The sequence below is a fragment of the Haliotis rubra genome, unplaced genomic scaffold (genome assembly GCF_003918875.1).
Source record: "Haliotis rubra isolate DU_JTF1 unplaced genomic scaffold, ASM391887v1 Scf64, whole genome shotgun sequence".
Lineage (NCBI taxonomy): Eukaryota > Metazoa > Mollusca > Gastropoda > Lepetellida > Haliotidae > Haliotis > Haliotis rubra.
In genome coordinates this window covers 1,731,782-1,792,729 of record NW_025767346.1, presented here as the reverse complement: position 1 = coordinate 1,792,729, position 60,948 = coordinate 1,731,782, and the positions used below count along the sequence as shown (strand labels likewise).

Below are 60,948 nucleotides of genomic sequence, written 5' to 3'. Positions count from 1 at the left end.
ATCCCAGGTAAGCAAGTTTTCTCGAGACACGCTCCCTGTTGCCAGGTGTTGGACCGGCATTATTTCTACCTGTGTACATGTCTAAATTCACGTGAAAGCTACCATTGTCAAATGCAGCGACAATTGAGCAAGAGTTCACAGACAGTTATTAATCAATAGAGCTCGCCGCCTCACCACGCATGGCTGGCTTCGAGGTTTCTGAGGACAGGCCGGAAAGAGACATCGGGTGTGTGCGTTCTGATTGGCTGACTGCATCAGCCGACCTAGTTTTGAGTTTGCGGATATAGGTGTACTGCTCGGGAGTTAGTGAGGGGAATGAGGCAATTATATATAGAGCTGGCTGAGCACTGTCTGAAGGACACCTACTGTCTGGCTCGCTGGCTCTTTGATGTCACTTGGATTAGTAACCACAGGTAAGAGGGACATACAGGTAGGGTGCAAAGTTGTCCTTACTTAGTGCTGTGGGAGGAACCTGGGGGGTGTATTGTATGTATTGCGAAAGGGTACAGGTGTAACTTGTGAGCGTCATTGTTGGTGCACCTGTAACGAGGAATTTTGTCTGGCAGGTGTGTAGCTAGTCTTGTCGTCCATTTCAGATCGGATTTTGTTTCATTAGTAATTATGATAATGTCTGGTATTTAATTACGGGGAAATTGACAATTTCCTTTTCGTATGTTGTTTAAGTTAAGTTAATAATGTTTATGATATTGTTGAAATTCAAATTAATGTACTCCAACAGGCATGGGAATGTCATTTTCTTTGAGAGTGTGTATGAAAATTTGACATGCCTTGTGATTTGTTTTACGTTGAATTAAATAAAACGATAAATTTTGGTAGGATAAAATTTGAATTTGATGTGGTTCAATATGGCGCCCAGTGACAAAACAAAATCTGTCTTCTGGGATGAGCACATATAATATTCACAAAGCTCGTTAAGTTTGTACGGTGTATTATTTGTATGATACTGGTTGAGATTTGAAGTATGTCAGTCTGTCTCGGTGACTGTGTACAGCGTGACAACGCCTACAGACTAGAGAACAGGATTTGAATGAATTACGTCATAAATATGGCAGTTGGTTGAGTTTACTCAAGCTAGGTCAAACATCGTACTGTCTGAGGGCAAGATTTGGTTGGGAGGAGTATTTTCCTCAATTTTGGGCCCTGTGGAAAGTTGGGCATGTTTGATAATCGTAATCGCTCGTGTGATCTTACACATTCTTTCAAATGTCTGGCAGCTTGGTGACATTATGCAGTTGTCTGATGACCTGTCTGGGTCATTGAAACACTACTGTGCAGCGTGCAGTATGACTACTCACTATTGCTGGGCTTGGTTACCGGGGGTGGCGCGCGGGGGCGGGGCGGGGCGCTGACATGTCTAGTGGTCTGATATGACAGTCTGGTGGTCCGTGGTTACAGTGGTCCATGGTTACAGTGGTCCGTGGTGGTTACAGTGGTCCTATGGTGATAGTCCTTTTGGTCCGTGGTAACAGCCTGGTGGTCTATAGTGACAATGGTTTATTGTGACAGTCCTATTGGTTCATGGTAAGAGTGTGGTGGTCTATAGTGACAATGGTACATTGTGACACTTGTCCATAGTGACAGTGTGGTGGTATTTTGTGACAGTGGTTCATTGTGACAGTGGTCCATAGTGACAGTCAGGTGGTCCATGGTGACAGTGGTCCTTTGTGACTGGTGGTGCATCTTAACTGTCTAGCGGTCCATTATGACAAATCGGTGGTGTATCTTGACTGTCTAGTTCACTTGGTGACAGTTCGTGATCCATGGTGACAGTCATCTCATCCATGGAGTGATACTTTAACAGTCTGATGTTCAATTTTTGTGCTGAAAATATCTGTTTTGGAACATTTCATAATTGAATTTTTGTCTTTTATCGTTTACCTCTCTTTATATATATAATTCCTTATAAAGGCTAATATTTGTTCAACCTTTGACATTTACTCAATTATTTTTTTAAAACCTCCATAATTCATAGTACTTTAATATTTCTGCTTTCATACACAATAAGATGTATATATTTCTATGATCAACCACCTTTAAGTTCAAAAGGCAATAACACATTAAAACAAGCTGAAATATTTCTAGTCCTACAAACTGTCATTGAGTGGGTCACCTTTAGCAAGTTGTTGCTGTGGGCTAGAACAGAGAATCCAGCTGATAGCTTGCAAAAGATTTGAATTTAAAAAAAACAAACAAATGAGGACAGCGCTGATAAGCAAGCTGATCGTGCAGTCTTGGTAGACATTTCGACCTCGGTAGGTCACACACTCAGGCAGACGGAGTCACTCGAGGGAAAGTCTCAAGAAGTTAACAAAAATAATTTCTCTCAAGTGTTCAAACATCTTAGTGACTAGGCTGCAGCTGTATCAATGAGGGTTTTTTCAGATTGCATTCAAGATAAAAGATTCCCTGTATATGAAGCGTTATCAGAAGGACTTCGAGTCAAAATAAGCTGCTGTGCGCCATGTTTATTGTCGGGATTAATCAATACCGACATGATGACTTTTTTTTTATTTGAACATCTGTTTGCCATTGAAGTGTGATACAGCTTTTCTACTTAGAGAATGAATTGGAAAGTGTATTTCTATCATTTACTTTTTGCAAGTGTAGACTATCACATTTTATTTGAAATCAAGCATAAAAGTCAAGCAGTCTTTGAAATGATTATATTAGTATTTATGTATATATTATCTTTATAAAAATTAATTTATAGGGTCCTTTGATTTCAAAACTCACCCGCCAGTCTCAGTGGTTTTAATTTGTAATTGTATAATTTTAATTTTTAATTTTAATTACAGTTTGATAAAAAGCAGGTGTATTTTTACAGTAATTAAATGAATGAATTTTACATGGATCCTCTGGTCAGATTCATAGTGTAAGCAAGCCAGGCTGGGTAACAATAAATACCATCCTTTAAACTGTCCCTCCTGGATTCTGCTCGAATTTTAAAGTATTCCGCGGCAAATGTAAGTAAATTCTGCATCCCATTTTTCAAAATTCTGCAAAAAATTCTGCAGGTAAAACTTGAAAAAAACCCACACACAATAATGCAATTCCAATCTTCAAAAAGATCGATTTTGCGAATATAATTGCAGTGTCAAATTCAAATAATATTGTTGTAAAGTACTGAAGAAAATATTACCTTAATATGAATAAATCATCTTTATTCGTGAATATTTTGAAAATATCTTTATAACAAATGTCTCAGTTCGTTTTTGTGTAATCAATCATACTTTTGACATTTACCCCTACTTTTCGTTTCGGTAGATAGTTATTCTTGATTCAACTTTCAAAATGAGTAAATGTCGCGGCAGAAAAGGGTATTCTGCATGAAAATGTGTTTTCTGCGGACCATACGTTTTTCAGCATCAAAAAGTAATTTCCGAGATTTATTCTGGAATTGCGGGATCCAGGAAAAACTGTTTAAAATATGATATCAAAGCACTATCCTTCCACTCGCAGACAGACTTTAAACTTGATGCAACTTAATATTCCGGAAACACCCATGTGGTTTCTATGTGGTGGGTGGAAAAATTTTCAGTTAATAATTTGTTGATAATGTTTGTTGAAAATATCAAATGTCCACATTTTGGTGATAATGGTGAAAATTAATAGATTGTTTGATGACGCACAATTCAAGTCAGTTCTCCTCTCAGTTAATGCATTATTTAAATATTTCATTGCATAGGAGAAATAAAGGTTGTTTATTAAACACTTTCTTCCAGGTTTATATGTTCTTTCCTTAATTCCTTATTTTAAATTGGCTGAACTCATCAATTGTCGCCAGGGATGGTACAATCCAGCTAGGGTCCATGCAGGTCGCAAACGCACTGTAAATCCCCATGGTCCTTAGTATGGTGATCTACCTGTAGTTACTGGCAAACTATAGCCCATTTTTATATTGTCTTGTTGATTAATAATGCATTCTTTCAACTGCTATCAACTAGTTTTATATTGTATCTGTGATATTAAGTTATTATACTGTCCATCGATGACATGTTTGTTATTCATACTATATTTATTATTTCTATTTAATTTCTCGTCACAATATGTCTGAAATATTGCCCTTGTGACATTCAATTTTAACTCACTCACTCGTTAATCAGCCATACTTTATCCTTATAGCTAAGCTTACGTGTTTAATTTACCTTTCTCATCTTGTTTCCAGGTAATTGGCTTGGAGCGTGAATAAGGAGGCCGCAGTCATTTACATGGATAATCTAATTATGTGCAGGAATTGAAAGACACATGGATTAATGGCTTAATTTCATACGGAAAGTACCGTAGGTTCCATATTCACATGATCAAGGTAAGCCATTATTACTCTCTGCTCCTTATGCCGTGAATGATGTAATTTTGTTTTGCAGATGGAAAACCAACATGTTTGAGGAAGTATGTTAAGCGGTTTCAGGCTAATAGTATATTTTTCACCAACATACATACGAAGACTTCGAGGACTGTTTGTGGGCGTGATATCTTTTTCGCATTGATTTTCATACAAGGAAGTGCTGAATGTTTGCTGTGTTAAAGCCGCGCCGGACAAACCCGTAGATCCGAACTTGTGCTAGCTAGGTGATCGCAAGCTCGTGTCTACGTGTCTGTGTTGCTGTGGCAACTATCAAAACACAAGTCCACATATTGTCGTTAGTGATTTGAATATCCAGTTGTGCAGACATCGGAAAAGTTGAGTCAATGGGTTTATCGAATATGGTAAATGGCCCCGTCACAAGTCTGTCTGGCATAAATTAGTCTTGTGTTTCTGGTCTTCAGTAGTGAGTCAACGTTTTTTCTTTTTCTGTTTCTTTTTTTTAAGTGCAAGATGATTCCATTTCAAAATTTTATTTGTTGTTGTCATGGAATGCCTGATTTTTAAGGCATTTGGGTTTGATTTGGAACCGAGATTTTTGATTGGTTGTCACTTGGCGAGGAGGTTTCTGATTGGCTGCAAGGATGCTCATGAATATTCGTGTTCTCGGACTGAGGTAGTAGGTTGTATAGTTGAGAACTACACCCATTATAGGAGCACTGTACAACCTTCTAGCTTTCCCCGAGACACGACTCACGACTGCGGCGTCACCATGACGCAACGCAACATCTACAACGCTTTCCGGCAACAGTAAGTCAAAGGAAAAAGGAAAGGACCCAGCATCATGCATAAAAATATTTCTGTCCATTACCAGACTGAAACCCGAAAAATCTAGTTTATCATTCTGGAACTGGTTTGTTAAATGCTTGCACTGATTGGTTGGTTCTAGCTTAAAGGAGGAAGCAGTTCCACATAGTCAGTTACAGCATACTACTTCAAAGTTAAAAAATTTCAAACATACCATTTTACAATTTTTGTGAAATTTGTGAACCCATATATCTGTCATCAGTTCCAAATATCTGATCATGGGACGGAATATTTCTATGTATATTATTCCATAAATATTAATACTTTCATGATAACCAAATGTATTGTATGATAACACAAACATTACCTTTGTCAAATGACGCATTTTAGTATTACATTATCCATTATCGTATTGAGGTATTACACGATGCATTAATAAATGAATATGTATCTCATGCTACGTCTGTAGACATTCATATTTGGACTATGTGTCATTTCACGATCCTATTATACATCCGACTAGTGTATGGCAAGCAGTATTCACGAATTGATTATGATCTCCCGCCATTGGCCCACGGGATAATAGTTAGTTGTCAGGCAAATAGTGTCTGGGGTCTGCCATAGTCAAGGGTGCATAATTGCTTATGAATTCCGTAATCTATATTATATTACATACGATCAATTGTTTCTGTAGAAGTCTGAATCTGGCACCGCCAATGTAATTTGTGCCTATGAGAAAGAGAGATTTCTGTATCAGTTGATGTAAATTTCATTAAAAGCTGATTCTCTTTTCTTCGGAAAGGTTGGCAAATGTTTACACAGGCTTAAATTAATGTGTGAGTTAGTTTAGTTTTACGCCGCTTTTAGCAATATTCAAGCTATATCACAGCAGGCACACCAGAAATGGGCTTCACACATTGTACCCATGTGGGGAACTGAACCCAGGTTTTCTTTAGCGTGAATTATTGAATATGAGAATCAATAAAACTTTAATGGGGCTAAATCCGTGAATTTATAATGTTGGGAAGACAGATGGAATTTCCCTCAAGGCTATCTAGTGAAAGGTCAACTTCATATGAAAGGTCTGTTTACAACATGCATCTTACAGACAGACATCCACTAAAATGACCTTGAGCCTCATGGCAAAGTTAGAAATCAGATCCGTCTGGACTTTGTTTTCTTTTGTAAATAGTAAATACCGCCAGCATTAACCGAAAATTTGGACGGAAACTGAAATATGTTGTATAGTGAGGTGATTATCTGTGGCTATTAGCTTTGTGGGTTAGACCCGTGAAGATTCAGGTTAGACTATTGATCTTCAGTAACCCATGCTTGTCGTAAGAGGCGACTAACGGGATCGGGTGGTCAGGCTCGCTGACTTGGTTGACACATGTCATCGTATCCCGATTGCGTAGATTGATGCTCATGCTGTTGATCACTGGATTGTCTGGTCCAGATTCTATTAATTATAGACCGCCATATAGCTGGAATATTGCTGAGGGCGGCATTAAGCAACAAACCAACTTAGTGGGCTAAGTGTTTGCTCATAACACGAAACACATGGGTTCAGTTTCCTTACTCTGCGAAGCCCATTGCTGTCCCTTGTCAGGGTGTTACTGGGGTATGGGGCGGTGGGGTAGCCTGATGGTTAAAGCGTTGGCTCGTCACGCTGAAGACCCGGGTTCGAATCCCCACATGGGCACAATGTGTGAAGCCCATTTCTGGCGTCCCCCGCCGTGATGTTGCTGGAATATTGCTAAAAGCGGCGTAAAACCAAATTCAGTCAGTCAGTTAGTTACTGGGATATTGTTGAAAGTGGCATGAAGCCATGCTCACACCCTTCATCATATCTCGGATTTGCTTTCTCTGCTTTCAACAAGAAAACCAGGAGCTCTTGAAGAGCTTGTTCAAGATATATGCTACCGTGTCAGTCAGGGTTAATTAGGTCAAGGTCACTGACAAAAGGTCGCTCGCCAGACTTTCGTCTCACAAAGGCTTCCAGTTGTAATTATTCATATACGACCTTGAGACCAGATCCTGTTTGATACAGTGATTAAAGTTCATCCTGTTAGGATCCACTAGGGACCATTCCAAATTAGATAGGCTAGATGTACAGAAGATTCCAGCAAAAAGGTTTCAACAGAAAAAATAGGGTTTGTCTTTCAGCAGAAAACGTTAGTGTTAAAAAACACTGTTGTGTAATATATATTCGAATGGATAGTTTATGGTGACATTCCGGAATATTCCAACTATATGACATCAGTTTGTAAAGAATATAGTCAGGACCAGACAATCCAGTGATCAAAAAGAAACTGGACCTATTGCATGCATAAAAAAAATAAGTAAATAAATAAAAATTAAAAAATATCGGCATGTTAAGCATGCACTAGTTGGATATGTGTGCTATATAAATATCCTATAATAATAATATAATAATAATAACTTCTTTCAGTGTCAAACTCTGACAGTCAATCTATAAATAGAACTTTCCAAGTCAATAATTGAGTATCATACACACTGCCCTACAGAGGACGACTCCAGAATACTGCCATCCTCATTATACGAACAAATACTGGAGCTATACGCAGCATATATTACCGGTATGTAGTATTTAAGATCTTGAAATGGGAAGTTTTTAGTTACAAATGGTAAAGGTGTCGTAGGTTTATATGAAAGGTCTTCTTGTCTCTTGTGACTGACAGCTTCAGTTTACCTTTATTGATCAGCAGAGATACATATATATTTAATTACACTTCAAGATATCATACTCCCTGATCGGATAATATACCGGTATAATGTGTCATGCACTGACTGAATATAATCCAAAAATTTAGACTTTAGTGGTGAATAAACAGTGTTAATTTTTAGGACACTGACTGAAGGTAGACCAAAACTTGAGTCTATAGTGGTGAATAAACAGTGTTATGTCCAGGACACTGACTGAGGATAGGCCTAGAAATTTAGACTTTAGTGGTGTATAAACAGTGTTATGTCCAGGACACTGACTGTAGATAGGCCTAGAAATTTAGACTTTAGTGGTGAATAAACAGTGTTATGTCCAGGACACTGACTGAAGATAGGCCTAGAAATTTAGACTTTAGTGGTGAAGAAACAGTGTTATGTCCAGGACACTGACTGTAGATAGGCCTAGAAATTTAGACTTTAGTGGTGAAGAAACAGTGTTATATCCAGGACACTGACTGTAGATAGGCCTAGAAATTTAGACTTTAGTGGTGAATAAACAGTGTTATATCCAGGACACTGACTGTAGATAGGCCTAGAAATTTAGACTTTAGTGGTGAATAAACAGTGTTATGTCCAGGACACTGACTGAAGAAAGGCCAAACATTTAGACTTTAGTGGTGAATAAACAGTGTTATATCCAGGACACTGACTGTAGATAGGCCTAGAAATTTAGACTTTAGTGGTGAAGAAACAGTGTTATGTCCAGGACACTGACTGTAGATAGGCCTAGAAATTTAGACTTTAGTGGTGAAGAAACAGTGTTATATCCAGGACACTGACTGTAGATAGGCCTAGAAATTTAGACTTTAGTGGTGAATAAACAGTGTTATATCCAGGACACTAACTGAGGATAGGCCAAACATTTAGACTTTAGTGGTGAATAAACACTGTTATGTCCAGGACACTGACTGAAGAAAGGCCAAACATTTAGACTTTGGTGGTGAATAAACAGTGTTATATCCAGGACACTGACTGTAGATAGGCCTAGAAATTTAGACTTTAGTGGTGAAGAAACAGTGTTATGTCCAGGACACTGACTGTAGATAGGCCTAGAAATTTAGACTTTAGTGGTGAAGAAACAGTGTTATATCCAGGACACTGACTGTAGATAGGCCTAGAAATTTAGACTTTAGTGGTGAAGAAACAGTGTTATATCCAGGACACTAACTGAGGATAGGCCAAACATTTAGACTTTAGTGGTGAATAAACACTGTTATGTCCAGGACACTGACTGAAGAAAGGCCAAACATTTAGACTTTAGTGGTGAATAAACAGTGTTATATCCAGGACACTGACTGTAGATAGGCCTAGAAATTTAGACTTTAGTGGTGTATAAACAGTGTTATGTCCAGGACACTGACTGTAGATAGGCCAAACATTTAGACTTTAGTGGTGAATAAACAGTGTTATATCCAGGACACTGACTGTAGATAGGCCTAGAAATTTAGACTTTAGTGGTGAATAAACAGTGTTATATCCAGGACACTGACTGTAGAAAGGCCAAACATTTAGACTTTAGTGGTGAATAAACAGTGTTATATCCAGGACACTAACTGAGGATAGGCCAAACATTTAGACTTTAGTGGTGAATAAACACTGTTATGTCCAGGACACTGACTGAAGAAAGGCCAAACATTTAGACTTTAGTGGTGAATAAACAGTGTTATATCCAGGACACTGACTGTAGATAGGCCTAGAAATTTAGACTTTAGTGGTGTATAAACAGTGTTATGTCCAGGACACTGACTGTAGATAGGCCAAACATTTAGACTTTAGTGGTGAATAAACAGTGTTATATCCAGGACACTGACTGAAGAAAGGCCAAACATTTAGACTTTAGTGGTGAATAAACAGTGTTATGTCCAGGACACTGACTGAAGAAAGGCCAAACATTTAGACTTTAGTGGTGTATAAACAGTGTTATATCCAGGACACTGACTGAAGATAGGCCAAACATTTAGACTTTAGTGATGAATAAACAGTGTTATGTCCAGGACACTGACTGTAGATAGGCCAAACATTTAGACTTTAGTGGTGTATAAACAGTGTTATATCCAGGACACTGACTGAAGATAGGCCAAACATTTAGACTTTAGTGATGAATAAACAGTGTTATGTCCAGGACACTGACTGTAGATAGGCCAAACATTTAGACTTTAGTGGTGAATAAACAGTGTTATATCCAGGACACTGACTGTAGATAGGCCAAACATTTAGACTTTAGTGATGAATAAACAGTGTTATGTCCAGGACACTGACTGTAGATAGGCCAAACATTTAGACTTTAGTGATGAATAAACAGTGTTATGTCCAGGACACTGACTGTAGATAGGCGTGACGCTTGAGTCTTTAGTTGGTGAATAAGATGGTGTTACGTTTCTTGCCATGATTCTTGCTTCCTACTTCATCCACTATTTGGCGCCTTGGTAGAGAATATGTCATTGTACCCCATCAGTGTAGACGTTGCTCACGGTATCAATCATTGGATTGTCCATCCCTGCTTATCATCCTATAACTGGAGTATTGAATTTAGCATAAACATACAAAATTGATTATGTAGATCATGGTAACATCAAAATTTCTTGATAGCCGTGATTACAATCTTTCATTCAACATTGTTTTCACAGTTCAAGATTTTGTATGAACATCATAAATGCAAATTGTTGAATACCATCCTCATTTGTCCGAACGACCAAAACCTATATACGTGACTGGGAACGTGTTTTTGTTATATAATTACTGTTTTGGAATTAACTTTGGGAAAAAACCAATTTGTTGGGGAAAGTAGCTGCATCACTAGTGGTACTTACTCTAAACCAACCTTTTCTCTTTGCTTCCAGAGGGAAGAGTCTTCATGGTGTACCTGGTTGTCACGGCAACAAATCACACAGGTGAGTCCACAGCATGAGATATCTTTGTGCAAAGGCTGTCAAATATCTTAATAAGGAACAATGTACTTAATCGATGTTGGGATTACTGGGATAATTGTTTGGAATCTTGGATCACACACATTCTCGCATTGTCATTATAGTAGTAAGGTGAACTACAGTGCATTGGAAAATCACAGACAGTATGTTGAAAATCATGGAATCCAGGTGTGAGTGAGTGAGTTAAATTTTACGCCTCACTCAGCAATATTCCAGCTATATGACGGCGGTCTGTAAATAATCGAGTCTGGATCAAACAATCCAGTGATCAACTGTATGAGCATCGATCTATGCAATTGGGATACGGTGGCATGTGTCAACCGAACCTGACCATCTGATCCCGTTAGTCGCCTCTTACGACAAGCATGGGTTACTGAAGATCAATTTTAAACCTGTACGTGAAACCCAGGAACCTGAGTCATGTAGGTCACAGCAAAACTATCATTATTTTTAAACCTTTATACATTTCTCTCTGAAATGTCTGTGAAAGTAATACAAGGTCATCAGACGTTCCTAGTGAGGTCTGCGGTGGACGACAATAATACTGATACGGAAACGTCTTGATTGTCTACTGAAAGTCGGCAAAATTGAAACTTGACAGATCGTTTCAATCAATACAGTCAGTGTTAAGTTTCTTGCAACAAATTCCTACTTTTTATGATCTGTTAATATAGGTTGGGAAATTGAAACTTGAAATGACATACATGAAGAACGGACTCAGATTCGCAATATGATCTCTTGGGGACATCTGCACTTTACATTTTCTGTGACTCCACAATTCAATGACATTTATGACTGTAGCTAGCCAGCCAATCAGGTAACAGGTAAGTCGAGGTCTTTAACCCTTCGAGTCATCATCAAATGATATGTCCGCTACATGGTATGTCTGCCTGTATCCATGGTTAACAGTCATATGACTTATCCCACCGGGTATCCATTCACTGCTGGGTGAACAAAAGAAATTTTGAACAAACTCACTGCCACTTTCCAGAAACATTTCACGATATATATGTTCACCACAGATGTGTTTTATTAGGCTCCAGTCAATGTAGAACTCTGAGAAGAGCTTTTGAGCAGTGATCACAAGATACCAGCACTATATAAATCAAAGGTTATTATTATTAGCCTTGAGTGAGACCTTATGTGTTACATGTGCTTCATTGTTGGGCAGGGGAGGTGGGGTAGCCTAGTGGTTAAAGCGTTCGCTCGTCACGCCAAAGGCCCAGGTTCGATTCCCCACATGGGTACAGTGTGGGAAGCCCAATTCTGGTGTCCCCCCACCGTGATATTACTGGAATATTGCTGAAAGCGGCGTAAAACCCAACTCACTCACTCATAGTGGGGCAGGACAGAAGTCTTAGAAACTCTCAGGAGTCAAACTGCCAAACACAGTAGCCCATCCAAGGACTCTCCGTGACCAACGTGGGTGATTTAATACTGTTAAATTTGTTAAAAATATTTCAATAAAACAGGCAAAGTAAATGGAACTGCACAATGGGTCAGTACAAGCTCTTCAGCTATTGTGGATAGATCAGCATTGCTAGATGGCACACAGTCCTCTATACATGGCAAGTGTTGAGACTGGAGTTGGTCCCAACGTCACTGGAGAGAGACATATCATATCACACAGACTGCGACAATATTGATGAGCTTCTCGGAGTTCTATATTGATGAGACCGCCTCACCCTTTACTCAACTGTCCCACTGTTCTCAGGACATGTGACAATCATTCTTTCTCCGATTTTGATGGTTTCCATGCTGTAATGAGAGAGGCTAAGTGTGTTCCCCTGCCTTGAGTCGTAACGATGTTGTGAAATATCCGAAGAGATGTAGCTGGTGTTCGTGCAAGACACAACTACACCATTATCTGGTCAACTGGCATCTGTGATGGAGGACCTTGCTAGAAGACATCTTGACATTTCAGAGGTCATTAAAATTCCTGTTTACTTCTGATTGTCCACCAGTTTTTAACGAGCAAGTGAACATTTTACAAGGAAAGCAATATTCATCATCAGGGCAGGCCTGGGTTTGTACCTGACTAAACGTATTGAGTCCTATATGTGTAAACACACTAATATGATGTATGATAATGATATAAGATGATATGCATTGCACGAGTGCAAACAGGGGTTGTTGTTTTTTCAATAAAAGTAGGATCTGGATATCTGTTATGATCCATGCTAACTCTCAGACTCTAAGCCGACCAGTCCTTCTTGTACCCATTAATGCCGAGCGCCAGGCAGGGACCAACAAGTACCATGTTTTAACGTCTCTTGGTATGACACGGCCGGGGATTGAACTCCCGACCTTCTGTTCAGTGTTAAGGGAGTGTATGCAGGGTATGAAACAAGGCCCGTCCGACAGCCCGAGACGGTTTAGCTTTCTGACGGACAGTCTAAATTTACAGCTAGCCAGCCCAACGGTCTGGTAAAAATTGTAGATGTTCCATATATCTGAGTAAATTCACCGTATTTGGTCTGGTTAAATCCATTTTGGGCTGGTAACATTTTAAAGTTACCAGCCCTGATGCCTGGCTGTGTTTTTTGGCTTATTTCACACACTGGTGTATGTCGTATTACATGATTTTAGTGACCGCCTCCGTGGTGTAGTGATTAGAACGTCCGCCCAGAGTGTGGAAGGTCGCGGGTTCGATCCGCAACCGCGTCAAACCAAAAGACGTTAAAATATGGTACTTGTTGGTCCCTGCCTGGCGCTCGGCATTAATGGGTACAACAAGGACTGGTCGGCTTGGAGTCAGTATAATGTGTCTGAGTGGGGTATTCATGCTTCACTGCGGCATGGTATCTCAGTGGGCTAGCACTATAAAACCAGCTTAAGTTTGGGCTAGTACAAGCAGCCGCACATACACATACACACGCATGCACGTCGTCATATGAGCGAAATATTCTCAAGCACGACGTTAACCCCAATTCCACCACCACACGATATTAGTGGTACTGTAGAGCATCCCCACTTACTACACTGCTGATACTGCAGTATTGGAGACAGCTGTCTCTAGGCCCATCTACTGCTCGGGTCCGTAATAGTGCTGACTCATCGTATTGATCACCACGGCGGTCGTGAAGCTCGCTTTTGTAGATTCCTCCTCGCAGCAACGTCAGCGCTACCATTTCTATATTCAACATCGGGGGCGTCAAATTAACCGTAGTCGTTCACCCACTGACATGATCCTCCAAGGCCAGAGCTTGCCTGCTACAGGAGAGCATGCTTGTTCAATAATCTACAGAGAGAGGAAACTGTAGTTGTTTGATGGGATGGATGCTCGGGCCTGACATGACAGTGTAAAGACATCGTTGGCAGATATCCCTGACAGAACCTGTCCGAGACTGTGTTGGTGGAGGGGAAGAAAAAATGGCAAGAAAAGTAAGGATGTTAGAGTTTCATGTCAGGGAAAGATTCGTCCAAGAAACAAACTGAAGGAAAGGAGAATGGCATGATGAGATAGGAAGGGTGGTTAGTGGAGGGGCATGATGAGATAGGATAGTGGAGGGGCATTGAGAGAGATAGGAAGGGTGGGTGTTAGTGAGTAGAGGGCATTGGGATTGTCAGTAGAAGGGGCATTGAGAGATGGGAGGGTGTTAGTGGAGGGTTGAGAGAGATAGAAGGGGCATTGGGAGGGTGTCAGTAGAAGGGGCATTGAGAGAGATTGGGAGGGTATTAGTAGAAGGGGCATTGAGAGGGCATAGTGGAGGGGAGAGAGAGATTGATTGGGAGGGTGGGAAGCATGTTAGTAAAGGGGCATTGATGGAGATGGGAAGGGTGTTAGTTGAGGGGCATGTTGAGGAGATGGAGGGAAAGGAGGGCATTGATGGAGATGGGAAGAAGGGGCATTGGGGGCAGAGAGATGGGAAGGATGTTTAGTGAGAGAGAGAAAGGGAGGGGCATTGAGAGAGATGGGAAGGGTGTTAGTAGAAGGGGCATTGAGAGAGATGGGAGGGGGTATTAGTAGAAGGGGCATTGAGAGAGATGGGAAGGGTGTTAGTGGAGGGCATTGAGAGATAGGAAGGGTGTTAGTGGAGGGGGGGCATTGAGAAAGGGGCATTGGGAAGGGTGTCAGTGGTAGAAGGGTGTTAGTGGAGGGGCATTGAGAGAGATAGTGAGTGGAGGCATTGATGGAGATTGTTAGTGGAGGGGCATTGAGAGAGATTGGGAGGGTGTTAGTGGAGGGGAATGGGGAGGGTGTCAGTAGAGAGGGGCATTGGAGAAGGTGTTAGTGGAGGGGCATTGAGAAGATTGAGAGAGGGAAGGGTGTTAGTGGAGGGGCATTGAGAGAGATGGGAAGGATGTTAGTGGAGGGGCATTGAGAGAGATTGGAAGGATGTTATTGGAGGGGCATTGGGAGAGATAGGAAGGGTGTTAGTGGAGGGGGCATTGAGAGAGATGGGAAGGATGTTAGTGGAGGGGGCATTGATAAAAGTGACTGAGGATGTGGGAGTTCTGTCAAAAATAGAAGCTGCAGTGGAAATAGATTAGTGATTTAGTTGACACTGATGACAGAGAGTGCTCTGTTCCAGGACACAAGTCTCTCTTGCAGACGTAAACGGTCTCAATGCCATCTGACATTATTGGTAATGACGTTGATCTACCAAGCCGTCACAAAGAATATCATTAGAGGGATAAACTAAACAGTCATCTTCTACACATCAGGCGTATAGATTTCACTCTGATATCCACAGAGTTGCTTCCTGTGGAATTGAATAAGCCATTTGTCAAATGTGAAATAAGTGATTTATCAAGCCATCGACCATCTGATAGGAGAACAGTGACTGTATATTACTGTATGTAAGTAATGCATCGCAGATGTGAATAAGTGATTTATCTCGCCATCGACCATGTGATAACGGAATATTGGCTCTATGCTACAGTATATAAGTAAGGCAGAATGAGGTGAACGGCGGGCTCGTTCAAGATTATTGCGCTTACATTATACTAGATTGACATTTAGTCACAGAAAATAGTTATCTTATTCAAAAATATATAATATATTGATCATTAAAGAAATTAAAAAGCCCAGAACAATCCTAACGCTGACGCAGCCAAGATTTGCAAAATAATTCTAGACTTGAGTAGGACTGTCCAATTTGGTGGGGTAGCCTAGTGGTTAAAGTGTTCGCTCATCATGCCAAAGTTCCGGGTTTGATTCCCAACATAAGTGCATTGAGTGGAGATCATTTCTAGGGTCCCTGACCGTGATATAGTGCTACCTCACTCACTCACTAACTCACTCACACACTCAGGTATCCCCTCACTCACTCACTCACATCCAGTGATTTCGTTGAAATTCTATTCAAGCAGGCTTAAACCACCCTCGTGTCCGATTAAAATGTACTGGAACAAAACTTTCCTTCAACTCAGTGACCAAACACTTTCTGCTGGGCTATTGTTTTCTGTGAAGTTGATGTCTGGCTAAAAGACAATTACAGGCACATTAATGCCATTTGCCGCCGTCATATACCCATTAGTTTGAGGTGACAAGGTTTGTCATTAATAATTCATCAATGCTAAAGCTTGTTCGGACTCACTTGGCTTTGAGGATTACAAATTGAATAGCTGTCAGTCCTTTCTCAACAAGTTTGTCTTTTAACAGATTTTCTATACATGCCATCTGAACCGTTAACAGAACCATTCTGTAACAGAAAATGTCCAAGGTCGATGCCTCCCATGGAGGATTGATAATATATAAATTTAAATTCAATTATTTATTTTTTTCAATATTTTTGTTTCAACCTTCAGAAATCATCTTTTAAATTTATCAGCATTTCATAACTGATGTCAAATATACCAATAAACAAACACCCAATTCTTTCATATTATGACAGGGGCGGGGGGTAGCCTTGTGGTTAAAGTTTTGCTCGATCACGCTGAAGACCTGGGTTCGATTCCCTACATGGGTACAATGTGTGAAGCCCATTTCTGGTGTCCCCCACCGTGATATTGCTGGAATATTGCTAAAAGCGGGGTGAAAGTAAACTCACTCACTCATATTAGGACAGTTGGTCTGGCATGCCTTGACATGTTTACTTTAGTAATTTGAAAGAATATGTCCTTTTACTCCCTTTAAGACCCGTGAAGGTCCGGGTTAGAATTGATCTTCAATAACCCATGCTTGTCGTAAGAGGCGACGAACAGGATCGGGTGGTCAGACTCGCTGACTTGGTTGACACATGTCGTCTCATCCCAGTTGCGTAGATCGATGCTCATGATGTTGATCCCTTGATTGTATGGTCCAGATTTGATTATTTACAAACCGCCGCCATATAGCTGGAATATTGCTGAGTGCGGCGTTAAACAACACACCAACCAACTTCCTTAAAGAAGCATAGCAGGAATGTTAGAGAGTTTTGCACACAGACATGTATGCACGCATACGCACACACACCAAGAATGGAAACATTGTTTGATATCACGTTGCCATGGAGACATAGTCTAAATGACCTGATCCGTTTGTTCTTCCATCACTCAACTTAAGCTTGTCTTGATTGGCGGATGATGACCTAACTCGTTCCACAAAGCTCGCAGATGACCGCACGTAAGAACCACTTCGTAAACACAAAAACCAATTCAGCCCGAGCGTCACTGCTTGAACCAATCACACTCAGGTAAAACTGGTTGTCAACCTCCTGAATAATTACTGTGTTACATAAAAACACCTTGAACTCAAACATCCATTTTAAAAACCCTTCATTCTTCGCGTCTGTCTTCAAAAGCCTTGATGGCCGCCAAAATAGACAGGAAAGCCTTGACCTTATACCTAAGACAGTTACTTTTCACAAACGTTTTTTCTCTGTTGTCATTTCTTTTTCATCAAAATGTTGTTGAAATGTCAAAAATATCTGTTATTCGATCATTGATGAGATCCATTTTTAGTAATGAATTAAGAATTACTTCAGTACGTTTTCGGTTCATCTCGTAAAACGGAAAATTGCCAATGTAGCCATGTGCTATCGGCATGCCAACCAGTCACATAACAGTGATGTATGACGTCTGTTACGGAGATTCGCTGCTAAATTTAAGAAATAATGGCTTCAATCATGCCATTATCTTCGGTGCAAAAGGCCATGATCATGCAGTTTTCAAACCCTGAAAAGGTCTTAAATTGTACTGCCGAGTTTGCATAAAGGATGAGGTACTTACATGTAATTCTTCTCATTTGGTTTTGATATTATTTTTTGAAAATATTTATGCGATATAGTAAGGCTGCAATAAAGCTACTAGGAGGCGATTATGGTACTTGCCGGGAATATTGTGTAATGAATGTGGTTATACAATAGCTAAAGGGGATGTATTATTTTATCATTTGAATATTAAGAAAATATCTATTTCATGTTTTGACCATGCTAACAGTGTTACTAGATCATGACCAGTGGCCATATACTGTTAAGTTAAATATTTAAGTGTTGACTGTTATTCTGCCTTGCGTATATATCCCATTTTACATAAATCATTTTCATAAAAAACACCTCAACTGAAGTAAAAACCCTCCGGTTTTTAAGCTTCATGAATATTCAATTCTAGTGATCAGGAATCTTGAATTGAATTCATGAAGGGATACACTTCAGTTCACTGAATATGAGATTGAATCGGAACAGCCGTACTTCTTTGGTCTAGTCTGTGCTGGTTTTTAAAATCAATGAGAATATACTAAATAATTCATCAGTTTGTAGAAGTTGTCTGTTACAAGAGACCAGTTTCTTTATTGTAATTTGGGCGGAGGTGTAGCATAGTAGTTAAAGTGTTGGCTCGGCATGGTTAAGACCCGGGTTCGATTCCCAACATGGTACAATGTGTGAAGTCGATTTCTGTTGTCGTGATATTGCTGGAATATTGCTAAAAGCGGCGTAAAACCCAAGTCACTCACTCACTTTATGGTATTTCTGGAAATGTCACAAGTCCTTCCTGGAGTTCTTCTAGAGTCAGTTCTGCTGATTTAGGTTCAATTCTAACACTTTATTGGGAGTACTTAATGGTGGGAGAACACCTGATGGAGGAGTTGAGATACAGGTGGTTGTACCCCAGGGTGTTAGAACACCATACAGTCAAGCACCATTGTCTCGATTTTCATGGGACCAAGAAAACATATCGAGTTATCTGAACTTCGAGACATACGACCAGGGTATATTGTCTCATATCACTATGAAAGAAAACCAAACCAAAAGTAGACTTTATATACATTTTTGCTTACGTGGATCACAATCACGCAATTGGGATACGATGACGTGTCAACGAACCTGACCACCCGATCCCGTTAGTCGCTTCTTACGACAAGCATGGCTTAATGAAGACCGATTCTAACCTGGATCTTTCTCAGGTATACCCAATGGTGCTACTGAAGTAACTGAAGGTGCATGAATACCCAGTGCTACAGAAGTACTCAAAGATGTTATAGTACCTAACAGGATCATTATGATGAACTACACAAATTATCCTTGTAATTTTGTTTCATCAATGTTACCCACTTTTTTTAAAGTCGTATTTTACTGGCATCAAAGCATGTTTCAATAATCAGTGCTAACATCGGTGTCCGAAGACAGTCAAGGAGGTAAATATCAATGGTTCTAACCTAGGGTCGTCCGAGCTAAAAGTGTCAAACTAGGATCCCCTTGTCGACGACCTCAATAGAAGAGGGTCCTTCCTGTGGCCTTTTACTATGTGTTTGACTTAAAGTGCTATCCTTACTTAAAAGATGTCTGCAGTACGGATTCATCTTCGGATGCTATTTTCCTGAAAACCTATTGACAGTGGGCTCATGCTCTTCCTAACAGACAGACACTTAACCGACGCCACTATGCAAATTTGGTACACATCTGAGAGAATCTCCAAATGCATGATGGTTGCTTTACCGTTGGCCCATAGTTTGAACACAGCACTTAGCGGTGCTTAAATCATTGCACTTTCGTTAGGCTGAAACTGGATTCATTCCTTTTACGATAGCACAGAAGCTTTGATCTTGAAGAACTGTCGATGTGGTCACATCAAAATGGCACTTTCGAAGCTTGTGTTGTAAGAGTAACTCCGCGACCTGACAGACTCAAGTCTCGACGATGGTAATGCCACCGGTCGACCCTGAAATTGATTAATGAATCTATCAGTATTAAATATAACCGCCATAATCGCGGCTGTAGGAGGGTCACGTACGGGTTCGTTCTCGAGTTTCATAAGGCTGTAATATGCTAAGCTACTTCTTGAAATGATAATAAAGGCTTATTATCTAAAACAATGTGGAAATTATCAAGCTAGCCGTAAATCGTCGGCTGAGACTTGACTGAGACTCTTCGGTGAGAAGATACGCGTAACAGAGAGAACCGGAGTAGCATCCAATGGAGCTTCCCGTATGTTGAGGATGAAAAAATTCTGGGGCACAGGGGATTTAAAAAAATAGAGCCCTTCTTTATTGGAGAAATTCTGTTTTACAGCAGTCAGCCATTTTAGTCCAGCTACTGCGGGAATTAATTTTGTGGCTTGAAATTCATAATTGATACTTTTTTATTATATGAAGTTTTATGTCATTTAACTTTACAGATGAGTGAGTTTGGTTTTATGATGCTTTTAGCAATATTCTGGTGAGTAATTGCAGAGGAATGATGAGTTGCCTTCACACATCGGACCAGAGACCATATCCCATCTGCATGCGGTCTCTAATTGTATCAAGAGCGGAAGGTCGCGGGTTCGATCCCCGACCGCGTCATACTTGTTGGTCCCTGCCTGGCGCTCGGCATTAATGGGTACAACAAGGACTGGTCAGCTCAGAGTCAGTATAATGTGTCTGAGTGGGGTATTCATGCTTCACTGCGGCCATTTTGAGAGTTTAAAAAAAATGCACTTTCAAATCTTTGCCATTAAAATTTTACACCTCTGACGTTGAAAAGGTCAAAGATTTTCAAATCTCAGGGCAAGCATGGGTTACTGCCGATCAATATATTAACCCGGACCTTCACGGATCACACAGCTTCGAGATGGAATGGGTGGCCATGTGGGTCGGGGATGGGGAAGTATATTTAAACAGAGCTACGAAGAAAAACTGAATTTTTGATGTTATTTCTGAGTTGAGATTACCCCTCTGACTAGTGCATGGTATATTCCTAAACAAAATAACACCCAATCCTTGTCACCATTCGTATGACGAATACCATCTTGGACATGGTGACGATTATATGATTTTCATATTTGACAATGATTTGTCACATGTCTGCAAAATTCCTAAATGAAGTCTAATCGGCCATAACTCGACCTCCAGGGTCGTGACCAGCTTCGGTTAATACTGTTTCACAGTTGTGATGCGTCTCAAGAAGCGAGTGTTGTCATAACCGGCACCATGCTTTCACTTCTTCGACAAATTATTGTGACGAAAACACTTTCTACATCGTCACCGTCTGTTGATGTGTTTATTTGACCGTCTGTAGATGATTCAGACCCCTGGCCCAGTCTGTGAAAAAAAAATCATTTGTACAGAGCAAAATATCTTATGGATCATGAAGTATTTTTAGGCAGAGACAGTAAATATAAACTGCCTTCACTATAAAACATGTACACGAAACACGGAAGTGCTGTAGGCTGATAGTACTATTGCAGGAACAACTAATTGTGTATATACTTTACTTAAACATAGATTTATAATTTGAAATTGGATAAATAATAATATGGTAACCTCTTTTGGCAAACAGCCACTTTAATCTAACCTGATGCACTTGATACATGAGTAACCATAGAAACTGTTTTCATGGCATCAGTCAACCATTTTGCAAATCATGGAACGAGTCATTGACAAGTACACAACACCTGTCAGTAGCAGGTATGGGATCCACAAGATGCAATGACATACTGAAACCTAGGATCCATGCTTACAATAAGCTTAGATATTTAAACCAAATTTGACCCCATATCATAGTTTTCTGTTAAATCAACGATTCCATCCTTAGCAAAGTGTGAATAGTATTGTAAACAATGAAAAAAGATGTCTGTTGAAAATCTCAAGTTTTGATTTAGTGTGACTGTAGACAAATACAGGATTCATGGCAATGAGTGAGTGAGTGAGTTGAGTTTCATGTCGCTTTTAGCAATATCACGGCAGGGTACACCGGAAATGGGCTTCACACATGTACCCATGTGGGTTTAAGGCAATGATAAATTAGAAGTCATATTCTTATAATTATTCTCACTAATTTGTATTCTGTGATATTTTTAAATTTTAAAAAATAATATTGTTCCTGTTTGTCAGTTATGTTTTTGGAAATATTTAAGAAATTGTTTCATAAATCTACTTCATGTATACGATTTGCAGACATGAGACCCAGTATGTTGGAGGTGATGCCCACACAACTGGAAACACTTGAAGATTCAGACAAAAGCCATCAAAAATTAATCGGAGATAATAGATTAGCTTCGATATCCTATATAATTCATTATACTAATATCTTATCTCAACACACATTGTATAGGCATGTATATTAAATTCTAAAATTTAAAGTTTCGGAATAAGAATCTTGATAAGTCTCGATGGTATTTATAGAAGTAGGACAGATGTCTGGGAGGTGGAATTTACACAAGTATGTAACAGACGAGTATCACTTTAACTTAGCTGAACACGGTTCCAGGACAAAGCTTAGCTTGCAGACTACCAGTAGGGGGCGCTGCACATGAATGGCAGGCAAGGCGTGGAACATATAGTACTACGGCAGTGTAGGAGACCGGTACACTTTCTCGGCTCGCGCTTTGCCTCACGATTCGCTGCTTACCTGGACCAAAACAGATTAGTTTTAAAATAGCAGAGCTTTTAACTGCTTGTGAGATATGGGTACGCTTGTTGGTTTTACTACGGAGAGAGATGTATTGATCGGAGCGGCTCGATGTGAGAGGCTGGGAGATTCTCGGAGACTGACTCCAGTTGACTATTGACCCGATGTAGGGCTACATTCCGTGGGGATTGTACGAGAGCTTCTTGGGATGTGCCACTGCTTGACTGGATGGAGTGGTGATCGTGGGGATTGTATGAGGGCTTCAGACAATTGGTGCAGGTAACATTACACTAAATGAGTGAGTATGGTTTTACACTTGTTTTTGCAATATTCCAGCAATATCATGGTGGGGGACACCAGAAATGGGCTTCACGTACCCATGTGGAGGGAAAAAGGTATACTATTTATAAATGACCTTCTTAATGACGCCATTTTTGGTGTCCCCTGCCGTGATGTTGCTGGAATATTGCTAAAAGCTACGTAAAACCAAAACTCAGTCAGTCAGTCTTAATGACGCTGGCAAATTTCTATCCCATGAAAAATCCCAAGCCACATATAATATAAAAACTAATTTTCTAAATTATTGCGGAGTCATTAGTGCAGTTAAAGCCTTCTTTAAAAGCAAACAATCAATTTAGAAAACATCAACAAAGAAGTAAACCCAATACAACCTTCTAACAAGACATAAAACTGGTTGTGAAGTTTATTACAGGGCTTTATTGGAAACAAACACAAATCGTAATCAACACTGAATGAAATGGAACGTTATGTTAGGAAATGAAACTGCAGTTAGTATAGATCCTTCACACAACTATATCCATATTCCCTTCCGTTGTACAAAAGATACAGATCTCCAATGGTTTCAGTACAAACTGCTTCATCATATTTTGTCAACGAATAGTAGACTTTTCAGAATGAAATATATTGACCGTAACCAATGTAGCTATTGCCCAAATTCTATAGAAACAATGCCCCACCTCTTTTATGATTGTAGCCAGGTTACCCATATATGGCAAAAATTCCAAGATTGGCTAAATGATAAACTGGATTTAAGTTTGAATTTCACAAGATAACAAATTCTTTTTGGATTTATTCTGTCGTAAGCATAACGACCCAATTAATGTGATCGTCATCCATTTCAAAAGTATTTTTAATCGTAAAATATCCGGAAATATGCCAGCATTTCAGTTCATGTTGAGAAGGCTTACTCAGTATTACAATTTAACCAAATATGCAGCTATGTTATGCTCCAGAATCGACGCTTTTTTACAAATTCTGGTCAGCATGTCACAACCTGTTCAGCGACTGATTTATTCTGTATTGCCATTGCTACATGCTCTGTATAACCTCTACAGAGGTAGCCCTCTACACTGCATGTTGGAGCCCATGTGCAACTGTAAAAATGGTATAAAAATAAAAAAATTCTTTAAAAGATTATATCCATGTGGGGAATCGAACCCGGGCCTTCAGCGTGACGAGCAAATGCTTTAACCACAAGGCTACCCCATCGCCTCAGGTATGATGTTTCGATATTTGGCTTTGAGTAGAGCTGTGTATTGGCAGATATATTGTACTGCGATTCAGGTACCCGTATTGTGATACATATTGCGATATATTGGGAACTTAAGTGTTCGACAATGAGTGACACTAATTGTACATGTCAATCCTATTTTCTACATTATCAGTCCCTGAACATATACATGTATGTTATGGTTCAGCAGTCTCAAAATCAGGTTGCCTTGTCAGTGATTCTAGTTTCTCTTTATACAATTTATAGTATTACAATATGCTGTTTTGTCATTGAATAATGAAGGAATGAGCAGTCAATGAAAGTCTGTGTAGAATTTAATTTAGACCAGAAAGATAATCACAAAATCTTCATATACGTTCTTATATACCGGTTCTCAGAAAACATGTTGCAATACGTATCGTTTGAAAAGTGTATTGCGATATACCGGTATACCGGTAAAAACCCGCTTTCCTGGCTTTATGTACGATGAATGGCCATACAGTTTTGGCTTTAAGTATCACTGACTGACTGAGTTTGGTTTTACGCCACTTTTAGCAATATTCCAGCAACATCACGGCGGGGGACACCAGAAATGGGCTTCACACATTGTACCCATGTGGGGATTCGAACCCGGGTCTTTGGCGAGACGAGCCAACGCTTTAACCACTAGGCTACCCCACCGCCCCTTGACGATATAACATTTGACATTATGAATGATGTATGACTGTACAAATTTCTTCTTACAAACATCCATCTTTTATGTCTTTAGGATGTACAATTCGATCAACATTTTGGTAAGACTCATGTCTATTTGAAATACCAGGATGAGTGTTGATGGGAAAATCTGAAATAACAATATATTTGACAGCCTTTGTTTGACATCAGAAATAATTTTGAAGAAATGATGTCAGAAAGTTTGTATGTGTTCGTGTGTTTAAATTACATGCATACTTAAAGGAAACTTCTTGAAGCAAAAACGTTTTAAAAATTACCTTATTCCAGAGTGTAATTGAAAATTAAACAGTTTTATGCAATTAACAAATTTACCTACTAAGAAACAAGTATAAGCTAACTGGTTTTCTTCGTCTGTTTGCTGTATACCCAACATACTGTATCCCTAACACCTGTCTCTGTATGTTTCAGACATGGACACCTCAAGGGGTTGGATGATGATGATGATGATGATGATGATGATGATGATGATCTGTCCTACTTCATGGAACCAGTTACTGATGCAGGAAAGGCTGAATTTATACAACTGGTGAAATATACAACTGTACTGAACAAAACAAGTTAGGGAACATGAAACGTCTTTATATCATACATCTTCACAGAGCTACAGATAACTGTTTGGGTCATTGAGTTATGTACTCACTTGTGTTCATCTCAATTGGGTATCCTAATTTTCCTTTGAGTAACCAAATAAATTGTACTCACCTCACTCAAACTCAATTGGGTATTTTTCCATTGCCATTAATTTAAAAAATATAATAAAGTTTAAATGTTAGAGTTTGTTATTAATATTTGATATGTAATATGAGAAACAATAAGAAAGACTGCATGTTGCCAAGTTCATGTTCCTGAAATAGAACCTCTCAGTATACCTCCGTTATTTTATCTGTTCACTGGTACGCTAGCTACGTTTTGACATTTTCGTGTGTATGCAATGTAAGATCACATTTATTGAGTATTTACCAAAATACAAGCGTACTTGTACGCATTCGACTTAACGGCAATTGAGTTTTCACGTAAACATTTGCGTAATTTACGCAGATACGCAGCTTATCTGTACCTCTGCCTTTAGAGAAACAACCCCCAAAATGCGTATCACTTCTAACAATCCCCCAAAGTATGTATGACTTCTATTTCTTCTACATGGGTCTAGGTTTCAAGTTTGAGTGAAAGAGTGAATAATAATAATTTATGCTGAATAAGCAATTTTGATAAGAAGAACCAGGCAGTACTCAAAGTGGTCATAACACCACGATTCTTTTAATTCTTTAGTGACACCTATGCTATCATAACACCACAATTCTTTTAATTCTTTAGTGACACCTATGCTATCATAACACCACTATTCTTTTAATTCTTTAGTGACACCACGATTCTTTTAATTCTTTAGTGACACCTATTTTATCATAACACCCTTTTAATTCTTTAGTGACACCACGATTCTTTTAATTCTTTAGTGACACCTATGTTATCATAACACCACGATTCTTTTAATTCTTTAGTGACACCTATGTTATCATAACACCACGATTCTTTTAATTCTTTAGTGACACCTATGTTATCGTAACACCACGATTCTTTTAATTCTTTAGTGACACCTATGCTATCATAACACCACGATTCTTTTAATTCTTTAGTGACACCTATGTTATCATAACACCACGATTCTTTTAATTCTTTAGTGACACCTATGTTATCATAACACCACGATTCTTTTAATTCTTTAGTGACACCTCTTTTATCTTTATAACACCATAACACCACGATTCTTTTAATTCTTTAGTGACACCTATGTTATCATAACACCACGATTCTTTTAATTCTTTAGTGACACCTATGTTATCATAACACCACGATTCTTTTAATTCTTTAGTGACACCTATCATTATCTTTAATTCTTTAGTGACACCTATGCTAGCTTCAGTGGTACAAATGCTGCAGAATCATTGTGGAATATTGGAGACGTTTAACAATTTACATTTGACTGTACAGGTTGACTATTTGAATACCACTAATGTGAAAATAGGGTTCTAACGAAAATTGTTTGAAATTGAGAGCACTGGTTGAAACTGAGGGGAATGTGCCCAAAAGTGTTTGTGAGTAATCTTGGTTGTGGCATATTGGTCTGGTCCACAAGGCTGAGTGTGTAAGTTACAATGGTTGTAGCACTGGTAACACGTTGGTCTGGTCCACAAAGCTGAGTATGTAAGTTACAATGGTTGTAGCACTGGTAACACGTTGGTCTGGTCCACAAAGCTGAGTGTGTAAGTTACAATGGTTGTAGCACTGGTAACACGTTGGTCTGGTCCACAAAGCTGAGTATGTAAGTTACAATGGTTGTAGCACTGTGGTAACACGTTGGTCTGGTCCACAAAGCTGAGTATGTAAGTTACAATGGTTGTATCACTGTGGTAACACGTTGGTCTGGTCCACAAAGCTGAGTATGTAAGTTACAATGGTTGTAGCACTGTGGTAACACGTTGGTCTGGTCCACAAAGCTGAGTATGTAAGTTACAATGGTTGTAGCACTGGTAACAGGTTGGTCTGGTCCACAAAGCTGAGTGTGTAAGTTACAATGGTTGTAGCACTGGTAACACGTTGGTCTGGTCCACAAAGCTGAGTATGTAAGTTACAATGGTTGTAGCACTGGTAACACGTTGGTCTGGTCCACAAAGCTGAGTATGTAAGTTACAATGGTTGTAGCACTGTGGTAACACGTTGGTCTGGTCCACAAAGCTGAGTGTGTGAGTTAAAATGGTTGTAGCACTGTGGTAACACGTTGGTCTGGTCCACAAAGCTGAGTATGTAAGTTACAATGGTTGTATAACTGTGGTAACACGTTGGTCTGGTCCACAAAGCTGAGTATGTAAGTTACAATGGTTGTAGCACTGGTAACAGGTTGGTCTGGTCCACAAGGCTGGAGCTGAGTATGTAAGTTACAATGGTTGTATCACTGTGGTAACACGCTGGTCTGGTCCACAAAGCTGAGTGTGTAAGTTACAAATGGTTGTAGCACTGTGGTAACACGCTGGTCTGGTCTGGTCCACAAAGCTGAGTATGTAAGTTAAAATGGTTGTAGCACTGTGGTAACACGTTGGTCTGGTCCACAAAGCTGAGTATGTAAGTTACAATGGTTGTAGCACTGTGGTAACACGTTGGTCTGGTCCACAAAGCTGAGTGTGTAAGTTACAATGGTTGTAGCACTGGTAAGATGTTGGTCTGGTCCACAAAGCTGAGTATGTAAGTTACATTGCTTGTAGCACTGTGGTAACATGTTGGTCTGGTCCACAAAGCTGAGTGTGTAAGTTACAATGGCTGTAGCACTGTGGTAACATGTTGGTCTGGTCCACAAAGCTGAGTGTGTAAGTTACAATGGCTGTAGCACTGTGGTAACATGTTGGTCTGGTCCACAAGGCTGAGTATGTAAGTTACAATGGTTGTAGCACTGGTAACACGTTGGTCTGGTCCACAAAGCTGAGTGTGTAAGTTACAATGGTTGTAGCACTGTGGTAACATGTTGGTCTGGTCCACAAAGCTGAGTATGTAAGTTACAATGGCTGTAGCACTGTGGTAACACGTTGGTCTGGTCCACAAGGCTGAGTGTGTAAGTTACAATGGTTGTATAACTGTGGTAACACGTTGGTCTGGTCCACAAAGCTGAGTGTGTAAGTTAAAATGGTTGTATAACTGTGGTAACACGTTGGTCTGGTCCACAAAGCTGAGTGTGTAAGTTACAATGGTTGTATAACTGTGGTAACACGTTGGTCTGGTCCACAAAGCTGAGTGTGTAAGTTAAAATGGTTGTATAACTGTGGTAACACGTTGGTCTGGTCCACAAAGCTGAGTGTGTAAGTTAAAATGGTTGTATAACTGTGGTAACACGTTGGTCTGGTCCACAAAGCTGAGTGTGTAAGTTGAAATGGTTGTATAACTGTGGTAACACGTTGGTCTGGTCCACAAAGCTGAGTGTGTAAGTTAAAATGGTTGTATAACTGTGGTAACACGTTGGTCTGGTCCACAAAGCTGAGTGTGTAAGTTAAAATGGTGTTTGGTGAATGAATCACTGATAACTGTACGTTAAGGTAACTTTTGACATTATTTAAAACTAATATAAAGATAATGAATTACATCAATAGATTCACAGAACAATTTGAACACAAAACAGATTCTAAAGATCAATAGATGGCATTGTGTAGATATTGTGTATGATGTCTTTCAGTTTGACAAGGATAGTTTTGTGTCTTTTTGCTCTGGTAGGCATCTCGATCAGGCTACAGTAAGTTTATGTCACTGCATACCCTTCTCGACCCGTGAAAATCCGGGTTAGAATTGATCTTCAGTAACCCATGCTTGTTGTAAGAGGCAACTAACGGGATCGGTAGGTCAGGCTCACTGGCTTGGTTGACACATGTCATCAGTTCCCAATTGCACAGATCGATGTTCATGCCGTTGATCACTACATTGTCTCGTCCAGACTGGATTATTTACAGACCGCCGCCATATAGCTGGAATATTGCTGAGTGTGGCATACACCTAAACTCACTCACTCACTCACTCATAACCTTCTCCCCCAGGATCTCTGTAGATCAGTAAATATAGGTTGTCTGTGTCTCTGTATGCCAAATCTCGGAGCATCGGTTGGAGCAAGATGGCTGTTCAATTCTAACTGGCATAAATAATCATAATGAATGCTATCTCTAAAGATAAACCGTATAATTCTTTTGTTCATTTTTCAACCGGAATGTGTTTTCTCCCTCCTCAAAGTCAGGGAAGACTGTCACAAAGCAATTTATTCTACTGATTTAATCCGCAAAAAATGACAATCCTTTTCAAACATTCAAATTTTTGCCCTGAGATTTGAATATCTTTGACCTTTTCAACGTCAGAGGTGTAAAATTTCAATGGCAAAGATTTGAATGTGCATTTTTTTTTTAAAACTCTCAAAATGGCCTTGACCTTTGACCCCACACATGTTTCTGTTTCCTGGTCAAAGGTCAAGGTTCAGAGATAACATAACATGTCTGCATGTTTCTGCATGTTGAAGAGTTATTAGCAACACAAGAGCTTGTTTTATTGCAGGCAGAGTAAAAACATCAAGTAAGATTAAATTGTCGTAGGGGGTTATTTATAGTGTCTTGGGTAGAAACACTGGTTATTTTAGCAATATTATTAGTCATTCAGGGGTCAAAGGTCATCAGTATGAACTTATCAGTTTGGAATTTTATGGCTGTGGATCTGGGTTAAAATCAGCATGACAAAATATATGTGCAGTGAATACGAGTATTTTTCTTCTTACTATTTTATGAGTCAAATATTCTCACTAATTCTGGTAATATTGCTCTGTTGAAATATGGAATAGTATTTATATTGTTTGATATTTCACAGACCGTTAGGGTTTAGTTATTTTTCCATTTATCAATAGGTACACTTATCCTTCTACTCAATGTGCTCTCCAGGGTGTCGATATTGCTTAAGCAGCATAAAACTCACTCACTCACTTCTCATGGTTCGTGTGTTTCTGCTATTTTCATTCATTCATTCATCAATTCATCTATTCATTCATTTCATTCATTTATCAATTCATCTATCCATTCATTCATTCATCTATCCATTCATTCATTCATTCATATATCCATTCATTCATTCATCTATCCATTCATCAATTCATCTATCCATTCATTCATTCATCTATCCATTCATCTATCCATTCATTCATCTTCATTCATCTATCCATTCATTCATTCATCTATCCATTCATCTATCCATTCATTCATCTATCCATTCATTCATTCATTCATCTATCCATTTCATTCATTCATTCATCTATCAATTCATCTATCCATTCATCTATCCATTCATCAATTCATCTATCCATTCATTCATCCATTCATTCATTCATTCATCTATCCATTCATTCATTCATCTATCCATTCATTCATTCATCTATCCATTCATTCATTCATTCATTCTTCTTGCCCTTGCCCAAATAGTCTCCCGCCTGTTTACTAATAGTATTAAATGTACATGTATTAATTATGGAAATTTGTTGACTCATACTGAAATGGTTGATTTTAGTCTTTTTGTGTTGTGTGACTGTCCTTTGTGACAGATACTTATGAACAAAACTATATTTTCACAATGTGGCTGAGATGTAGTTCACTCACTCACTCATTGTATAACTAATTTAATCTTTTTTAGACATTCATTATATGAAATGGTTGTCCTTTATCCATGGGTGGGTGGTGGGGTAGCCTTGTGGTTAAAGCGTTAGCTTGTCACGCCGAAGACTCAGGTTCGATTCCCCACTTGGGCACAATTCACTCACTCACTCCTTTTCCGGGCTTATCTAAACTTTGTCTGTGTGCATTGATAGATTCATTCATGTGTCATTCCTTGTAATCGTTTGTTTCATCAGTGATTTATCCTTATTAATTTATTCAATATTTATCCGTCTATCAATCATGTGTAATTCGATGTATTCAATCTAGGCTTCATCCGTCAACCCTTGATGCAAGTTTATTCAATCTTTCATCTAGCAATCTTTCCTGGAGATAAGTCTTTATCTATTCCTTCATTGCATTTTTTCAATCTGTCTTTCATCTGTCGTTCCACTGGGTATATTTTTTCATCCTTCATCTATCATTCCACAAGTAGTTTCATTCATTTTCTCTAGCTTTCATCTATCTTCAAGTTTAGCTATTCATTATTTCTTTCATCTATCATTCAACCAAGTCTGTTCACTCATTCTTTCTTTCATGTCATTTCTTCCATCTCTCATTCCATCAAGTATGTTTAGTCATTCTTTCTTCCATCAATCTTCCATCTCTCATTCCACCAAGTTTCTTTAGTCATTTTTTCTTCCATCTATCATTTCTCCAAGTCTGTTTGTTCATTCTTTCGTTCATCTTTCTTTCTTCTATCTTATTCTGCCAAGTTTATTTGTTCTTTCTTTCATCTGTCATTCTCCCATATTCATTTCATCAATTTACAAATACATCTCTCTCTTGTAGCTGCCATGGTAGTGCTAGAATATTATTGGCTTAATACATTGTCACAACATGGCTGAACTATTGCCGAAGTGACGATTAATATTAACTCACTTGGGTTCAATTCATCACATGGGTACAATATGTGAAGCCCTTTTTTGGTGTCTCCTTTCCATATTGATCTTCAGTAACCAATGCTTGTGGTAAGAGGCGACTAACGGGATCGGGTGGTCAGGCTCGCTGACTTGGTTGACACATGTCATCTGTTCCCAGTTTGCAGACGGATGCTCATGCTGTTGATCACTGGATTGTCTGGTCAAGACTCGGTTATTAACAGACTGCCGCCATATAGCTGGAATATTGCTGAGTGTGGTGTAAAACTAAACTCACTCACTCACATCATCATCATTATCATTGTTGCCGTCATCTTGATCATCACCACCACCACTTATCATCGCTGTAATCATCATCATCATCATTGATGTCAACTTGCTAAACATATGCTTGCAATAAGGTTTACATATTTTTTCCTTTCAAATGTATATAAAATGGAGACACATCAAGGTCAATCTGTTCAGTACTTCCAATATTTTTCCTTGATACTTGCAACATTTACAAGGCGTGAGTCGTGCTGTGAGAGTGGTGAGACACCAATGGCCCCTACCCTATCCCTGAGACCATAACTTGTGCCCATCAGATGGCCCAGGTTTTGGCCTTGGGAACTGGGTGCGGAATCCAATACCATCTGTCTCAACTCTTCCAGCCAGCTTCCATTTTCACCAGTTTGACTTTCACGATGAGACTATTGACATTATTATTTTTATTTTTATTGTTAGTTATCCGTATTTGTTTCTGTTTCTTTGCTGTCCACGTTTTTTTCATTGTGTGACATTTCAGAATTTGGGAAGTAAAATATATATAAACTTTATGGATAACAACTTCTTTATTTCATGGGAGTAACCTTTCGGTAGATTCTTCTAACATTGTCAGGCATTCATGCTTGATAAAGTTAAGATAAAAATACCATAATTTTTTCTGTGTTTTTTGTCTCGGGTCTGAATTTTAATGTCAACGTAAAGTAATTTGAAGTTTCTTTATGTTTTTGATGAATTATTGGAAACAATATTGAATAGAATTGATGAAATAGATTAAAAACATATAACAAGATGTACAGTTTATAGCCGGTCAGTTTAATCACATGGTTAAATTACTTATTGAAATTTGGATTTGTTGACATGGTATTTCCGGTGTTACATGCACATAAATGGAATTTTTGTTTTGTATAGGTTCTAATTGCATTCCATGTGATTTCCACCTCTGTATGGCGCGCCACGTATAATCAGCTGACTTGCCAGTGATAACGGTTCATCACGGAAGCCTGAGGAACAGCTTGAAGTAACCGTAAACAGTGACTGAAATCATTTTCAAACTGAACCAGTCAGTCTGGCAGGTGACCAATAAATGTTGCCTGCCCATCTTGAAAGTTGCCTGCCTGTACTTTTGACTCATATATTGCATTTTTTTACAAAAACAAACAAGTATCATAGTTTTAAATGTGTATTAATTCAGCAAATACAAAACAACAAGCAGGAAATACTCACAGTCACATTCCCAGCCTGTGACAGTTCAAAAGAGCCTGTTAGACTTGCAATCACGCTTTCAGTTTTGTTATAAAAATATGACATGATGACTATGGATCGATAATAGTAAGTAGATAAGTCTCAAAATTATCAGCCAGACAATCGGGCAGGTGGAACTTTTATCAGGCAGCCCAAGACGAAAGTTGCCAGCCTCGGACAGACGGGCAGGCCGTTATTTTGATCACTGACTGTAAAGCGACCAAAGGTTCTGAAACAAATTCTAAATTCCTGTGTGTGGTCCAGCAAAACCCCACTAACTGAAGGAGGCTCCGTCCATTGAGGCATCGGGGATAGGTTTGTTGTTTAACACCTCACTCACCAATATTCCAGCTATGGTGGTGGTCTGTAAATAATCGTATCTGGACCAGACAATCCAGTGATGAACATCATAAGCATCAATCTACGTAATCGGGATACGATGACATGTGTCAACCAAGTCAGAGCGTCCTGTAAGTCGCAACATGAATGGGTTACTGAAGATCAATTCAAACCCAGATCTTCACGGGTAACAATACAGGGAAGCTTAGTAAGTTTGGGCTTTAAATATGTCAAGGACAGTATTATCTGTTTATTGAAAATATTTCTGAATTTTAAAGGTTGTCCAATGTCAACGAATAAAATGTGCTGCATAACTGTGTCACGATCTTTGTATTTTGTCCATCCACATGCACAACAGGTTGAAAAAGTGCTCTTGATACATGGAAGCTGAGTGCTTTCTCACTGACTCAGAAACAACAAAGACAACATTTAATCCATCTTTTTGCTGTGTTCATGAAGCATTGATTTATGTAAGTCTCAAACATCTGAAGTTTTAGATTTAATATCCCCGAAGTGGGAGGGGGGTATAGGTTTGAGCCCCGTCCGTCCGTCCGAGATTTATGGGGACAGATTTTCTTGAAGACTTGTACTGGCAAACAAGGATAAGTTGGACCAGCGCAGAGAACACATTTACGAGTAGTACGCGGTGCACGGCAAAGAGCAAACCCATTTGGTTTGTGGAAGGTAGAACCGATGTTGGCTAGTGCACGCGCATTACATGACGATGAAATTGATTCCACGCGTAGCTGCACACGCCTTGCTCGGAAGACTCTCATGTCGGTGTAGCAAGTCGCACTACACTTGATCACGGACAACCTGGGCCCCCTTCCCAAACAAAGGCAAGCGCCAGTGGGCGGCACTCGTACATGCTAATACGTGTCAATTGTCAGGTCGGTGCTCAACTTATCCTTGTTTGCCAGTAGATAGGGAAACCCAATTTGGTATGTGTTATCGGACATGATTGCCTTAATGGAGCTCGAAAACGGAAACCGTGTTACACTTTGTACAGAGTTATGGCCCTTGTCATGCGTTTCTTGATTTAGTGCACGGTATGCCGAATGGGGACAGATTTTGCTCAGAAGCCGTTATTGATAGGGAAACCAAATTTGGTATGTGTTTTCAGGACATGAATGTCGTAGTGGAACCAAATAGGAACAGAACACTGTGGCAGGGGATAATGATGATGGTACCATGTCTTATTGTTTTTATGGTTCAGAAATCCACATGTAATTGTGGGTGTATCATCTACAACCTCAAACAGCAAAAGTGTAAATAAAGGTAAATAAACATACTTATTTTGGTTTTCTCACTAATGTTTCAACAATTTTATGAAATTTTTAAAATAAGATCACTTGGTGAATGAGTGGGTATGGTTTTATGCCACTTTCAGCAATATTAAATCAATATCCCAGCAGGGGACACCAGAAATGGGCTCCACAGATTGTACCCATGTGGGGAATCAAACCCAGGTCTTCGGCGTGACGAGCAAGCGCTTTAACCACTAGGCTACCCCATCAAGTTGCTTTGCTTTCCAATTATTTTAATAAATGAGGAACGATCTCAGGGTTTTTGTAGTGTGCAATCATCACAGAATGTTTTTATGACACAAAATGCCTCTGCAAGGGCAGGTAAAATTGAAATAAGAAGGGTTTCATTATTTTATTATATCAGAATGAAAATTCAAAGCAGGTTGTAGATGGCAAACACCTATAAAATATGGATAGCTTTGATGCACAGAAAGTGTGTGGTTGGTTGGGTTGTTTAACACCACACTATTCCACCTATATGGTGGTGGTCTGTAAATAATCTGGACCAGACAATCCAGTGATCAACAGCATGAGAATTGATCTGCGCAATGGGGATGCAATGACATGTGGCAACCAAGTCAGCGAGCCTGACCACCAGATCCCGTTAGTCGCCTCTTACAACATGTATGGGATAAAGTGTTTGAGTTTATAAAGTCACTTGTCTTTTATGCAATGTTATGCAGCGTTTAGGGGCGAGAAACATATTGTATTGCCCCAGCAACAGTTTGCCATTGTTGAGTGAGTGAGTATGGTTTTACGCCTCTTTTTAGCAATATTCCAGCAATATCACGGCTGGGGATACCAGAAATGGGCTTCACACATTGTACCCATGTGGGGAATCAAACCCGGATCTTCGGCGTGAGAAGCTAAGGCTTTAAGCACCAGGCTACCCCACCACCCCTTGCCATTGTTGAGTGAGTGAGTTGGGTTTGGCACTTACACCAGTATTGCAGTTATGTTGTTTTATTTGTTGTTTAACTCCGCACTCAGCAATATTCCAGCTATATGGTGTCAGTCTGTAAATAATCCAGTCTGGTCCAGACAATCCAGTGATCAACATCATGAGCATTGATCTACGCAAATGGGATACGATGACATGTCAGATAATCCGGTTAGTCTTACTCTTATGACAAGCATGGGTTGATGAAGACCAATTCTAACCTGGGCCTAGATTTTCGAAGCTGTCTTAGTGCTAAAATAGTCGTAAGTAACATTAACTTACCACTGTCTTAGTGCTAAGAGAGCTTCGAAAATCTAGGTCCTGGATCTTCACTGGTCCAGTTGCACTGTTACATGTTGGGTTAATTTGGAAGTTAGGTAGACATAGACTTTGAAAAAAGGGAGTCATGGTTACTCGCAGTGAAAGTTTTGGGGAGTCTTTTTCTAAATTTGTTGGTCATGAAAATATTTTGTCAATAAAATAATTCCACTAATAATTCTGCATGAAGCAAGGGCTGTTAAGTGTATTTTCTGATAATGTTCTCTGTTGTTAGTAATATGATACAGTGCATAACTACCTATTTATATTGCCTAATTAATTAATTCATATTTTTTGTTAATATAATGAAACAGTGAAATACCTCAGTGATTTTATCAATCATTATGTAACTTTTTGTTTGTTTGTTGTTTAATGCCACACTCAGCAATATTCCACCTGTATGGCAGTGGTCTGTAAAATAATCGTGTCTGGTCCAGACAATCCAGTGATCAACAGCACGAGCATCGATCTACACAGTTGGGCTTTCATCGTATCCCATGAAAATTGACAACCAAGTCGCTTCTTACGAAAAGCATGGGTTGATGAAGACCAATTCTAACCTGGATCGTCACAGGTCAATAATTTAACTATTTACAGTGGGTGAGTTTAGTTTTAAGCCCCACTCAGCAATATTCCAGCCATATGCCGGCGGTCTGTAAATAATCGTGTCTGGTCCAGACAATCCAGTGATCAACAGCACGAGGATCGATCTACGCAATTGGGAACTGACCTGTCAACTTCAAGCACCTACAAGTTTGAACAGAGAGACACTCAGTTACAGTTTTGCCTGTTGCATTTTACAGTCAGAAAATGTAACTTGCTTGTAATTATTTGAATTCAATATTTGAAAAAATATCTTTAAGACATTTTATAATATCGTTGAGTCAAATGCACGGGAATTACACATCATGTAAACTTCTTTGAGAGGCCTTTTTTTAACGTCGCACTCATTGCAATAAAGAAGTTGACTATCCATAGAACTTGTTTTTCCTACATTATGTAAAACCAAAGATGTAGGTCTAAGTAAAACTTTAAAAGTAAAACTTTGTTTATCTGTCCGTCTGTCCGTAATCATTTCTTGTCCGGACCACACACAGAGAGCAAGTAGTCAACTGGTGCTATTTAAGGATTTATAGAATTATTGTATTTTATTATTTTTTCCTGTAACCATGGCAATAACTTCGACTGTTCATGATAGCGTCCTTGTCCAGATCATATCTCTGAAACTCCCTGCCTGGCGCTCGGCATTAATGGGTACAACAAGGACTGGTCGGCTCGGAGTCAGTATAATGTGTCTGAGTGGGGTATTCATGCTTCACTGCGACATGGTATCTCAGTGGGCCAGCACTATAAAACAGCTTAAGTCTGGGCTAGTACAAGCAGCCACACATACACACGGATGCACGTCGTCATATGAGCGAGGGGCGGTGGGATAGCCTAGTGGTTAAAGCGTTCGCTCGTCACGCCAAAGACCCGGGTTTGATTCCCCACATGGATACATAGAGATTACTAAACGAGTGTCTGTCAGATACCATTTATCTTACGAGTTGTTTCAAAACGTATTTAACGAGCGAAAGCGAGTTAAATACGTTTTGAAACAACGAGTTGTAAGATGAATGGTATCTGACAGACACGAGGACAGTAATCTGTTTCTTACACACCATAAAATCGCACCATTTTATGGTCGAATATATTTAATTTTCATATTTTCTCATCGTAGTTGCGCAATAATACACAATACAACGTTTATGAATGAGTGACGTCACTTGGCTTCCTAATCACTACTCGTTCCCAAGGTGATCCTCCACATAAAAAGTTTCTGCCACATCTTCACGTCATCAAGGCGATAATGACAATGCAAACTAGATAACATCACTGAAAATTGATTAAACTCTCTGTAACGATAATGTTACCATGTAAATGTGGATGATTTTAATTCTTGCAAGCATAAAATATTTGAACGTGTGACGTCATCGTTATCGCTTGGTGGTTGTCGTTATCGGAAGATTGTTTAGGAGATCTCTGCACATTGGGGATCTGTACTTCTCTGAGCTATATCTATTGAGTGTGTGTAATTAGGTGCACCCAGTGTGCTTGAATGTGACAATTCTTATTAAAATCTTGATGATGACAAATGATGATCACTTTTCATTAAAATCATTCTCTCAACCTTTTAGTTGTGTGTTGTTATGTCTCTTAAGTGGATTAGTCCATTGTGTGGAATAGGTAACAGGCAGTGGATTAACAGTGCAACAGACCGTAAACTATGTTGTTATAAGCTGTAGGGGTAATGGGGGGTTACCGCTGAGGGTACGTTCACTATCAGTGGGGGACTACTCTCTCTTCTTCGCCACAGCCTTCCCGTTTTCCCGAGCCACAAACTGCCACTTGGAATGTTACGGAATTTAGGGAGTTGTCAGTATGAGATGTGAGTTGATTACATCATGCATGTTATTAAGACATGAACTTTGCATTATCATGCTTCGGAGGAATATCTTAAGCAATGACTTATGTTGAACATTGATCAACCGTTCACTGTGCATGTTCGATTGAATCGAAAGGACGTGTGTCGCAACTTGCACTCATGAACCCTTGCAAACGTTTTATGTTTTACATTGTTTCAACGAGTGTGTTTTGGTTCTGATTGTCATGAATCACATAGTAGCTCGGAGCTGGAAGTGGATCTTTATCGAAAGAATCATCGTGTGTTTCATTGAAAAATGTCATCTTCGTCAGCAGAAAACCCACGAGGCAAATGGATCTCACAATGGACTAAAGTTATCCTGTCGGATATATTTGTAAGACGATGCATGGCTCTTGTTGCATCTCTCCAGTAAAATTACCAATGTTGTACATTTTGAATATTCGAATAGAATCTCAGCCTTTATCTCTAACGGCGATGTTAACATTGTTTACACGGGTATCACTGACTGTTAGAGCCATTTTGAATCCATGACTAGAATCAAAAGTTTTAATAAACGAATTAGAAAATAACTAGATTCGTGTTATATTTATTCTAATTGTATAAATTGTTTTATTGTATAAATACCCGTTTAATGTTGTAATCGGGAAAATAGCAGGTAGGTGTTAAGGTGTTTGTCACGAGTAACAGGTTTCTGTTCGATTGAAGCACGAGTAACTTATCAATGAATTGTAATAAGGAAAGTAGTCCGTCATAATCTGACCCTGGGTCATCACCATGGAGTAACCAATCACGGGATTAGAAATCGATCTCACACATATGTAAGAAAGTGTGTGAAGCCCATTTCTGGTGTCCCCCGCCGTGATATTGCTGGAACTGACCTGTCAACTTCAAGCACCTACAAGTTTGAACAGAGAGACACTCAGTTACAGTTTTGCCTGTTGCATTTTACAGTCAGAAAATGTAACTTGCTTGTCGTAATTATTTGAATTCAATATTTGAAAAAATATCTTTAAGACATTTTATGATATCGTTGAGTCAAATGCACAGGAATTACACATCATGTAAACTTCTTTGAGAGGCCTTTTTTTAACGTCCCACTCATTGCAATAAAGAAGTTGACTATCCATAGAACTTGTTTTTCCTACATTATGTAAAACCAAAGATGTAGGTCTAAGACTTTACCACTTTGGTTAATCCCATAGTGCTGAAACCCAGATAGTAAAAGTAAAAGTTTAAGTAAAACTATTTGTTTGTCTGTCCGTCTGTCCGTAATCATTTCTTGTCCGGACCATATCTCAAACTTTGCACACACCGAGAGCAAGTAGTCAACTGGTGCTATTTAGGGATTTATAGAATTATTGTATTTTATTATTTTTTCCTGTAACCATGGCAATAACTTCGACTGTTCATGATAGCGTCCTTGTCCAGATCATATCTCTGAAACTCCCTGCCTGGCGCTCGGCATTAATGGGTACAACAAGGACTGGTCGGCTCGGAGTCGGTATAATGTGTCTGAGTGGGGTATTCATGCATGCTTCACTGCGACATGGTATCTCAGTGGGCTAGCACTATAAAACAGCTTAAGTCTGGGCTAGTACAAGCAGCCACACATACACACGGATGCACGTCGTCATATGAGCGAGGGGCGGTGGGATAGCCTAGTGGTTAAAGCGTTCGCTCGTCACGCCAAAGACCCGGGTTTGATTCCCCACATGGATACATAGAGATTACTAAACGAGTGTCTGTCAGATACCATTTATCTTACGAGTTGTAAGATAAATGGTATCTGACAGACACGAGTACAGTAATCTGTTTCTTACACACCGTAAAATCGCACCATTTTATGGTCGAATATATTTAATTTTCATATTTTCTCATCGTAGTTGCGCAATAATACACAATACAACGTTTATGAATGAGTGACGTCACTTGGCTTCCTAATCACTACTCGTTCCCAAAGTGACCCTCCACAAAAAAAGTTTCTGCCACATCTTCACGTCATCAAGGCGATAATGACAATGCAAACTAGATAACATCACAGACAATTAATTAAACACTCTGTAACGATAATGTTACCATGTAAATGTGGATGATTTTAATTCTTGCAAGCATAAAATATTTGAACGTGTGACGTCATCGTTATCGTTTGGTGGTTGTCGTGATCGGAAGATTGTTTTGGATATCTCTGCACATTGGGGATCTGTACTTGTGTACCAGTTTACGTTCAATGTTCAATGTTCTCCCATCGACTGGTGTGTAATTAGGTGTACCCCGTGTGCTTGAATGTGACAATTCTTATTAAAATCTTGATGATGACAAATGATGATCACTTTTCATTAAAATCATTCTCTCAACCTTTTAGTTGTGTGTTGTTATGTCTCTTAAGTGGATTAGTCCATTGTGTGGAATAGGTAACAAGCAGTGGATTAACAGTGCAACAGACCGTAAACTATGTTGTTATAAGCTGTAGGGGTAGTGGCATGTAGGGGTAATGGGGGGTTACCGCTGAGATTACGTTCACTATCAGTGGGGGACTACTCTCTCTTCTTCGCCACAGCCTTCCCGTTTTCCCGAGCCACAAACTGCCACTTGGAATGTTACGGAATTTAGGGAGTTGTCAGTATGAGATGTGAGTTGATTACATCATGTATGTTATTAAGACATGAACTTTGCATTATCATGCTTCGGAGGAATATCTTAAGCAATGACTTATGTTGAACATTGATCAACCGTTCACTTAGTCCAGCATATAACTAGACGACTTTGCACTATACCAAGGTGTGCTCCTTGGCTGGAATACGAGTTTATGCATATGAACTACCGTTCACTGTGCATGTTCGATTGAATCGAAAGGACGTGTGTCGCAACTTGCACTCATGAACCCTTGCAAACGTTTTATGTTGTACATTGTTTCAACGAGTGTGTTTTGGTTCTAATTGTCATGAATCACATAGTAGCTCGGAGCTGGAAGTGGATCATTATCGAAAGAATCATCGTGTGTTTCAGTGAAAAATGTCATCTTCGTCATCAGAGAAACCACGAGGCAAATCGATCTCACAATGGAGTAAAGTCATCCTGTCGGATATATTTGTAAGACGATGCATGGCACTTGTCGCATCTCTCCAGTAAAATTACCAATGTTGTACATTTTGAATATTCGAATGAAATCTCAGCCTTTATCTCTAACGGCGATGTTAACATTGTTTACACGGGTATCACTGACTGTTAGAGCCATTTTGAATCCATGACTAGAATCAAAAGTTTTAATAAACGAATTAGAAAATAACTAGATTCGTGTTATATTTATTCTAATTGTATAAATTGTTTTATTGTATAAATACCCGTTTAATGTTGTAATCGGGAAAATAGCAGGTAGGTGTTAAGGTGTTTGTCACGAGTAACAGGTTTCTGTTCGATTGAAGCACGAGTAACTTATCAATGAATTGTAATAAGGAAAGTAGTCCGTCATAATCTGACCCTGGGTCATCACCATGGAGTAACCAATCACGAGATTAGAAATCGATCTCACACATATGTAAGAAAGTGTGTGAAGCCCATTTCTGGTGTCCCCCGCCGTGATATTGCTGGAATATCGCTAAAAGTGGCGTAAAACCATACTCACTCATATGAGCGAAATATTCTCAAGTACGACGTTAGACCCCATTTCACCCACCTCTCTGAAACTAGTAAGTATTCATTCATAAAGCTTTACACATACATTGATCAGGTTGTCAACTGGTTCCTTTTGATAATTAGGGATTTTTTAGATTTTAATTTTTCCTGTTACCAGGTGCTTCTTAACATATGATATAAGACGTCTACCATTTCTGACATCGTCTTGATCATCTAACACAATAAAACCTGACATACAAATAAAGGACTGTGAGTTTGGTTTACGCCACTTTTAACAATATTGCAGCAATCTTAGAGTGAGTTTAGTGTTACGCCGGTTTTAGAAATATCACTGCGGGGAATACCAGAAATGGGCTTCACACGTTTTACCCATGTGGGGAATCGAACCTGGGTCTTCGGCGTGACGAGCGAACGCTTTAACCACTTGATGCCAAATATTTCGTATTTTTATTACCAACGCTATGATTCGTTGAATTGACTTGTATCCTGTCATGAATTCAATTCATCAATGGTCACCAGAATCAAAATTCATGCATTGTTTTATCCCCCCGCGCGTTTTCGGCGAAGAGTGGGGTATTAAGCTCCGTCCTTACATACGAAATGTCATATCTTAAGAACCGTTGACTAGATTCTTTTCATATTTGCTACCTAGGTTCATCACAGTGTGAGAAAGGTCCCAGTCAGGTTTGGTGACTTTGACCTTCATTTCAAGGTCACAAGGGGACTTTAACGTTTTGCCCTTGTCAGCGTGATATCTCAAGAACCGGGCACTGGATTTTCTTCATATTTAACACCAAGCTTATCTAGGGAAGGCGCAGGGTCCAGTCGATTTTGGTGACCTTCATGTAATTTTCAAGGTCACTGCGACACTTTGAAGATTTCAGCATGTTAACCTGCATGTTAAGCTTGTCAGTGAGATACCTCAAGAACCGGTCACTGGATTTTCCTCATATTTAACACCAAGCTTATCTGGGGAAGGCGCAGGGTCCAGTCGATTTTGGTGACCTTCATGTAATTTTCAAGGTCACTGCGACACTTTGAAGATTTCAGCATGTTAACCTGCATGTTAAGCTTGTCAGCGAGATACCTCAAGAACCTTTCTCTGGATTTTCTTTACATTTGACACCAAGCTTCATCTGGGGAGGGCGCAGGGCCCAGTTGATTGTGGTGACCTTCACTTAATTTTCAAGGTCACAGCGACACTTGAAGATTTCAGCATGTTAACCCAGGGGCGGATACAGCTTTTTGAGAAAGGGGGGGTGCACACTATTGAGAAAAGGAGGGGTGCACACTTCAATTTCACCCGAGTTTCAATGGTCATTTAATAAACTTTCAGCACAAGGGGTGTGTGTGTGTGCGCACCCCTGCTCTCTCTCTCCCCCCCAACCCCCCACCCCCCCTCTGGATCCGCCTATGTTAACCTGCATGTTAAGATTGTCAGCAACATAACCTGCATGTTAAGATTGTCAGCAAGATATCTCAAGAACGGTTCACTGGATTATTTTCATAGACTTTCAAGACTACTCTTGAATGTTTTTCAATAAGCAATTTCTTTATTACTATTTTTGCATATTTCATACACTATGAGTCTTGAAAATGTTTGTGTGTTGAACAACTACAGAGCAAGATATCAAGAGACGTTCGCTGGTCATGTTTTTGTTGACACTTACCTTCATCTTAAACTACAACTTTCACTTTCATTTACTTTTTAAGGTTTATTTCATAATTTGCGGCGGGGGATTATGTCACCTTACCTTACACGTTTTTACTTGAGTTTGGTGGATTTTTCAAAGTGAAATATGCAAAATGGAATATATTCAAGCCAGGCAGGAAAATAGTCAATACTCTTAGATATTTAGTTTGACAGTATTTTGACCACTGGTCGGTTCTTAAGTCCCTGCACTGGCTCCCAGTCGGGAAGAGAATCCAGTGCGCATCCCCCCTTTTGTCCTGAAAGTTTATTAAAAGGCCATTGGAACTCTAGTGAAAATAAAGAGAGCACCCTCCTTTCTCAATAGTGTGCACACCCTTTCTCAAAAAGCTGTATCCGCCCCTGACCTCAGTATTGAGATACGTATCTTACCGTGAGGAACCTGTATCGTGACATCCCAACTTTTCATTGTCGTGATGAACACTAAATGGTCAAAACAGGTCAAAATATGTATGTATGTATATATCTGATGGGTAGCCTAGTGGTTAAAGCGTTCGTCAAAGACCAAAGACCCGGGTTTGATTCTCCAGATGGGTACAATGTGTGAAGCCCATTTCTTGTGTCCCCAATGTGATATTGCTGGAATATTGCTAAAAGCGGCATAAAACTAAATTCACTCACTTAAACTAATGGGTCTTATTTCTTGATCAGACCGCCTCCGTGGTGTAGTGGTTAGAGCGTCCGCCCGGAGAGTGGAAGGTCGCGGGTTCGATCCCCGACCGCGTCATACCCAAAGACGTTAAAATATGGTACTTGTTGGTCCCTGCCTGGCGCTCGGCATAAATGGGTACAATAAGGACTGGTCGGCTCGGAGTCAGTATAATGTGTCTGAGTGGGGTATTCATGCTTCACTGCGACATGGTATCTCAGTGGGCTAGCACTATAAAACCAGCTTAAGTCTGGGCTAGTACAAGCAGCCGCACCTACACACACACACGCATGCACGTCGTCATATGAGCGAAATATTCTCAAGCACGACGTTAAACCAAATTTCACCTCACCTCTTTCTTGATCATGTTAACACACAAAGACCAGGTTGTCAACTCGTGCTTTGTGCAGTTTAGGGTTTTCATACCCCGATTGTTAAAAAAAGATTTGGTTGAAATTCACTTATCAAGTTGGACTTAAAATAACATTGTGAGGATTTCTACTTTCATTTTTATCCCCCTGCATATAGTACGGCGGCATATAGCCCGTCTGTCAGTAGCATGACTCAAGAACGGTTCAATATTTTTCAGCATAAATTGGGAGATATATCAAACCTAAAGTTGTGCTTTTTGATATTTACTGATTTTTCGGATTGCTATGCTGTAGTTAAAATGTCAGGACATGTTAGATTAATTGAGTGAGTGAGTGAGTTAACATTTAACGTCACATCAGCAATATCTCAGCCATATCGTTACTTAGATTAATTGAAGTTGTATTAGTGAGTGAGTGAGTTTAGCTTTACGCCGCACTCAGCAATATTCCAGCTATATGGCGGTCTGTAAATAATCCCGTCTGGTCCAGACAATCCAGTGATCAACAGCATGAGCATTGATCTACGCAAATGGGATACGATGACATGTCAGATAATCCGGTTAGTCTTACTCTTATGACAAGCATGGGTTGATGAAGACCAATTCTAACCTGGGCCTAGATTTTCGAAGCTGTCTTAGAGCTAAAATAGTCGTAAGTAACATTAACTTACCACTGTCTTAGTGCTTAGAGAGCTTCGAAAATCTAGGTCCTGGATCTTCACTGGTCCAGTTGCATTGTTACATGTTGGGTTAATTTGAAAGTTAGGTAGACATAGACTTTGAAAAATGGGAGTCATGGTTACTCGCAGTGAAAGTTTTGGGGAGTCATTTTCTAAATTTGTTAGTCATGAAAATATTTTGTCAATAAAATAATTCCACTAATAATTCTGCATGAAGCAAGGGCTGTAAAGTGTATTTTCTGATAATGTTCTCTGTTGTTAGTAATATGATACAGTGCATAACTACCTATTTAAATTGCCTAATTAATTAATTCATAATTTTTGTTTGTTTGTTGTTTAATGCCACACTCAGCAATATTCCACCTGTATGGCAGTGGTCTGTAAAATAATGGTCCAGACAATCCAGTGATCAACAGCACGAGCATCGATCTACGCAATTGGGATTTCATCGTATCCCATGGAAATTGACAACCAAGTCGGGGATCGCCTCTTACGAAAAGCATGGGTTGATGAAGACCAATTCTAACCTGGATCGTCACGGGTCCATAATTTAACTATTTACAGTGGGTGAGTTTAGTTTTAAGCCGCACTCAGCAATATTCCAGCCATATGGCGGCGGTTCGTAAATAATCGTGTCTGGTCCAGACAATCCAGTGATCAACAGCACGAGGATCGAGGATCGATCTACGCAATTGGGAACTGACCTGTCAACTTCAAGCACCTACAAGTTTCAACAGAGAGACACTCAGTTACAGTTTTGCCTGTTGCATTTTACAGTCAGAAAATGTAACTTGTTTGTCGTAATTATTTGAATTCAATATCTTTAAGACATTTTGTAATATCGTTGAGTCAAATGCACAGGAATTACACATCATGTAAACTTCTTTGAGAGGCCTTTTTTTAAGGTCCCACTCATTGCAATAAAGAAGTTGACTATCCATGGAACTTGTTTTTCCTACATTATGTAAAACCAAAGATGTAGGTCTAAGACTTTACCACTTTGGTTAATCCCATAGTGCTGAAACCCAGATAGTAAAAGATTAAGTAAAACTATTTGTTTGTCTGTCCGTCTGTCCGTAATCATTTCTTGTCCGGACCATATCTCAAACTTTGCACACACCGAGAGCAAGTAGTCAACTGGTGCTATTTAGGGATTTATAGAATTATTGTATTTTATTATTTTTTCCTGTAACCATGGCAATAACTTCGACTGTTCTTGATAGCGTCCTTGCCCAGATCATATCTCTGGGCCATTACAAGCAGCCACACATATACACGGATGCACGTCGTCATATGAGCGAGGGGCGGTGGGATAGCCTAGTGGTTAAAGCGTTCGCTGGTCACACCAAAGGCCGGGGTTTGATTCCCCACATGGATACATAGAGATTGCTAAACGAGTGTCTGTCAGATACCATTTATCTTACGAGTTGTAAGATAAATGGTATCTGACAGACACGAGTACAGTAATCTGTTTCTTACACACCATAAAATCGCACCATTTTATGGTCGAATATATTTAATTTTCATATTTTCTCATCGTAGTTGCGCAATAATACACAATACAACGTTTATGAATGAGTGACGTCACTTGGCTTCCTAATCACTACTCGTTGCCAAAGTGACCCTCCACAAAAAAAGTTTCTGCCACATCTTCACGTCATCAAGGCGATAATGACAATGCAAACTAGATAACATCACTGAAAATTGATTAAACTCTCTGTAACGATAATGTTACCATGTAAATGTGGATGATTTTAATTCTTGCAAGCATAAAATATTTGAACGTGTGACGTCATCATTATCGTTTGGTGGTTGTCGTCATCGGAAGATTGTTTTGGTGATCTCTGCACATTGGGGATCTGTACTTGTGTACCAGTTTACGTTCAATGTTCTCCCATCGACTGGAGCCAAAATTATTGAGTGCGTGTAATTAGGTGTACCCAGTGTGCTTGAATGTGACATTGCTGAGGAGGTTGTATCCCATAACCCCTACAGCCCAGTACCCCTACAATTAGTTAAAACAACACACAGCATTTACCTGTCTGGCATAATGAACTGACCCAAAGAGAGATTAGTGCATAGAGTATACAGATGAGATCAAGGGAGGGGTTAAACTGTTCTTTAGTGTTTTGTGTCAAGGAAATTTGGGATTAGCTAAAAGTTGTTTTAGTTTCATGATGAAAGATAAACCTCTAGTGAGTAGAACAAGTTTACAAATTGGATAATGTGTAGGTTGTTAAATGTTGAAAGGAGCAGCTTGAGCTTGGACAGAAATCACCTCTTCAGTTCTTGGACGCCGTCGGCTATCTGCTTAAACTGGGATATATTGAAACACTGAATGTTCATAGACTGAAACACTTGACACAAATGACTATGTTAACAATTAATTGTTAATGTCCATCAAAGAATCATGATGACGAATTATTGTTAGTTCTTATTGAAATCTTGATGATGACAAATGATGATCACTTTTCATTAAAATCATTCTCTCAACCTTTTAGTTGTGTGTTGTTATGTCTCTTAAGTGGATTAGTCCATTGTGTGGAATAGGTAACAGGCAGTGGATTAACAGTGCAACAGACCGTAAACTATGTTGTTATAAGCTGTAGGGGTAGTGGCATGTAGGGGTAATGGGGGGGTTACCGCTGAGGTTACGTTCACTAACAGTGGGGGGACTACACTCTCTTCTTAGCCACAGCCTTCCCGTTTTCCCGAGCCACAAACTGCCACTTGGAATGTTACGGAATTTAGGGAGTTGTCAGTATGAGATGTGAGTTGATTACATCATGTATGTTATTAAAACATGAACTTTGCATTATCATGCTTCGGAGGAATATCTTAAGCAATGACTTATGTTGAACATTGATCAACCGTTCACTGTGCATGTTCGATTGAATCGAAAGGACGTGTGTCGCAACTTGCACTCATGAACCCTTGCAAACGTTTTATGTTATACATTGTTTCAACGAGTGTGTTTTGGTTCTGATTGTCATGAATCACATAGTAGCTCGGAGCTGGAAGTGGATCTTTATCGAAAGAATCATCGTGTGTTGCAGTGAAAAATGTCATCTTCGTCAGCAGAGAAGCCACGAGGCAAATCGATCTCACAATGGACTAAAGTCATCCTGTCGGATATGTTTGGAAGACGATGCATGACACTTGTCGCATCTCTCCAGTAAAATTACCAATGTTGTACATTTTGAATATTCAAATGGAATCTCAGCCTTTATTCTCTAACGGCGATGTTAACATTGTTTACACGGGTATCACTGACTGTTCGAGCCATTTTGAATCCATGACTCGAATCAAAAGTTTTAATAAACGAATTAGAAAATAACTACATTCGTGTTATATTTATTCTAATTGTATAAATTGTTTTATTGTATAAATACCCGTTTAATGTTGTAATCGGGAAAATAGCAGGTAGGTGTTAAGGTGTTTGTCACGAGTAACAGGTTTCTGTTCGATTGAAGCACGAGTAACTTATCAATGAATTGTAATAAGGAAAGTAGTCCGTCATAATCTGACCCTGGGTCATCACCATGGAGTAACCAATCTCGGGATTAGAAATCGATCTCACACATATGTAAGAAAGTGTGTGAAGCCCATTTCTGGTGTCCCCCGCCGTGATATTGCTGGAATATTGCTAAAAGCGGCGTAAAACCATACTCACTCACTCTCATATGAGCGAAATATTCTCAAGTACGACGTTAGACCCCATTTCACCCACCTCTCTGAAACTAGTAAGTATTCATTCATAAAGCTTTACACATACATTGATCAGGTTGTCAACTGGTTCCTTTTGATAATTAGGGATTTTTTAGATTTTAATTTTTCCTGTTACCAGGTGCTTCTTAACATATGATATCATAAGACGTCTACCATTTCTGACATCGTCTTGATCATCTGACACAATAAAACCTGACATACAAATAAAGGACTGTGAGTTTGGTTTACGCCACTTTTAACAATATTGCAGCAATCTTAGAGTGAGTTTAGTTTTACGCCGGTTTTAGTAATATCACTGCGGGGAATACCAGAAATGGTCTTCACACGTTTTACCCATGTGGGGAATCGAACCCGGGTCTTCGGCGTGACGAGCGAACGCTTTAACCACTTGATGCCAAATATTTCGTATTTTTATTACCAACGCTATGATTCGTTGAATTGACTTGTATCCTGTCATGAATTCAATTCATCAATGGTCACCAGAATAAAAATTCATGCATTGTTTTCTCCCCGCTGCGCGTTTTCGGCGAAGAGTGGGGTATTAAGCTCCGTCCTTACGTACGAAATGTCATATCTTAAGAACCGTTGCCTAGATTCTTTTCATATTTGCTACCTAGGTTCATCACAGTGTGAGAAAGGACCCAGTCAGGTTTGGTGACTTTGACCTTCATTTCAAGGTCACAAGGGGACTTTAACGTTTTGCCCTTGTCAGCGCGATATCTCAAGAACCGGGCACTGGATTTTCTTCATATTTAACACCAAGCTTATCTAGGGAAGGCGCAGGGTCCAGTCGATTTTGGTGACCTTCATGTAATTTTCAAGGTCACTGCGACACTTTGAAGATTTCAGCATGTTAACCTGCATGTTAAGATTGTCAGCGAGATACCTCAAGAACCTTTCGCTGGATTTTCTTTACATTTGACACCAAGCTTCATCTGGGGAGGGCGCAGGGCCCAGTTGATTGTGGTGACCTTCACCTAATTTTCAAGGTCACAGCGACACTTGAAGATTTCAGCATGTTAACCCAGGGGCGGATACAGCTTTTTGAGAAAGGGGGGGTGCACACTATTGAGAAAAGGAGGGGTGCACACTTCAATTTCACCCGAGTTTCAATGGTCATTTAACAAACTTTCAGCACAAGGGGTGTGTGTGTGCGCACCCCTGCTCTCTCTCTCCCCTCTGGATCCGCCTATGTTTACCTGCATGTTAAGATTGTCAGCAAGATATCTCAAGAACGGTTCACTGGATTATTTTCATAGACTTTCAAGACTACTCTTGAATGTTTTTCAATAAGCAATTTCTTTATTACTATTTTTGCATATTTCATACACTATGAGTCTTGAAAATATTTGTGTGTTGAACAACTACAGAGCAAGATATCAAGAGACGTTCGCTGGTCATGTTTTTGTTGACATTTACCTTCATCTTAAACTACAACCTTCACTTTCATTTACTTTTTAAGTTTTATTTCATAATTTGCGGCGGGGGATTATGTCACCTTACCTTACACGTTTTTACTTGAGTTTGGTGGATTTTTCAAAGTGAAATATGCAAAATGGAATATATTCAAGCCAGGCAGGAAAATAGTCAATACTCTTAGATATTTAGTTTGACAGTATTTTGACCACTGGTCGGTTCTTAAGTCCCTGCACTGGCTCCCAGTCGGGAAGAGAATCCAGTGCGCATCCCCCCTTTTGTCCTGAAAGTTTATTAAAAGGCCATTGGAACTGTAGTGAAAATGAAGAGTGCACCCTCATTCTCAAAAAGCTGTATCCCCCCATGACCTCAGTATTGAGATACGTATCTTACCGTGAGGAACCTGTATCGTGACATCCCAACTTGTCATTGTCGTGATGAATACTAAATGGTCAAAACAGGTAAAAATATGTATGTATATATATATGGTAGGTAGCCTAGTGGTTAAAGCGTTCGCCAAAGACCAAAGACCCGGGTTTGATTCTCCACATTGGTACAGTGTGTGAAGCCCATTTCTTGTGTCCCCAACTACATAAAACCACTAAAAGAGGCATTCACTCACTTAAACTAATGGGTCTTCTTTCTTGATCATGTTAACACACAAAGACCAGGTTCTCAACTCGTGCTTTGTGCAGTTTAGGGGTTTTTATACCCCGACTTTTAAAAAAATATTTGGTTGAAATTCACTTATCAAGTTAGACTTATAATAGTGTGTGAGTGAGTTATTAGTTAACGTCACATCGGCAATATTTCAGCCATATCGTGACGAGAACATTTGACATTGAAATATAATATATATAGATATTATAAAAACCTGCCGACGAAGGACAGTAAAAATACTAGATAATCACAGATATTAATATAAAACTAGCGAACAAAGCTAAAATATTCCAATTAAAGAAGACAATACAGTGTAAAAATGGGCTATAGATCGCCAACAACTGAAGGTAGATCACCATGCTAAGGCCCATGGGGACTTACATTACTTTTGCTACCTGCATGGACCCTAGCTGGATTTACACCATCCCTTCAGCCATTGGCGTTTATACTGAGATTTAGCCATACATTAAAATGACAAAAATACTACGATCAACCTGGTAGACTGAAATTTACTTGAAATGTTTTGGGACTTACGTACCCTCTCAGGAGGACAATAATTTTACGGTACTTTAACCCCCTTTGAGGGCACAGCCACTAACAATCTAAGTTAACAATCTAAACTACCAATCATTAAAATACATCTACTTACAGAGCATATTAATAAAAAAACAGTAATCAAATCAATTTCTTTTAAAAAACCAAGAATTAAATGAACATGAGCAGTGTTAAAAAGATCCTTAACAGTTTTAACATTAAAATATTTATCCCTTATGATGGAGAATTCGACACAGTCAGGCAGGAGATGCTTGACTGTGACTCTCTCATCACAAGGGATACAAAACGGAGGATCTTCACCTTTCAACAAGTAGTTGTGAGTATACCTTGTATGGCCAATGCGACATCGTCGCATAATGACCTGTTCAAATCTGGACTGACAACCCAAGTGAGTGTAACCAATATAAGGTTTTATTTCATGTAGTTTATTAATACCTACTTGGGTGTCCCACTTCTTCTGCATCAGATCACGGATGTAAGTTCTAATGCTAGCTTTGTAATCAGAGTATGGGATAAGAAGTGGTGTCACAGATTTGTTGAGTGCTGCCTTAGCAGCAAGATCAGCCATTGTGTTCCCAGAAATGCCAACGTGGCTGCCAACAAAAGACGATGTCGTATTGGCCAGTAAAGATCATTGTACAATTCAATAATTTCTAATAAAAGTGGATGTTTACAAGAAAGATTTTTAATAGCCTGAAGACAAGAAAGAGAGTCAGAAAATATTATATATTGTTTATGTTTGGGATGTCGTTGAATATATTTAAGAGCCGTAAATATGGCGTTTGCTTCTGCTGTAAAAATGGAGCTGTTACCTGGTATTCTAGAAGATATTGTTCTGGATCCAATGACAGTGGCACATGACACCGCGCCACCGTCCTTGGACCCATCTGTAAATAAGGATCTGTGTGTATTATATTTAGTTTTTAGTTGATTATATTCTTGTTTATATTGTAATTCATTAGTTTCCGATTTCTTAAACTTTGTCAGAGTTAGGTCAACTTCAGGCCTAACCAGTTGCCAAGGAGGAGAAGAAAGAAGACGGGAAGGAGCTATATTTTCCAGCTCAATGCCGGCAGCAGACAGGAATGGCTTAATTCTGTGCCCAAGAGGCGGAACAAGAGAAGGTTTTTTGTTGTATAAATCCTCATAGAGGGGATGAAAGACACAGTTATATGCAGGGTTAGACTCATTAGAATATAGTTTAGTAATATATTGTAAAGATAATTTTATGCGGCGTTGTGCAAGAGATGGCCCATCTGCCTCGACGTAGAGACTGTCAACAGGAGAAGTTCGAAAGGACCCAAGACAAAGTCTCAGGCCTTGGTGGTGGACAGAATCTAAAAGTTGTAGGTTGCGTGATATGAAATCTTCGATCACTTTTCCTTTTTTGATTAATATTTGAACTTCCCATAACGGATTATGTCCATTTAGGTCACCCATGATGATAAAGGGTTTAGGGAGCTGGTCGCACAATTTTTGGAGTTCAAGCTTCTGAATATTTGAAGAAGGTGGAAGGTATAAGGAACAAAGTGTGAAGGTAATTTGCAGTGTAAGACGAACTGCTACAGCTTGGAGGTTTGTGGTCAGGGAACAGGACTGTGAATAACACCCTGTCGCACCAGAACAGAAGCACCGCCGGTAGCCTTATCACCCGGTGGAGAAAAAGAATGAAAAGAATTATAGCGTCTTACATCACAATTATCGGTATGTTTAAGGTACGTTTCCTGTAAACAAATAGCTGATGGGTTTATATCTGTTGTTAATAACTGCAGTTCATGGAAATAATGTCTAAGTCCTCTGCAGTTCCATTGAAGAAGACTAGAATGGCTCATGGTGGGTCTATAGGTGATCGCTCACGTGAACGTGAAGAGCAGTTATTACTACTCATACGTTCTGATGATGGAGTAAAATCCATCTCGAGAGGGTCAAAAAAAGTTGTGTAGATCCACTGACGTTTCAGTAGGAGTGGCAATCTTAGTTTCAATTTTCTTATTTTGTTTTTTCTTTTGACGTTTTGACACTTCGCTTGATACTTGTATTGGAGCTGTTGTTGCAGTAGCTGGTGTAGACTGAGACGTTGGAGAAGTGGCACATTGTTGACTGTCTGAATAATTCGTCTGACTGTTAGATGCTTTGGTAATAGGCTCAGGGTGTTCCGTTTTCGCCCATGTCAAGTCAGTTTGACATTCAATTGATCTAGTAGAGGAAGTGCGGGAAACAGCAGCAGCATAGGTTTGTGTTGAGGGTGGTATCCGGCTAGCGACAACCTTTTTAGCATCTTGAAAAGAAATATTGTTTTGACATTTTACAGTCAAAACATCCTTTTCATATATCCAGGAAGGACAAGATTTGGAAGATGCGTCGTGTTGACCCTTACAATTAACACAGTTCAGTTCTGCTTTGCAACCAGAGATTTCATGGTTCCCTCCACAACGATGGCATAGAGATGGACGATTGCAGAATTTGGAACCATGTCCAAATTTCTGACAATTGTAACACCGGAGTGGATTGGGGACATACACCTCCACTCCGATGTTAAAATAGCCTGCCTTAATGGATTTGGGGATAGCAGTCAGCGAAAAAGTGAACAAATAAGTATTTGTTGGGATAATTACATCTCCATCTTTTCTCATGAAACGTTTCACTGAGGTCACATGTTGCCAAGAAAGTTCTTTCAGTATTTCTTCCTCGGTCATTTCCGCGAGACAACGCGCTCTGTCGCGGATGATCCCTCGACTGGAATTTAGAGTTCGGTGTACTGAGACAGTGACTTCAGTATTGACAAAAGTGGTACTTTTCAAAAGATTAACAGCCTGTTGTCGTCGGACACACTCTACCAAAAGAGAGCCGCCTCGGAGCCGTGAAACATTTGTTACTTCGCCACAAATGCCTTCAATTGCTTTGCTAATAGCAAAAGGGTTGATTTTCAAAGGGAGTCCATCTTTTGAGTCAACGACAATAAATCGTGCCCAGGAATTTGAATTTTGAGGAAGAGAATTATCATCATCAGAGGACAATATCTCAGCTTCCAAACGTCTCTTCTTTTCACTGCGACTAGAACCAGAATGATTGTGAGCCATGGTGATATAAAATTGATTCGACAGCCCTGGTCCCCACCCACCATGGAGTGTCAACGAGGACGGTGTCTAACTGCATCGGGTCTCCAGCATGCAAACACCAGGGATACAGGGATGTTATACTCAAGCAAATATGACTTGAATAGCTATATTTGTCTACTAAGTTAATTGTTAGGGTGGTTCTGCCCATAACAATAACTTAGAGACATACATTATTCAGCGGTCAACATCGCCAGATTGGCCCATGAGACACCGCCTTCTGGCATAGGACTCTAGGCAAGTAAATATATCAATAATTTTGTACACTAGACGTCAAAATGACCAATACCCAATAATTCAAAAGTGCAAAAATACTTTCTACGCACAGGGCATGGCGTGACCAGCCGATTGATATAATCGGGCCGATTCTACCACCCGTCTAGGTGAAGTAAGGGCCGAAGTGGTGTGTTGGGCAAAGGAACACTGTTCCTGGAACCAGTGCCCTCAACCACCAGACTCCCGTCCTCCACCGACACAAGGGCGCAACCCACGGCAAACGGGTTGGTGGACCAAATATCCCCCCCCGGGTCCACAACGGGGGGTTGAAGGGCGCTTAGCGTTACCCAGCACCCACCACGAGGAGGTGGCCCTTCATGGGTGCCGGACTTATAATAACAGTGTGAGGATTTCTACTGTCATTTTTATCCCCCTGCATATAGTACGGCGGCAGTAGCATGACTCAAGAACGGTTCAATATGTTTCAGCATAAATTGGGAGATATATCTTTTGATATTTACTGATTTTTCTGATTGCTATGCTGTAGTTAAAATGTCATGACATATTAGATTAATTGAGTGAGTGAGTGAGTTAACATTTAACGTCACATCTGCAATATCTCAGCCATATCGTGACTTAGATTAATTGAAGTTGTATTAGTGAGTGAGTGAGTTTGCTTTACGCCGCACTCAGCAATATTCCAGCTATATGGCGGTCTGTAAATAATCGAGTCTTGACCAGACAGTCCAGGGATCAACAGCATGAACATCGATCTACGCAGTTGGGATACGATGACATGTGTCAACCAAGTCAGCGAGCCTGACCACCCGATCCGTTAGTCGCCTCTTACTACAAGCATGGGTTACTGAAGATCAATTCTAACCCGGTCCTTCTCGGGTTTGTATGAATAAAAATCAATGTTCTATAATGAGTCTTTCTGAGTATCTGATTATAATTATAGAGGTATGACGTTGTTGTCAATCTTTAGCAAAGTATATACTGGTATTATTACAGTAGAATAACTAACTGGGCTAATGATGAATCGCTTATTTTGGAATCTCAGTCTGGGTTCAGAGCCGGATATTCTACGGCTGATAATCTTTTTACTCTGTGTGCACTTGTGCAAAAATATTTATCCAAGAGGACATGTAAACTCCATGTTGCCTTTGTTGATTTCAAAAAGACCTTTGATAGTGTTAATAGAAATAGTGACACCAGAAATGAGCATCACACATTGTACCCATGTGGGGAATCGAACCCGGGTCTTCGGCGTGACGAGCGAACGCTTTAACCATCAGGATACCCCACCGCCTCCTTAATAGAAATAAGTTGCTGTTACTTCTTCGCAGAATGGGCTTGAAGGGAAAGTTGTTTCGTAGCGTTAAGAGTATGTATAAGGTTTTTAATCTTGTGTCAAGACAAATGAAGCTTTTTCAGATTTCTTTGAATGTCCGAATGGGGTAAGGCAGGGCTGCGTCTTGAGTCCTGTACTATTTTCCCTGTTCATTAATGAGTTGGCGAATGAAGTAATTAATTCAAACAGTAGAGGTATCCTGTTGTATCCTGATATCATTGAAGTTTTTCTGTTACTTTTCGCAGATGACGTTGTTCTTGTTGCAGATAGTGTAAATGGTCTGTAGGAGCGTCTTGATATTCTCCAAAGTTATTGTGAATCATGGGAGTTGACGATTTGTGGATGTAGTTTCTAATTATAACTATCTGGGTCTAGTTCTTACAAGCCAATTAAGTTTGTCACAGAGCTGCAATTTTGTTGCTATAAAGGCCAAGAAAGCCTTATTTGAAGCTCTAAGAACGATGTATTCCTATGGGCCGTTTACCTATAAGGTTTTCTTCACAATATTTGATTCTCAGATTATGCCAATGTTATTATACGGTTCCGAGTTGTGGGGCTTTCAGCGTCTAGAGTGTTTAGAGAGAATACAACATTTAGCGATTAAACGTTTTCTTAACATTAGTACAAGAGTTCCGAATGTTTTATGGGCGAATGTGGCCGATTCCCAGTATATTTGTCTTCTTTGTTGAGATGTGTTAAATTTTGGCTTAGAGTTACTCGTATGCCTAGCCACAGTTATCCTTGAAAAGCATATGAAATGCTGTACTCATTAGATAACGTTAATCGCCATACATGGGCTTCATCGGTTAAGGGGGCGGTGGGGTAGCCTAGTGGTTAAAGCGTTGGCTCGTCACGCCGAAGACCCGGGTTCGAATCCCCACATGGGTACAATGTGTGAAGCCCATTTCTGGTGTCCCCCGCCGCGATGTTGCTGGAATATTGCTGAAAGCGGCGTAGAACCAAACTCAGTCAGTCAGTCATCGGTTAAGCTAGTTTTATTTAGCTACGGATTTGGTTACGTCTGGCTGTTCCAGGGTGTTGGCTGTGTAGAAATATTTTTGTCAGAATTTAAGCAACGTGCTACTGATATCTTAACTCAGGAATGGAAATCTAGCTTGCACTGTAGTAACAGATATGACACTTATTCTTCATTCAAATTAAATTTACAACCGGAATTGTATTTAACTCATGGCGACTGTTCCTTATATCGTCGTGACTGCGTATTGGCATGGTCAGATTACAAGGTGAACTTGGGCTATATTATAACGTATTAAGTACACTGCGACTGTGTAAAGGGTGTAAATTAGCCATGATTGAAGATGAATTTCATTTTGTTATGATATGTCCAGCTTATGAAAGCCTAAGATCTAAATACCTACAGTTTGTCTGTACATCATACAATATAAAAACTAGTTTCATCAACCTAATGGTATCTAATGATACAAACATTATTATTAAGCTACAACTTGACTTTCACTATGCACTACGTCTGAGATACTAAAGTTTGTAACATGCAAATGCCAACCTGCTGTATCATCTGTATACTAGTATGTGCCGGAGGCCACACATGCGGAATAAACGATTGAATTGAATTTCTTTTTTTTCTTTTTTTCTTTTTTAGCTTTTCAAATGTATATATTATATATTGAATTGAATTGAGTACCTGACAAAATGACTATAATAACACTTAAAATCATGTGCGTTTTAACAGTTTTGAGCACTACATGTTTATTGTTCTAGATACACCGCTATGAAACGAATGACAAGCTATCATTAAGTCGTTTAATCTGTAAATGCTTGCGAGATTGTACTGTCCCGTTATTTTAGTAATTGATTCTCTGTATAGCAGTGTAGAATATTTTCCCCACAACCCATGAAGATTTGCGTTAGAATTGATCTTCAGTAACCCATGCTTGTCGGAAGAGGCGACTAAAGGGATCGGTTGGTCAGGCTCGCTTATTTGGTTGACACATGTCATCGGTTCCCAACTGCGCAGATCGATGCACATGTTGTTGATCACTGGATTGTCTGGTCCAGACTCGATCGTTTACAGACCACCGCCATAAAGCTGGAATATTGGGTGTCGGGTTAAACCACAAACAAACAAATTATTTTCCCCTCGACATAAGCGTGAAATATTCGAAGCTCCTTTAAAATATCAAGATAGTTGTGGTCTATGATCTTGAAGATGCTTTAGCTTCAGATTCATGTTGTGGTTCACAACTTCTGTTATTGTCACAGCCGCTTAGATACGCTTGTTGCACTTTTTGCATTGCTATGTGCTAATGATACCGTCCTTATGTCCTCAGACCCTTGTGATTTGCAAAATATGTTAGATTCCTTTCAACATTATTGTAAAAAATTGAAGCTGAAAATTATCACATCCAAATCCTAATTTCTTATTTTCGGTGGATCAAAAACAAGAATATAAAAAGAGGTTTCAATATTGGAGATACTATCCTTGAATATATAGATCAGTATCCCTTTCTTGGAATTACACTACAAGAGAATAGTGAATTTACTAAAACCAAACGTATACTGGTAGAAAAGGCAACAAAAGCAATGTGTTTTTGTATTAAGCCATGGTGGAACACTTTAACTTTCCATCGATTGTCATTTTTAATTGTTTGATTGTATGGTCACCCCGATTCTTTCATATGGATGAGAGGTCTGGGGTTTTGAAAATACTTTCTGTTTTGAAAATGTCCATCTACACTTTCTCAAATATTTAGCATCACTTGAGAAATGTGCACCTAACTTTATGGCCTTTGTCGAGCTTGGTAGGTTCCCACTTGTAAATGTTATTAAAAGCAGAAAGGTATGTTTGGGGGCTGAACTTTTAACCGGTAAATCGTCAAAATTGTGCTTCTTAATATATAAAATTGATATTCAATAATTATGTATTTGGCAAATGTGAACATAAATGAGAGAGAATTTTCGACGATCTTGGATTGAGTTCTATCTGGAAATCCCAAAATTTTAAAAGTATATTTTGGCTTAAAACGGTTATCAAAAGTAAATGAAAAGATATTGATCAGCATACTAGATGTCAACAACTGAAACCGCTTCCAAAGCAATCACTTACAGAATTTGAAAAATCCATCTGTCAATTTTGAACAATACCAACATTGTCTGCATTACAATAACTTGTTTAAATTTCGAACTTCCTACCATTTTCTTCCAATCGAGACAGGTAGATGGCGATGAATCCCAGTAAATGATAGAAAGTGTACTAGTACTCTCTGTAACTTATATGATATTGGTGACGAATTTTATTATTTATTTGTCTGTCCCAAATTAGAATTAGAACCTAATATGTGGCGCGGTGGGCGAGCTGGCTAAGCACATGGCCCACACAATGGGCGCGGTGGGCGAGCTGGCTAAGACGCCAGGCTAGTGATCCAGCGAGGTTGAGGTGTCGGGATCGAGCCGACCTGTGACCGGGTGGAAAAAACCTTGGAGTCAACTTTGTGTGCGGACTCTTTCAGTGTTGTCACAACACCTAGTGTACAGTACACAACCCTGTGCACTTAAAAGAACCCACGAATCCGTTGGTATATGACCAGATGGTGGCCACATGAATACGTGCAAACACCTAGTTGCGGGTACAGCAATGTGCAGTAAACTTGGACAAAGTACTGTGACTGTGTGTCCCAGTCCACCCGGCTGTGAATGGGTACCTCGTTAGGATGAAAAAGCCACAATAACTCGGTGCGCCTAGTGGCTGCAAGAGTTGTATACTTCCCAGGGAGTTGAGATTGATAATATCTTGAGCCGTTGAGATTGACATCCAATGATCGAGGAAAAAAAATGCCAGCACCTTGAGCATGCACTAGTGCGTGGATATGTGGGCTATATAAATATCCTATAATATAATAATATAAAATAATATGTACAAAACCGCATATCCGTTATATACAGTCACTTTTATAACGTAAGAGATTGTTTTTTTATGAAAATTGACCGGAAGGCGAGGTTTCCGGATATTTAGGGTCCGGGTATCTGGGGTCTCAGATGTATGCTAAATCCTGTTATGGGGTAAATAATTGAAAAGTTAACATTTTCAGAGAATTTGAAAAATCTCATACTGAGACCCAGTTGTACTTGTATATGCATATTTTCAAAAA

At 39.5% G+C, this 60,948-nt stretch overlaps 2 long non-coding RNA genes across 2 annotated transcripts; one reads left to right on the top strand and one right to left on the bottom strand.

Annotated features, from left to right (window-relative positions):
* Positions 1-346: 346 nt before the first annotated feature.
* LOC124256782 lies at positions 347-25,461 on the top strand. Its single transcript, XR_006893097.1, has 4 exons — positions 347-413; positions 4,187-4,327; positions 10,717-10,767; positions 25,210-25,461. It is a non-coding gene; the product is annotated as an uncharacterized LOC124256782 (long non-coding RNA).
* Positions 25,462-26,375: 914 nt separating this feature from the next.
* LOC124256818 lies at positions 26,376-27,033 on the bottom strand. Its single transcript, XR_006893114.1, has 3 exons — positions 26,708-27,033; positions 26,588-26,677; positions 26,376-26,441 (listed from the first exon to the last, which is right to left on the bottom strand). It is a non-coding gene; the product is annotated as an uncharacterized LOC124256818 (long non-coding RNA).
* Between the last annotated feature and the right edge of the window lie 33,915 nt (positions 27,034-60,948).